General features: G+C 46.0%; 2 protein-coding genes across 6 annotated transcripts; one reads left to right on the forward strand and one right to left on the reverse strand.

Moving 5' to 3' along the window:
- Positions 1 to 8,561: 8,561 nt before the first annotated feature.
- RPS7 (ribosomal protein S7) lies at positions 8,562 to 14,597 on the reverse strand. Its single transcript, XM_024756931.1, has 7 exons — positions 14,486 to 14,597; positions 14,195 to 14,278; positions 14,032 to 14,103; positions 13,720 to 13,863; positions 12,875 to 12,939; positions 9,554 to 9,704; positions 8,562 to 8,676 (listed from the first exon to the last, which is right to left on the reverse strand). Exons 2-7 carry the CDS (start codon positions 14,267 to 14,269, stop codon positions 8,599 to 8,601), a joined length of 585 nt encoding a protein of 194 aa, XP_024612699.1. The 5' UTR covers positions 14,270 to 14,278; positions 14,486 to 14,597; the 3' UTR covers positions 8,562 to 8,598.
- A 30,620-nt stretch (positions 14,598 to 45,217) lies between these two features.
- Positions 45,218 to 55,267, forward strand: RNASEH1 (ribonuclease H1). 5 transcript variants are annotated; one of them, XR_003004801.1, is made up of 8 exons: positions 45,218 to 45,407; positions 46,523 to 46,638; positions 49,354 to 49,518; positions 51,345 to 51,444; positions 52,261 to 52,315; positions 52,685 to 52,765; positions 53,261 to 53,385; positions 54,491 to 55,267. XR_003004801.1 is itself a non-coding variant. In XM_024756925.1 (8 exons), the coding sequence occupies exons 1-8, from the start codon at positions 45,277 to 45,279 to the stop codon at positions 54,575 to 54,577; spliced, it is 864 nt and encodes a 287-aa protein (XP_024612693.1). In that variant the 5' UTR covers positions 45,218 to 45,276; the 3' UTR covers positions 54,578 to 55,267. The 5 variants fall into 5 exon arrangements, 4 of the variants coding, with proteins under 4 accessions (XP_024612693.1, XP_024612694.1, XP_024612695.1 ...); XM_024756925.1 differs by having other exon boundaries at positions 52,681 to 52,765; XM_024756926.1 differs by having other exon boundaries at positions 45,227 to 45,242; positions 52,681 to 52,765.
- Positions 55,268 to 64,573: the final 9,306 nt, after the last annotated feature.

The following is a 64,573-nucleotide window of genomic DNA, read 5'->3' on the forward strand; positions in this document are numbered from 1 at the left end:
CACTCCAAAAGCATAAAGTACTCGTCTGCTGCATGTCGAGACCTAACCGGTGGTGAGGCCCCAAACTCCCTCGGCTCACAGGAGTGTCATTTAAGGTAACAAACACATGCCAAATCCATGTCTTTGGAGGGGGCTGGGCAGGTCCAGCTTCTGTGTGGCCTGACATATACACGAAGGGGCAGATGGGGGTCCTTTAAGAAAAAGACATATCAAATTATGATCATAAAAAGTGAGGTCCAAAAGTGAATATTAAGACTGACAAGAGAAGTCATAACAAATTACAAATTTTAGAACTGACAAATTCCACACACACCACAAAATCCATGAAAAAGAATGGATTCTTTATTAAAACCACCTGATAGCATAAGAAAATTTGACAACTTAGATGAAAACAGACCACTTCCTGGAAAACACAAACTACCACAGTGGACCCAATATGAAACAGAGAATTTAACAGCCCTATAGCAATTAAGGGGATTGTACTTGTAATTTTAAAACTCCCTAAAAGGAAACCTCTAGGCCAGATGGTTTCACAGGAGGATTCTACCAAACGTTTAAAGAAAAATTAACACCAATTCTACACACTTCTTTCAGAAAACAGAAGAGGGAACACTTACCAATTCATTTTATGAAGTTACTGTTACCCTGACACCGAAACCAGACAGACGATATACCAAAGAAGAAAACTACAGACCAATAACCCGCAAGGATATAGATGCAAAAATCTTTAACAAAATATCAGGAAAGAGGATTGAGCAATATATAAAAGGATTTGCAAACTATTTATAAACAAGTGGGGGTACTTTGGGGATGCAAGGCTGGGTCAATATTCAAAAATCAACCAGTCATTAAGAATGCGGTGTTTGGGGGCTTCCCTGGTGGCGCAGTGGTTGAGAGTCCGCCTGCCGATGCAAAAAAAAAAAGAATGCAGTGTTTGGAGATGCAAGAGGGAAGAGATATGGGAACATATGTGTATGTATAATTGATTCACTTTGTTATAAAGCAGAAACTAACACACCATTGTAAAGCAATTATACTCCAATAAAGATGTGTAAAAAACAAAAAAAAGAATGCAGTGTTTGAAGCATTTTAATGACCTGGAGAAATGTTCACGATGGAATGATAAAGAATTAAACAGAACAAGGAGTATATAAAAAAAGTCAACCAGAGTAATCCACCATACTAACAAGCCAACAGAGGAAAATCACATGATCATATCAATCGAGGCAGTAAAAGCATTTGACAAAATCCAACACCCTTTCATGATAAAAACTCTCAGAAAAATAAGAATAGACAGGGAACTTCCTCACCTTGACAAAGAGCATCCATTTTTTTGGATAAAAGATATATTTTTTTACCGAAATATATTTGACATACAATGTGCAAGTCCAAGGTATATAACGTGTTGATCTGATACACCTGTGCCTGGTAATATGGCTGCCTACAATTGTAAAATTACTTAGCACTCCATTACACCATATAGTTGTCATTGCTTCTTTTGTGGTGGGAATAATTAAGATCTAGTCTCTCAGGAATTTTGATGATTTAAGTAAAATACTGTTGTCTATACTCACTATACTGTGCCTCAGATCTCCAGGACTTATTTATCTATTAGTTGCACATTTGTACCCTGAAACATCTCTCCTATTCCCCAACCCTAACCCTGGCAACCAACACTCCCCCGTTTCTACGAGTTTGGCTTCCTCTGACCCACATGTAAGTTATATCATACAATATTTGTCTTTCTCTGTCTGGATTATCTCACTTAGCATAATGACCTCAAGGGCCAGCCACGCCATCACAAATGGAAAGACATTTCTCCCTCTCATGGCTGAATAATATTCGATTGTGTGTGTATATGTGTATTTTTCTCACACTTTTATCATTCATCCGTCGACAGGCACTTAGGTTTCTGTACCTTGGCTACTGTGAATAACGCTCCAGTAAACCTGGGAGGGCAGACATCCCTTTGATGTTTTCATTGCGTTTGCATAAATACCCAGACGTGGAATTGCACAACCATATGGTAATTCCATTTTTACTGTTTTGAGGAGACTCCATGCTGTTTTCCATAGTGGCTGCACCAGTGTATGTTCCCACCAACAGTGTTTTCTCCACACTCTCGGCAACACTCATCACCTTTCATCTTCTTGATGCCTGGCATTCTGGCAGGTGTGAGGTGATAGCTCGCGGTTTTGATGTGCATTTCCCTGATGATTAGCGATGTTGAACATCGCTTCATGTGTCTGTCGGCCATTTGCATGTCCTTTGGAAAAATGTCTTCCTATTTCATCACAGAGCATCTATTTTTAAAAACCAACGCTAACATCATCCTCAGGTAAAGGCTGAGTGTCCCCTCCTGAGATCAGGAAATCAGGACAGCCATCTTACTTCTTATTTAGCATCATGCTGGAAGTTCCAGCCCATGCAGAAGGCATGGAAAGGAAACAAAAGCCACAGGGATCAGAAAGGGAAAAGTAAAACAGTCCCTTGTTGCAGATGACACGACTGTCTGCCAAGAAAATCCCAAGGAGTCTACAAAAAACTTCTAAAACTATTAAGTGAGTTCAGCAAGGTCTCAGAATACAAGATAAACATACAAAAATCAGTTGTATTTCTATAAGCTAGCAGTGAACGTATGGACACTGAAATTAAAAGCAATACAATTTACAATTGCTCAATAAAATGAAATTTGTAGGTATAAATCTAACAAAACATGTATAGGACCTACATGCTGAAACACAACATGCTGGTGAGAAAATCACAGACGATCTAAACAAACAGAGAGACATGTCGTGTTCATGACCAGAAGCCTCCGCATAGGATATCATTTCCCCCGAAACCGATCTACAAGCTTAACACAATTCTTATTGAAATCTCAGGAAGAGTTTTTACAGATACAGACAATACTATTCTAAAATGTATATGAAAGACAAAGGAACCAGGATAGCTAAAATAATTTTGAAAAAGAATAAAGAGGCATCAGTCTACCCAGTTTCAAGACTTATTATACAATGGAACAGAACAGAGAACCCACACAAATGTACCCAACTGATTTTGTTAAGTTTTTTTAAGTAAAATGCACATAACATAAACTTCATCCTCTCAATCGTTTTAACTGCAGAGTTCAGTGGTATTAAATGCACTCATAACGTCACGCAACCATCACTACCGTCCAGCTCTATTTTTCTTTCCACCTTGTAAACCTGAACCTCTGCCCCCATTAAACGTAACTCCCCACTGTCCCCCCATCTCAGCCCCTGGCCACCACCATTCGACTTTTCATTTCTATGAACTGACTATTCTAAGCATCTCAGGTAAGTGGAATCACAGAGTATTTGTGTAACTGGCTTATTTCACTTAACCTAATATCCTCAAGGTTCATCCACATGATAGCAGTTGTCAGAATCCCCTTCCTTTTTTCTTTTATTTTGCTTTGTTTTAATTTTATTTTTGGCTGCATTGGGTCCTCATTGCTGTGTGTGGGCTTTCTCCAGCTGGCGGCGAGCGGGGGCTACTCTTCGTTGCGGTGCACAGGCTTCTCACTGCGGTGGCTTCTCTTGTTGCGGAGCACGGGCTCTAGGTGCGCAGGATTCAGTAGTTGCGGCACGCGGGCTTAGTCGCTCCGTGACTTGTGGGATCTTCCTGGACCAGGGATCAAACCCGTGTCCCCTGCATTGGCAGGTGGATTCTTAACCACTGCACCACCAGGGAAGTCCAATTTTTTTATATATATTTATTTATTTACTTTGGCTGCATCAGGTCTTAGTTGCAGCACACGGGATCTTTAGTTGCAGCACACGTGCAGGATCTAGTTCCCCAACCAGGGATCACACCCGGGCCCCCTACACTGGGAGCATGGACTCTTACCCACTGGACCACCAAGGAAGTCCCTCGCCTGCTTTTTAAGGCTGAGTAATGTCCCACTGTATGTATAGACCATGTTTTGCTTATCTATTTATCCACTGGTGGACACTGGGGTTGCTTTTACATTTTAGCTCCTGTGAATAATGCTATGAACATGGGTGTACAAATATCTCTTCCAGACCTTGCTTTTAATTCTTTTGGTTATACCCAGAAGTGAAGTTGCTGGACCGTATGGTAGCTCTATTTTTACTTTTTTGAGGAACTGCCATACTGTTTTCCAAAGTGGCTGCACCATTTTACATTCCCACCAACAAGGGTTCCAATTTCTCCACAGCCTCACCAGCACTTGCTATTTTCTGGGTTTTGTTTTGACAGCAGCCATCCCAAAAGGTGTGAGGTCACTCTCTTTATAGTTTTGACTTTCATTTCCCTCCTGACCAGTGCATCTTTTCATGTGCTAACTGGCCTACATCCCAAATGATTTTTTTTTCAGCGATAGTTCCCTGACCAGGGATTGAACCTGGGCCACGCAGTGAAAGCACCGGGTCCTAACCACTGGACCGCCAGGGAATTCCCTAGACCCAATTTTTGACAAAGGAGCAAAAGCAACTCAGTGGAAGGAGGATGGTCTTTTTTTTTTTTTTTTGCAGTACGCAGGCCTCTCACTGCTGTGGACACCCTGCATCGGCAGGTGGACTCTCAACCACTGCGCCACCAGGGAAGCCCGAGGATGGTCTTTTTAATAAATGGTGCTGGAGCAGCTCAACATCCAGAGGCAACAGGTGACCCTTATACAAATATTAACTCAAAATAGATCACGAACTTAAGTGTAAAATTATAAAACTTTTAGAAAAAACAGGAGAAAAATCTTCAGGATCTAGGGATACACAAATAGCTCTTAGACACAAAACACCAAAAGTACAATCCCCAGAAGCAAAAATTGATAAATTGTACTTCATCAAAATGAAAACCCTATTAAAATGCAAAAACATGCTACAGGAGGGGAAAAAATTTTCACAAACTATGTATCTACCAAAGGTCTTTTATCTAGATTATAAAGTACTCTCAAAACTCAACAGGAAAATAACAAACAATCCAGTTAAAAAATGGGCCACAACATGAAAAGCTATTACAACCAAGAGTCTGTGCGGATGGCAAAGAAGCACATGATGTCCAACATCACTGGCCACCAGGGAAACGGCCCTCACACCCACAGTGAGGCACACCGCACACCCGTCACAATTGCTGCCACTGAAAGGAGCGAGGACACCAAATGCTGTTGAGGATGACAAGCTGGGGGGGATGTAACGGTGCAGCCGCTCTGGGAACAGTTTGCCACTTTCTTAAGACACTGAACATGCAACTACCCTACAACCCGGCGATTGCACTCCTGGGCGTTTACCCCAGGAGCCAAGACTTACCTTCACATGAAAACCTGAACATCCACGGCAGTTTACAGCAGCTGAATCCCTAACAGCCCCAAACTGAGAACAACTCAGACGTCCTTCAATGGGCGGCTGGTTAAAGAAACTCTGGTCCTCAATACCAGGGAGCACCGCTCGGCGGTAAAGGAACCAACTACAGACACAGAACCAACTGGGAGGGTCTCCAGAGAATTCTTAATGAAAAGAGCCAGTCCTACAAAGGTTCTGCACTGCCTGCTTCCGTTTATAGAATGGTATTGAAATGATGAAACTACAAAATGAACGGACCAGTGGTGGCCAGGGCCTGAGGAGGTGGGCGTGGTGTAAGAGAGGGACAGAGGGATGTCCATGACCCGTGATGTGGGCCCTGCTCCCGCAGGACCTGTTACCACTGGGGAGACAGGGTACACGGACTCCTCTGGTTTACTTCTTACAGCTGCATGTGAAGCTACAATTGTCTCAAAATTAAAACTTGCACTTAAAAAAAGCTGCCTGGGGCTTCCCTGGTGGCGCAGTGGTTGAGAGTCCGCCTGCCGATGCAGGGTACACGGGTTCGTGCCCCAGTCTGGGAAGATCCCACAGGCCGCGGAGCGGCTGGGCCCGTGAGCCATGGCCGCTGAGCCTGCGTGTCCGGAGCCTGTGCTCCGCAATGGGAGAGGCCACAGCAGTGAGAGGCCTGCGTACCGCAAAAAAAAAAAAAAAGCTGCCTGACACTACCTTTCTTTTGCTCTATATTATCAGGCTGCATATTCTGTCCTCGCCTCCTGCCATGACAATGCTTTTCTATTGAAGGAATAGACAGTAACTCAGTATTTTCCCTAGCATGGTTATCTGCATTTATTATTGGTAGCTTTTAAAACATTTATTTCAACTTCCTAAGCCATTATTGGTATGTCATGTACTTCTTTAGGTTGGTAGTGATATTTGGAAGAAACTCATTTCTTTCATATGAGGTGTTTGATCTCAGGCATTTTGAGTTTGTTTTGTGCAGAGAATAATCTGAGTTTTTGAACTGACCACACCATTGTCCAGGCTGTAACTGATGAGCTCTTTGTACGTGGAAATCACTGTGAACCACTCAACCAACTTAAATCCAAAATAATGCAACCCTAGCCCAGCTTCAGCCTTGCCCCAACTCCCCACCAGGGGACATCTGGCAATGTTCTGAGGACAGTCTCAGTAGTCACACCGTGGAGGGGGCGAGGGGCACTGGCTTCCAGGACGCTGCTAAACATCCGACAATGCCCAGGAGTTTCCACCACAAAGAATAACTAATCCCCAAATGCCAAGAGTGCAGAAGTGAGAATCCCGTGGCCAGGTCCCAAAGATGCCCAAGGCCACTGGGACACCCCCGACAGGAGGACTGGGACGGCGGCTGCGCCTGCACACCCACGCCACTGAGACGCAGTCGCTGGGCTGTTTGATGCACATGGGGTGAAGGCTCAGCTCCCTGGGGCCTGGCTAGGATCAGCATCACTACTCAGTCCTCACAACCAGCCCCCGAGCAAGGCATCACCACTCCATTTTACAGCTCAGGAGACAGGGCAGAGAATTAGAGCACTGGCCCGTGCTCACACAGGCAGGGGACATGCCGACCAGACCTCAAGGACAGCAGATCGCACACGGCCGTCCCAAGGCCACCCTCCCTCCTCCCAGCCCCCTTTCTTGTCTCATAGCTGACAGACGGGTGGTACTTACCTTCTGCTTCTGAGTCCTGAAATGTTAAGCACTTTTTATAAAAAGCGCCAATAACCTGAGAATTACTCTGTTACAAAAACAAGTGATAATTTTAGACTAACTTGCCTATTTCCAGTAGATTGCAAATTAGAACCATTTTTAGATCATAAACCATGTTTACACCTGCTTTGCAAACAAGTACCAAAAGCCATCAGAATCACTAGGTGCTTCTCCTCTGGGCTTCCCTGTCTCCCTCTTCCCTTTTTCCTCCTTCCCCTCGGCTTGTCCTGGAACACGCGAAAGTCATGGCCACCAGGAACAGGCTTTTTTCCCTCAGGAACTCTGACCTCCAAAGAGACGGGCCACTTCCAGGGGATTGGGACAAGAATCTGGCTCATCTCCCAGTTATTATTTACATTTCTCAGACATAACTGAGAAATCTGGACACAGGAGCCAGATCAAACCCATGTGTCTCTGGCTGGGAATGTTCCCCGGGGTCACAGCACCGTGCAGCCGTATCTCTTCACCACTCTGTCCACGAGGACATTAACCGCGGCCTGCTTCCGCCTCAAGGCTTCATTTCTCCAGAGCCCACGACAGCCCAGAGCAAGGCCAGGCCCCCTGCCCCAAGTGTGAGGACCCCCCCACCCATCCGCTAAGCCTGCTCGCTGGTGGACACAGAGCGGACGTGGTCCAGGAGCCCAGCCAGCACAGCCAAGGGCCCGAATCTGGAGCGCACGGCACCCCGTCGTGACGAGAGGTAGGTTCTGGCTTCACCCCTCAGAGATACCACATATTACAACGTCCAATGACGTTACATCACCAGAGATCATCAGGGAACGCAGTACTGGAGGATACGCTCAGAATCGGCTGGAGGACTCCTGCAAACCCCGATGGTGGGCACCCCTGGAGCTTGATTCAGGAGGCGGGGCGGGCCCAGGTGTCTTCATTCCACCAGGCCCCGAGCTGCTGGCTGCTGCTAGTGCAGGGACCCCGCTCCCAAGGCCCAGTGGGCGCAGCCGAGGAGGGCAAGCTGACCTGCCTCCGCCCCGCTTGCTGCCCGGCCCGGCTCCTGCCCACTAGGCCGCACATCCTGCGACTCCAGGTCAACAACTGTCCCCTACACAAAGGGACAGGCCTGCAGGGTGTGGCAAGGTCACCAGCGCACAGGCCCAAGGCCAGCGGAAGGCAGGATGGGGAGGGGCAGCAAGGGCGGCTCGGCTCGTGTGAAGGCGGCAAATCAGACAGCGGACGCCGGGCTAGGGCAGCCCTTGGCCTCTCATGCTCCCCAAGACAAGCCGTGCAATTTAAAAACTGGCTCTAACGTAGAAGACGGATAACCGACAAGGACCTACTGCAGAGCACACGAAGCTGTACTCGATATTTTATAATAACCCACGGGAAAAGAATCTGAAAAAAGAACACATATGTGTATAACTGAATCACGGTGCCGTACACCTGAAACCAGCACACGGACACAAACTACAAGGACCCTCTCTGTTCAAAATCTTCCAGCCTGGGTAGGAAGCTACTTGACAATGCACACAGCTTTGCACCCACAGCTCTCTACTTTTGAAAAACATACCCCAAACAGAAGATTGTGAATAATATTTTATTTAGTCATTTTTGTTTACAACTGAAACTCTGGGAACTCAAAATTAACATCTTTGCCCGTGAGCTTCTTATAGACACCAGAAAACGTTTCAACCTACGAGAAAAGAAATAACGCATCACAAAACATTTCAATACACATTCGTCTTAAAGCCTAAAGACTGTGAAATTGTGCCCTGTATGGTTTTTCTCCTCAGCAACCAGGCAGAGAAGGAATATACCAGACATGCCTCTATAGTCCCAAGCTGGGGGCAAGCTCCTCTCGTGTCGTGGGACAGGCCTCCACAGCACTGCACCCGAGGGCTGGCTCCTCTAGGCCACTCGGCAGACCCTGGGGGACCCCAGAGGTCAATGCTCTACCAGGAATGAAGCAAAGTGACAGTTCTCCCCAGATTCTAACACAACCACCACCCCGCCCATAAAAACAGCTTTACTAAAAGTCACACCATGGAATTACTTTACTTCAATTTCTCTAGTAACTTAAAAGGTAAAGAATTCCATCTTTTAAAACATCCCCCAGGACTTCCCTGGTGGCGCAGTGGTTAAGAATCCGCCTGCCGATGCAGGGGACACGGGTTCGAGCCCTGGTCTGGGAAGATCCCACATGCCGCGGAGCAGCTAAGCCCGTGCACCACAACTACTGAGCCTGTGCTCTAGAGCCCGCAAGCCACAGCTACTGAGACCATGAGCCTAGAGCCCACGCTCCGCAACAAGAGAAGCCACCGCAATGAGAAGCCCGCGCATCACAACAAAGAGTAGCCCCCGCTGGCCACAACTAGAGAAATCCCACACGCAGCGACATAGACCCAACGCAGCCAAAAAAAAACCACCCCAATTTAAAGCCTGACATATAATCCAAGAGCAAGTGGGCCCTCAGTTCACAAAGATTGGTTCTGGTGCCACGTGGAGATGGGTTAGGCTGCATTCTACCCTTATCTGTTCTGGATCTTTCCATAATAAACAAGGCCTATTACCTTGTGTTCCACATTGTTCTGCTGTGCTTTATCCAAATGAACCTTTATGAGTCGGCTGCCGTCCAGCTTCACGCGGATCCTCTTGCCCACAATCTCACTTGGGAAAACCAAGTCCTCCAGGATGGCGTCGTGCACGGCTGTCAGAGTGCGGCTTGAAGAATAGAATACAGTGACAGAAGTGAGAAATCTAGCAAGGTCTGCCCTCCTGGGAGCCCCAAGGGCACCTCTTGAAGTCAAAAACATAAATGGCAAACTCCAGGTTCCTGAAACCAGATTAACACTAGCTTTCAAGTAATCTACTTTCATTTAATGTATCACACCACGAGCCATTACCAAACTAGAACAGGTTAACAAACACCCCATTTTTTTTGGCTACACGGCACATCTTGGGGGATTTTAGTTCCCTGACCAGGAACTGAAGCCAGGCCTAACCATTGGGATGCCAGAGAATTCCTGACACCCTATTATTTTATTTCAAAAGCTTAGCGTATTTTAAACGTGTTTTCTTGTAAAGTACGCATACACCAGCTATTATGAGTGATTTTCCCCAGGGGATGGAGATTGACGATGACTTTTATTTTTATACATTATCTTTAGGTTTATTGTCAGTCGTATGATTTCTCGACTAAATCACTGCAGTAACCTCTTTCCTCTCTCCAAAACTATCCCATCCGTTGCTGTCAAAATAATCACTGATGTCATTACACACTTCACCTACTGAAGACCCTTTGAGGGCTCCCCTTGGCCTCCAAAATGCACCAAACCCCCCTTGTTCCCTGCGATGGAATGAGATGACATCCCATCCCAAAAGACACTGCTCTATCACCAGCTCTAGGATGTGGCCCCTCCTATGAGGGTCCCCGGTTTCCAACCCATCCCATCACACGAACTGCCAAGGGAACCGTGCTCTTCTCTCCTGAGTATCATTTCAAGTTCACAACCCATCTGGCTGCCTGATGAGAAGGTTCAATTAATTCCAAACCTTTAGAGTATCAGCTTTGTACCACAGTATATCAGGAATGAGCAAACGAAAAGACACCTCTCATTCTCAATGTTTATGCAGCTACCCTGTATTATGGAACGTGTCTAGGTCTTGTTCACCCCTCAGTGGATCAGACACTATGTTCTACTCATTTCTATTTCCTGTCTGGCAGCTCCCACGCACACAGAAGGGCCTCCTAAATAACTGCAAAGGCCTCACTGCCCCATGGTGGACCCACTTTCCAAAGCCTTCATCACCTCTCCAAAAGCAAATGAGACAGATGGCCCAATCGATAAATGGCTGCTAACCACCGACTAAGCACTTCTTACTCTTACAGGACTAGGTAGGCACACATATGGAAACTTGCTAATTACTTCCTTCAAAACATAAATTAGGACGGAATCAAAGCTAGCCTCAAATTCCAACCCAGTCTAAAGACTTTTTAAGGGGGAGCAGTGGCAACGCAACTTTAATAATCAGAAAGCATAGGAACTAATCTGCTTCAGAAGAAAAATAACTGAAACCCTGCTACAGATGAGAAGCCCAAGAAAACATGTATCTCAGCATTTAATCTGTTGTAGGAGAGAGAGAACGACTGAGAAGGAAAATGAATCTGAAGGCAAGAAACCAGATTGGAAAGGGGTGGATTCACTCTGGCCTCCCAACTAGACCTCACTGTAGGAGAATGAAGACTCCAATGTCTAGAGCAGGTCACTAGGAATGGGTTGAAGTCATTACCTGAGAAAATGTGGAAACAGGTTTGGGATGAAGGATAATTAAGGCTGTAGATTTGGGAGTCAGTGCCTTAGTTGGGTGCAAAGCAAAGGATCTGTCTTTATACTCAAGTACTAACTGGGGTTATCAGAACTGAGATTATAAAACCCCTTCTTAAGTATCATAATTAACAAACTAAACGTTCTTGATTATCCCTGTATTTGATTTCTTGCAAACTGTCCAGAATAAAAAAAAAAGCTAAATTCTTATGCTACTCCAGTTTCTCCAACTGCCAGCTACTCCAACTTAAAACAAGCTCAGGGGCTTCCCTGGTGGCGCAGTGGTTAAGAATCCACCTGTCAATGCAGGGGACACGGGTTCGAGCCCTGGTCTGGGAAGATCCCACATGCCGCGGAGCAGCTAAGCCCGTGTGCCACAACTACTGAGCCTGCGCTCTAGAGCCCAGGAGCCACAACTACTGAGCCCGCGTGCCTAGAGCCCGTGCTCTGCAACAAGAGAAGCCACCGCAATGAGAAGCCCGCGCACCAACACGAAGAGTAGTCCCTGCTCGCCGCAACTAGAGAAAGCCCATGCGCAGCAAGAAAGACCCAACGCAGCCAAGAATAAATAAAATAAATTTATATTTAAAAAAAAAAAAAAACAAAAAAAACAAGCTCAAGGTACTGACCAACACTCCGAGGTCCAGAAAACCTGGAACCGGCCTTTCCAGCCTCACCACTACTCCCTCTCCCCCCTCCACCACAGCATATGGTACAACACATCTGCCCACAACACTGGAGACCCATCACTTCCTATTTTGTAGGAACTTTAGAAACAAGACTGACTGTAAATTCCAGCATCACTAATGCTAGCTGTAATGAGCAAACGATGGGGGAGTCTCCTCATCCCATAAGCAGGGATGCTAATACTACAAATTACGTACTTCACAAGGTTGGCCTCTCTGGCAGTTAGAGGGATGCCGGAGTATTTTTTTCTCAAACTGGTCCAAGGGCAGGATCTGCAGCGATCCAATAATCCAAGTCTATGCAACCAGAGACTTCTACAAAATACCAGAAAGCCCAAAGAGCCAACTTGCAATATCTAAGTTTCTGTCAGATAACCTGCAGTTCGATCAAATTTACAAAGCCTCGTCCACCAGCAACTACAACTGCACTGACACCTTTAACCCGTGATGTGAGCAACAGAAAAATCTCATCTTTCAGCCTTAATCCACAGCAAAAGTCAACAGTGAGGATGACAGGGCGCAGCCCACCTGCACATCTGGTGTGCTTTACCCCACGGCACTCAACTCAAGATTCCTCCCCACTGTTCCCACCCTTTGCCTAAAGAACTGGAGGGAACAATCTCATCTTTTGTGATAACAGTAACCTATTATACCACCTATGTGAATATACGTAATTCTTACCTCCAGAGTTACTTTTAAAACATTTCGCATGTAATTATAGAAAAAGCTAAGTCACGTGATAGAAGTCCCCGTGCGAATGGATTTCCTACGTTAACAACATTTAATTTTAGGAGCCTACTCCAGCTCTGACTATAAACAACACACGCCAGTCAAGAATTGTTGACAAGAGTGGTGCGTTTTTCATGCTGCTAAAACTTACCTCCTGGGACGTTTTTGCTTATTTTTTGTACGGCTTTTTCGAGTTGGCTTAGGCAGAATTCTCCTCTGTAAGGTAAAAATTATCACGCAACAACAAAAAAAAAAGACCGTAAGTAAGTCGGCAGAAAACAAAGCACTGTCAACCTGCTTTAAAAACCAAAGGACTCCGTGGCTGAATAAATTCAAAGCTCCAGAAAGCCAAACAACCTAGACCCAACAAGTTACTGAGAAATCCTCTTACGCACTCCCCGATTTCTCGGCATTTCTTTCAGAATCCATGGCTTACATTAAAATGCAACTGGAAAATGTCGGCTGCTCCATGATATGACTGATCTCCCGAAGATCACACCCCTTTTCACGTCCCATCCGGCCCACTACCCACTTCAGTACTAAGCCAGGATACCACTCCGTTAAACCTCATCAGCCGCGCACTTAATTTCTATAGATTTCTGTTTGCAGGAAGGCCAGATAACTTTAAAAACAAAACAAAACCTCTCGACCGTGTTCCACTTTCCCTACATACCATTTCTTTGCATCTCTTTTCCTCCCCAAACCTACGTCTGACGCACCAGGCAGGAAAACCTCGCTGAACCTCAGACAGGCAATTCCATCAGGCTGAAAACTCAGGCTCACTGCCAGCGCACGTCTCACCGCGATCACCTGTGTGCACCCCCGGGGCACCGACGGCGCTGCACACACAGAGCCGCCTTCGCGTTAACAGCAGCCGTGCGCCGCCTCCCTTTAGCCCAGTGCGAGCACCCTAAGCTCCGGGAGCAGCTTCTTCACACTCGCGAGCGACGTATAACGGGACTCGCAAGACGGCGCATTCAGCAGCAGCACAGCTACCTGCGCGATAAAAACAACGTGCTTCCCGCTGAACTTCTTCTCCAGCTCCCGCACGAGCCGGACCTGGATCTTCTGGAAAGACTTCAGCTGAGGAACAGGAACGAAGATTATGATAGCTTTCCGACCGCCACCAACCTCAATTTCCTGGGAAAGAGAGAGCAGAGAGGCGCACTCTCTCTTAGGCCCCCAGCGCCGCCCCTCCGGTCTGGCCCAGCTGAAGCGGTAACGCGCCGCGCCGACACCGCCACACGCTCGACACCCGAGTCGCTGGGGCGTCCCGCCAACAGCACGTGCCCCGGCGCCCCACTGTACCTTGGCGGCCGTGATGTTCAGCTCCCGCAGCTGGGCCTTGAGGTCCGAGTTCATCTCCAGCTCCAGGAGGGCCTGCGGGAGAAGAGGCAGGAGAGCACCCTCAGCGCCCGGACTCCGGACCCAGGACCCCGTCGCGGCCTCTGCGCTCCGCCCGCCCCCTCACCTGGGAGATGCCCGACTCGAACTCGTCCGGCTTCTCACCATTAGGCTTCACGATTTTCGCGCTGGAACTGAACATGGCCGGCACCTGGAAGCACAGAGCGCTCAAGCCGGGCGCCCCGCGACCCCGCCCGCCCATCGGCCCGCGCGGCCCGGCCCCGGTCCCAGCCCCAGCTCCCCCCGCACACGCCATCGGGGCCCGCGGGCCGGGTAATCGGCCGCATCTCCACCCGGGGACCCCAGACGTGTGCCCCTCAAAGCCGTCGGGCCAGCACGGCGGCGTCCGGCAACATACCTTGACCAAGCGGCCGACGCTCGCTGCAGCCGCCGACTCCAGTAGGCTTGGGAAGAGGCCTAAATCTCGCGAGAGTTCATTAAATCCCGGCGGCAGAGGGGAAGAGGCGGGAATAGTGCGAGTCAACCAACCGGAAGAACCACTGAGAAAAGGTGGAAGCCTAGAGAGTCCCAGGAAGAGGCTCCGGAGGACCAGTGCGTTTGCTAAGCTTTTCGCCCGCGAGAGCCTCCTCTTCCGGGCGGTTTGCGGGAGTTTTTCTGCGTTCTCTGGAAGTTTGAGGCGGTAGCCGGGTGGCCGGGCCGGAGTCTGGGCTGGAGCCCCGGGCCCGAGAAAAGAAACCTGGGCTACCCCTGAGGTTAGGACGTTTAAAAAAGGCTAACTTAACACGAGGAAGGGGCTTCCCTGGTGGCACAGTGGTTAAGCATCCACCTGCCAATGCAGGGGACATGGGTTTGAGCCCTGGTCAGGGAAGATCCCACATGCCGCGGAGCAGCTAAGCCCGTGCGCCACAACTACTGAGCCTGCGCTCTAGAGCCCAGGAGCCACAACTACTGAAGCCCGCGTGCCTAGAGCCCATGCTCCACACAAGAGAAGCCACGACAATGAGAAGCCTGCACACCACTAGACAAAGCCCACGCGCAGCAATGAAGACCCAATGCAGCCAAAAATAAATAAATACAACAAATAAATTAAAAAACAAAAAACACGAGGAAGCTAAAGTCCCTGCTGAAGCAATGGGAAGGAGTCACAGACTTGGATGCCAGTTCTGTGTGTAGAGAACCCAAAGGATGACATTTGTGAAAGCTCTTTGGAAACGAAGTACTTTACGAATAAATGTGATTTTCAGGCCACACGTGGCTCTTGTATTGACTGCTTGGTGCGGCCGACAATTCTGAGACATCTGCGAACAGTGGTGGTGGGGCGGCCTGAAGCTGGAGAACCACCCCAAGGGGTGAAGACCTGGGGGCCAGATGCAGGACGCGCGATTCCGGGAGGAGGGCCAGAGCGGGGGAAAGATGATTGGGAAGAGTCAGGGCTTGAGCTGGAGAAACGGATGTGGTCAAGGTGTGGTGAGAGATGGTGAATTGCCTTAGAATGGACCAAGAAGTCAACAGAAGAATGTTTTGTTGGAAAAGTGCCTACCGTCCTGTCACTTGAAACTCATGTGTAAAGCACTACCTGCCCTAGACAGGAGCCAAAAATACAATTCACAAATAATTGTTAATGTGGATGTTCCGTGCTAATACTGCCCTAGGTACTAGTTATAAGGGAAACCCACTGGATCCTTGCCCTCGCGAGATTGCAGGTTAGTGAACATAATATCCCATAAATTGTATGGCTAAATATATAATGATGAATTGTAATAACACGTAACAGTAAAATGAGTAAAGGTGGCCAGGAGGGGATTCATGCTTAAGAAGTCATGGAATTCTTTGGAAGAGATGGAATTAACCTGCAATGTGGAAGAGTAGTCACCAGGGAGAAGGGCATTTCCGACGCAGGGAACTACTTGTGCCACATTATCTGGCAAAGGGGAGATAACTTAGTCTACTTGAGCTTCAGTTTCCTCACTTGTCAAATTTAACAGCAATTATCTGCATGGGCCAGGCGCTGTGGAAAATGCTGAAAACAATACACTAGGTGATCTCTAAGATTTCCAACAACTTTAAATAAGCTAAGATTGTGTTCATCTCAGATTTTTAAAGCTGTATATGCTTCTCTAATAATGTTTCAAAAAAAAGGCAACTAACTATCTCACTGGAAAATTAAGAGTCAGCTTGGGACTTGTTCAAGAGAGAAAGTATAGCTGCATCTGCAGTCTTATCTGGGCAGCCATTCTGAACCCTCTTGATGAACCATTTCCATGTCAATGCTCTACATGCCTTTTCAGTCTGGCTTCCGTGTCAGCCACTCCACCAAAGCAGCACTCCAAAAGTGCCTTCAGTAAAGTACTTTCTGGCTTCCAGTACTTTGATGAGAGCAGTGGTGAGAGAAGACATCCTTGCCTTGTTCCCCAACCCTGGGGGAAAGCATTCTGTCTTTCATCAGTAAGTATATGACGTTAACCTTAGGTTTCCATAGATATTCTTTATCTTTATTTATTGAGGAAGTTCCCTCCTATCCCTATTTTCTAAGAGTTTTTATCATAAATGGGGTTATGCATTTTATGCATCGATTAATCACGTGAGTTTCTCTTTTTAGCTTGTTAATATTGTAGACTACATTAATTGTTATTCACATATTGAACCGACCTTGAATGTCTGGAATAAACCCCAGTTGGAAATAGGATACAATTCTTTTTCATATTCCTGGGTTCCATTTACTAACATTTTTTATGAGGATTTTTTTTTTTTTTTTTTTTTGTGGCATGTGGGCCTCTCACTGTTGTGGCCTCTCCCGTTGCAGAGCACAGGCTCTGGACGCGCAGGCTCAGCGGCCATGGCTCACAGGCCCAGCCGCCCCACGGCACGTGGGATCTTCCCAGACCGGGGCACGAACCCGCATCCCCTGCATCGGCAGGCGGACTCCCAACCACTGCACCACCAGGGAAGCCCTATGGGGATTTTTTATGTCTATGTTCACAAGGGACATTGGTCTGTAGTTTTCTTTTTTGTACTGTTTTTGTCAGGTTTTGGTATTAGGTTAATACGAGCATCATAAAATAACTTGGGAAGTGCTCCCTCGTCTTTTATTTTCAGAAAAAAAATTGTGTAGAATCAGTGTTAATTCTTCAAGCATTGGGTTGAATTCTGCCATGAAATCATCAGGGCCTGGAGATTTCTTTTTCCAGGGTTTTTTACTATTATGAATTCAATTTCCTAATAGTTACAAGGTTATTCGAATTCTCTCTTTCATATTGGATGAGATTTGGCGGTTTGTGCTTTTAGAGGAATTGGTTCATTTCATTTAAATTGTTGAATTTATGCGAGTAGAATTGTTCATAATATCCCCTTATTATCCTTTTAATGTTCATAACAGTAAAAGATACCTTTTTAAGTAGGTTTCATGGGGAACCTTCAAGTCAATACAGTTCCCGTAAGAATGAAAATACTACCTGGAAACAGAGAACGTACCCCCAGGCTTAGTTTAGCAGAAGAGCAGGGACATGGTAAAAGAAGTATAAGAGAACATTTGGGCAGTGATTGGGAGAGTGGAGTCTGTTCAGGGGGACAGCAAAGCACCCCTTCTTTAGGAAGATTTGACCTTCCAGAGGTCAGAGGAAGGTCACTCCATACCTAGAAAGGAGAGGTTTTACAACAGGAGAAGAGAAATATAGAAAAAGTATAGATTGGAGGCATTGGAGTCAAATTTTGCTTAGACCTCTGCCTAACTGAAATACAGTTCTAAGTTGTTTATTCAGGAGAGGTGCCGTTATGAACACAGAGTCCTTGCCATACTGAAATACAGCAAAACCTTCGTTAGCTAATGGAGCATAAATAGCCCACATCTGCCTTACAGTTGGTTGTTAAATTGGCATCACTGTCAATATATCGACTTCTAACAAGTACCTCAATCCATTGTCTTGTAAGCCCTTTGCAAATGGGAATAGCCAAAGGGTGACCAAGGGAGATGAGGTCATCCCCGCTTGCTACACCAGTATTAGATGTAATTGTACTACATTGTTCATCCAGGCATGATGTTAACTCCGTGTCCACTCTGAAAGGCACAGCATGTGCAGAGGCTTAATGACAGCCATTTTCCTGCACACTCAGGGCCCTGCTCAATTGCTGGCATCAGTCACAGATGCAACATAATGATGCCTTTCTTCCCTCCTAGCCTCAGGCTGCATTCGTTTTCCTGCAGGGGAAAACCTTGGCTGTGGGAAGAATAGGCACATTACACCTAAAACATGCCTGCTGACCGGGAAGGTCAGGAAAGCCTTAAAGTGGTGCAAGTAGGTGAAGCAAGCAATGAAAAATGACTATATTAGGAAATCCAGCTGCAAACCCAAATGTTAAAAAGGTATTTTGTCCTTTCTCCCTACCCCCAAGAATGCTACTGAGTGAGCATCTGGACAAGGGCATGAGGGAGAATTGCGAGGCCCAAGGACACCAACCCAGGCTGCCTCTGTCCAGAGGTCGCTGTGAGCAGAGGTCGAGGCGGCCTCTGTCCAGTGGACTGTTTACAGCTGATGAGGAATAGAGTCAAGTGCCCATATTGCAGGTTGTTCCTCCTTTTTCCGAGGGAGCAGGTGGAGCATCTTCGTCACTTCAAGCATTTTTTTAGTATCTCAAGAAACAATTGTGTAACAAAACTTTCTTAAAAACTAACAACTTCTTGTAAATCCAATTAACATATATTAAAGAACCTAAAGCTTTCTCTAGATATGCCAATATTAAACTAGGTTTCACCTAAGACTCATTAGTCTAAACCTATTACTCAGATATATATTTCAAATAACTGCCACTGGGCTGTCACTCTAAACAGACCAAACTATCCCTTACATATGGTTATGAGAGAAAGACCAAGGATATACTCTTTCTCCCTTGACCGAAAGTTATTTGTACAATGGGTCTAATTCTCATAGACATTTCTATACGAAATTCTAGATCTTCCCGGACTGCAAGCTACTTACCAACCTGAAGACCAGTTGATTGACTTATCTACTCACAGATTTAGGATACAGGCTTCCTAGATTCTTATTCATAACCCTCATGGCATGTGCTGAACTTTTAAAACTTGGAACCTGAGAGAATGTTGCATGTGTACATTTAATAGGTGTTTTTAATGTAAAAAACACAAACACATGGAGGCTAAACAATACGTTACTAAATAACCAAGAGATCACTGAAGAAATCAAAGAGGAAATCAAAAAATACCTAGAGACAAATGACAATGAAAACACGATGATCCAAAACCTATGGGATGCAGCAAAAGCAGTTCTAAGAGGGAAGTTTATAGGTATACAAGCCTACCTCAAGAAACAAGAAAGATCTCAAATAAACAATCTAACTTTACACCTAAAGGAACGAGAGAAAGAAGAAAAAACAAAACCCAAAGTTAGTAGAAGGAAAGAAATCATAAAGATCAGAGCAGAAATAAGTGAAATAGAAACAAAGGAAACAATAACAAAGACCAATAAAACTAAAAGCTTATTCTTTGGGGAGATAAACAAAATTGATAGAACTTTAGTCAGACTCATCAAAAAAAGAGGGAGAGGACTCAAATCAATAAAATTAGAAAGCAAAATTCAACACCCATTTTGATAAAAACCCTTCAGAAAGTGGGCATAGAGGGAACCTACCTCAACATAATAAAGGCCATACATGACAAGCCCACAGCAAACATCATTCTCAATGGTGAAAAACCTGAAAGCATTTCCTCTAAGATCAGGAACAAGACAAGGATGTCCACTCTCGCCACTATTATTCAGCATAGTTTTGGAAGTCCTAGCCATGGCAATCATAGACGAAAAAGAAATAAAAGCAATACAAATTGGAAAAGAAGAAGTGAAACTGTCACTGTTTGCTGATGACATGATACTTTACATAGAGAATCCTAAAGATGCCACCAGAAAACTACTAGAGCTAATCAATGAATTTGGTAAAGTTGCAGGATACAAAATTAATGCACAGAAATCTCTTGCATTCCTATACACTAATGATGAAAGATCAGAAAGAGAAATTAAGGCAATAATCCCATTCACCATTGCAAAAAGAAGAATAAAATACCTAGAAATAAACCTACGTAAGGAGGTAAAAAACCTGTACTCAGAAAACTATAAAACACTGATTAAAGAAATCAAAGATGACACAAACAGATGGAGAGATATGCCATGTTCTTGGATGGGAAGAATCAATATTGTGAAAATGACTCTTCTACCCAAAGCAATCTACCAATTCAATGTAATCCCTATCGAATTACCAATGACATTTTTTACAGAACTAGAACAAAAAAATCTTAAAATTTGTATGGAGACACAAAAGACCCTGAATAGCCAAAGCAATCTTGAAGGGGAAAAAACGGAGCTGGCAGAATCAGACTCCCTGACTTCAGACTATACTACAAAACTGCAGTAATCAAGAAAATATGGTACTGGCACAAAAACAGAAATACAGATAAATGGAACAGGATAGAAAGCCCAGAGATAAACCCACACACCTATGGTCAACTAATCTATGACAAAGGAGGCAAGGATATACAATGGAGAAAAGGCAGTCTCTTCAATAAGTGGTGCTGGGAAAACTGGACAGCTACATGTAAAAGAATGAAATTAGAACCCTCCCTAACACCATACACAAAAATAAACTCCAAATTGATTAAAGACCTAAATGTAAGACCAGACACTATAAAACTCTTAAAGGAAAACATAGGAAGAACATTATTTGACATAAACTGCAGCAAGATCTTTTTTGACCCACCTCCTAAAGTAATGGAAATAAAAACAAAAATAAACAAATGGGACCTAGTGAAACTTAAAAGCTTTTGCACAGCAAAAGAAGCTATAAAAAAATGAAAAGACAACCCTCAGAATGGTAAAAAATATTTGCAAATGAATCAGCGGACAAAGGATTAATCTCCAAAATATATATAAACAGTTCATTCAGCTCAATATTGAAAACACAAACAACTGAATCCAAAAATGGGCAGAAGACCTAAATAGACATTTCTTCAAAGAAGACATACAGATGGCCAAGAGGCACATGAAAAGCTGCTCAACATCACTAATTATTAGAGAAATGCAAATCAAAACTACAATGAGGTACCACCTCACACAAAGATCCCACATGCCACGGAGCAACTAAGCCCATGCACCACAAATACTGAGCCTGCGCTCTAGAGCCTGTGAGCCACAACTACTGAGCCTGTGCACCACAGTTACTGAGCCCATGCCCCACAACTACTGAAGCCCGTGCTTCTAGAGCCTGTTCTCCACAACAAGAGAAGCCACCACAATGAGGAGCCCGCACACCGCAACAAAGACCCAATGCAGCCAAAAATAAATAAAATAATTTTTTTTAAAAAACTAAAAATAGGGCTTCCCTGGTGGCGCAGGGGTAGAGAGTCCACCTGCCAATTCAGGGGACACGGGTTCGTGCCCCGGTCCGGGAAGATCCCACATGCCACGGAGTGGCTGGGCCCGTGAGCCATGGCCGCTGAGCCTGCACGTCTGGAGCCTGTGCTCTGCAACGGGAGAAGGCCATGGCAATGAGAGGCCCACGTACCGCAAAAAAAAAAAACTAACAAAAGAATTACCATATGACCCAGCAATCCCACTACTGGGCATATACCCAGAGAAAACCATAATTCAAAAAGACACATGCACCCCAGTGTTCATTGCAGCACTATTTACAATAGCCAGGTCATGGAAGCAACATAAGTGTCCATCAACAGACGAATGAACAAAGAAGATGTGGTACATATTATAATGGAATATTAGCCATAAGAAGGAATGAAATTGGGTCGTTTGTAGAGACGTGGATGGACCTAGAGACTGTCATACATTGTGGAGTAAATCAGAAAGAGAAAACAAATATTGTATATTAATGCATATATGTGGAATCTAGAAAAATGGTACAGATGAGTCAGTTTGCAAGGCAGAAATAGAGACACATGTAGAGAACAAATGTATGGACACCAAGGGGGGAAAACCATGGCAGGGGGGGATGAATTGGGAGATTGGGATTGATATATATACACTAATATGTATAAAATAGAGAACTTATAAGAACCTGCTGTATAAAAAAATAAAAATTAAAAAAATAGGTGCTTTTAGTCTCACAGTCACAACTTATTCTACTGATATTTATGTTAGATAATACCTGCTAACTGGTTTTTATGCATTTGCTAGTTTCTTTATTCTTTAACTGTAGAATAAATAAGTCAGTAATACGGTGATTGAGTAACAAGCCTCAAGAGAAATATGATCTGGCTTGTAAGATAATTTGTTAACCTTTTTCTGATGTATCATCATGGACCTCTGACTCATATTCACTTTATAACAACAAACCTCAGCCACTATTCTCCTTCAATGTTGAAGTTGTCTTACTCAGTTTGGGCCAAAAGGAGCCCCTTTTAAATCAGTTCCTGTGTCCTGTGATTGCCATTAATCTCTATGCATCTTCTCACTTTCTGGCATAAGGAGGTGTTCCAGGCTCATTTTGTACTATTCTGTCTCAGACATGGGATTAGCCTTTTCTCCAAAAAGCCTTGATTCCTTTTATTACAAAGTGATATTAGAGGCTGGAATTTCAGTACTAGGGTGCATCATGGCGGTCCTCTTACACCACTTCAGTAGACAGGGCTAGAAAAGATGCATTTTTACAATAGTTTTTTTCATATAAAGCCATGAGTTCATATTGATATTTCCAGTCCAGTTCTAACAGGACAGTTCCTTTTAATATCCTTGACTATATAGTTGTATCTCCTTTTATAATAAACAACTTAAACATGAAAGCACAATTTACCTAAACATGTAAATACAATTACTTACTTGCTTTATCTGGCAGTATGAGAGAACAAATTCAAAATAACAATTCAGGACTTCCCTGGTGGTGCAGTGGTTAAGAATCCACCTGCCAATGCAGGGGACACGGGTCCAAGCCCTGGTCCGGGAAGATCCCACATGCCGTGTGCGCCACAACTACTGAGCCTGCACTCTAGAGCCCATGAACCACAACTACTGAGCCCACGTACTACAACTACTGAAGCCCACACACCTAGAGCCCGTGCTCCGCAACAAGAGAAGCCACCACAATGTGAAGCCCATGTACTGCAACGAAGAGTAGCCCCCACTCACCACAACTAGAGAAAGCCTGTGCACAGAACGAAAACCCAACACAGCCAAAAATAAATAAAATACATTTTTAAAAAGTAACAATTTAATATTAATATAAATCATACAATTGTTACTGAACCAGACTTGGGTCTGCTCAGCTGCATGCAGCAAAGCCAATCTACTGACCCCTGGCTGTGGTGAAGGAAAGTACAGAATTTACTGCAGACACCAAGCAAGGAGAATGGGTGGCTCATTCTCGAAAGAACCAAGCTCCCTGATGGCTTTCAGGGAAAGGTTTTTAAAGACAGGGTGAAAAAAAAAAATAAAAATAAAAAAATAAAGACAGGGTGAGGGAGAGGGTTAAGGGATGCGTAATTGACTCATGCGTGTCCTTTTGATTGGTCGGTGGTGAGGTAACAGGGTGGCATTTTAGGAGTCAACGTCATCAACTTTCTGGTTCCGTTCAATCTTGGGGCTGCATGCCGGCAGTCAGCATGCACGCTGGTGGTCAGCACGCAGTCAACTTCCTCCACCTGGTTGGGGTTTTAGTATCTGCAAAACAACTTAAGAATGTGCGTCAGACTTATCTTTACTTTTGAAACAGAACTGGGAGTTATTGTGACTGATATATTTTTTAAGTTATGGATGTTCTCCTGCCTGACTGTCCTATCTTTGTTTCTGCATTCTTTACTTCCCCAAATATTACCGGCTAGGGCCTGTTCTTTGCTCCACATGTAGGAGCCTAGGAGGTCACAGTGTATTTCAATAGCCTCTTTTCCCAATTAATAATAAGCAAGGACACAAACAGGTCTGTCACTGGGAAGGCCTCTACTGGCCCTGCTCAGTTCCAGTTCCCCCTTTTCTTTGACTCTTTTCTATCCTGAGAGGAGCAGGGGATGGGTCAAGAAAGAGAATACAGTTTTAAATAAAGAGGTTAATCATAAACTCAGCACGGGAACTCAGTTTTGGGGAACTTAATTTCACAATTGCTTAATAAAACTCAAAAATTTTCTAGTAGGATTTAAAGTTTGTTTGCTTTGTTCCACATTATGTCTCATTCTGGTGTGTATTGAAATTTCTCTGATAGAGAGTTTAGGTCAATCATTTGAGATTGTTTTCACTTTAAGGATCTTTTTTAAAAATATTTATTTATTTGTTTGTTTATGCATTTTAGCTGCGCTGGGTCTTAGTTGTGGCACGCGGGATCTTCGTAATGGCATGCAGGGTCTTTAGTTGCGGCATGTGGACTCTTAGTTGCAGCATGCATGTGGGATCTAGTTCCCCAACCAGGGATCGAACCCAGGCCCCCTGCATTGGGAGTGCAGAGTCTCACCCACTGGACCACCAGGGAAGTCCCCACTTTGAGAATCTTGACATCCTAACAACTAATAGTTCTAAGGTCATAGAACAGGGTAGTTTTCAGCTAGACAGAAGACACAAGAGTTTATTTTACCTCCAGTTAATGGAAAGAACTTCAACAACTCAGTCTCCAAAATTCTTTAATGGGTTCATTTAGCTACCATCTAACATCTATCATTTTGTCAGTATACCAATGGCTAAATGCATGTACAATAGTGAGGAAAGGGAATTTTTTTTTTTTGGCTGTGCCGCACAGCATGTGGGATATTATTTCCCTGACCAGGGATGGAGCCTGTGCCTCCTGCCGTGGAAGTGCAGAGTCTTAATCACTGGACTGCCAGGGAAGTCCCAGGAATGGGAATTTTAGAGTCTCTGGTAGAACTAGGTTGTTATTTGCTCCAAACCAGAACTGTATCTTTTTATCAAATCAGTAATTGTTGAATTTCCTATCTTGTTTTTCCTTTTCTGAAGCCAATTTTTGGGCCTGTCTAGCCAGTTTTTCTAAATTATCATTTGGGGAAATAGCACTTTGGACCATGACAGAGGTTTGGCTGCTGTTGGCCCCTTTAAGGGCAGCATTTGTTGCAGAAATACCAGCAAGGTGTTTTCCCGTAGCTTCCAGAGAGTCAAGTTTATATATACCACATACTCTTTATTCATTCATCTACCAGTGGACAATTAAGTTGCTTCTTTTACTGAACCAAACTTGGGTCTTCAGGCTGTCTTTTCCACATTATATATTCTTGCCTCATCTGTCATAGAGTCATTGACCAGATAAGTGTGGGTTTATTTCTGGGCTCTTTGTTCTGTTCCATTGACCTATGTGTCTGAATTTGTGCCAGTAGCATCCTATTTTGATGACTGTATCTTTGTGGTATAGCTTGAAATCAGGGAGCATGATACCTCCAGTTTTGCTCTTCTTTCATAAGATTGTTTTGGCTATTCAGCATCTTTGTATTTCCAAACAAATTTTAGAATTGTTTCTTCTAGTTCCGTGAAAAATGCCAGTGGTATTTTGATAGGGATTGCAATGAATCTGTAGATTGCCTTGGGTAGTATGGACAATTTAACAGTATTAATTCTTTCAAGCCATGAGCACAGCATATCTTTCCATTTGTTTGTGTCATCTTCAGTTTCTTTCATCAATGTCTTATAGTTTTCCAAGCACAGATATTTACTGTCTTAGATTTACTCCTAGGTATTTTATACTTTTTGCTAAGATTGTAAAATGAGATTGTTTTCTTAATTTTATTTGATAGTTTGTTGTTATTGTATAGAAACACAACAGATTTCTGTATATTAATATTGTATCCTGCAACTTTACTGAATTCACTAATGAGTTCTAGTGGTTTTTTGGTGGTGTCTTTAGGATTTTCTATGTATAATATGATGTCATCTGCAAACAGTGACAGTTACTTCTTCCTTTGCAATTTAAAATCCTTTTATTTCTTTTTCTTCTGCGATGGCTGTGGCTAGGACTTCCAATATTATGTTGGATAAAAGTGGTGAGGGGGCTTCCCTGGTGGCGCAGTGGTTGAGAGTCTGCCTGCCGATGCAGGGGACACGGGTTCGTGCCCCGGAAGATCCCACATGCCGCGGAGCGGCTGGACCCGTGAGCCATGGCCGCTGAGCCTGCGCGTCCGGAGCCTGTGCTCCGCAACGGGAGAGGCCACAGCAGTGAGAGGCCCGCGTACCGCAAAAAAAAAAAAAAAAAAAAAAAAAAAAAGTGGTGAGGGTGGGCATCCTTGTCTTGTTCCTGATCTTAGAGGAAATGCTATCACCTTTTCCCCCTTGAGTATGATGTTAGCTGTGAGCTTATCATATATGGACTTTATTATGTTGAGGTATGTTCCCTCTCTGCCCACTTTGTTGAGAATTTTTATCATAAATGGATGTGGATTTTGTCAAAAGCTTTTCATGCATCTATTGAGATAATCATGTGATTTTTCTTCAGTTCATTAATGTGGCATATCATATTGATTAATTTGCAGATATTGAACCATCCTTGCATCCCTGGGATAAATCCCGCTTGGTCATGATATATGATTGTTTTAATGTTTTGTTGAATTTGGTTTGCTAATATTTTGTAAGGGCTTTTTTAAAATCAATGTTCATCAGTGATACTGACCTGTAATTGTCTTTTTTTTGCAATATCTTTGTCTGGTTTTGTTATCAGAGTGAGGCTGGCCTTGTAGAATGAGTTTGGAAGCCTTCCTTCCTCTTCAATTTTTTTGAATGGTTTCAAGAAGATAGGTGTTAACTCATTTAAATGTTTGGTATAATTCATCTGTGAAGCCCTCTGGTCCTGGCCTTATGTTTGTTGGGAGTTTTTTGATTACTGATTCAACTTCATTACTAGTCATTGGTCTGTTCATATTTTCTTTTTCTTCTGATTCGATCTTTGGAGATTATATGTTTCTTGGATTTTATCAATTTCTTCTAGGTTGTCCATTTTATTGGCATATAATAGTTCACAGTAACCTCATGATCCTTTGCATTTCTGTGGTGTTGGTTGTAACCTCTCCTCTTTCATTTCTAATTTTATTTTGGGAGGGGGGTCTCTTTTTTATTTCTTGATAAGTCTGTCCAAAGGTTTATCAATTTTGCTTCTATTTTCAAGAAACCACCTCTTAGTTTCATTAACCTTTTCTATTTTTTTTAGTCTTTATTTCATTTATTTCTGCTCTGATCTTTATTATTTCCTTCCTTCTACTAACTTTGGGTTTTGTTTATTCTTCCTTTTCTAGTTACTATACATGTAAGGTCTGGTTGTTCATTTGAGATTTTTCTAGTTTCTTGAGGTAGGCTTGTATCATTATAAACTTCCCTCTTAGAACTGCTTTTGCTGCATCCCATAGATTTTGGATTGTTGAGTTCACATTTTCATTTGTCCTCATTGATTTCTTCAGTGACAATTGGTTCTTAATAGCATATTGTGTAGCCTCTGTGTGTTTGTGTGTTTTTCCAGGTTTTTCCTTGTGGTTGATTTCTAGTTTCATACCATTTGGGTCAGAAAAGATACTTGATATGATTTCAGTCCTCTTAAACTTATTGAGACTAGTTTTGTGGCCTACACATGATCTATCCTGGAGAATGTTCCAAGTGCACTTGAAAAGAATGTGTATTCTGCTGCTTTGGGATGAAATTCTACGTATATATCTTCACCTGGTCTAATGTGTTGCTTATAGCCAGTGTTCCCCTGTTGATTTTCTGTCTGGATAATTTGTTCATTTATGTAAGTGGGGTTAAAGTACCCTACTATTATTGTGTTACTCTTAATTTCTCCATTTATGTTTGTTAATATTTGCTTTATGTATTTAGGTGCTCCTATGTTGGGTGCATATTTATTTACATTTGTTATATTCCCATGTTGGATTGATCCATTTGTCGTTATGTAATGTCCTTCTTTGACTCCTGTTACAGTCTTTGTAAAAGTCTATTTTGTCTGATTTGAAGTGTTGTTTCTCCTGCTTTCATTTTATTTCCAGTTGCATGGAATACCTTTTTCCATCCCCTCACCTTCAGTCTGTATGTGTCTTCAGATCTGAAGTGAGCCTCTTGCAGACAGCATATAAATGAGTCTTGTTTTTGTATCCATTCAGCCACCCTATCTCTTTTGACTGGAGCATATAATCCATTTACATTTAAAGTAGTTATTAATAAGTATGTACTTATTGCCATTTTATTGTTTTCTTGTTTTGTAGTTACTTTTTGTTCTTTTTCTCTTCTTTTGCTCTCTTTGTGATTTAATAACTATCTTTAGTGTTATGTTTGGCTCCTTTTCTCTTTTCTTGCATGTGTATCTATTGTAGATTTTTGGATTGTTGTTACCGATAGATTTATGTATAGCCATATATAGTGAAGTCCCTTTAACATTTCTTGTGAAGCCAGCTTGGTGTTAAGCTAAACTCTTTCAGCTTTTTCTTGTCTATTAGACTCTTTATCTATTCTTCAAATCTTAATGATAACTTTGCCTGGTATTCTTGTTTTTGTTCCTTTCATCACTTTAAATATATCATGCCACCCCCTTCTTGCCTGCAAAGTTTCTGCTGAAGGGTCAGCTGATGGTCTTATGAGAGTTCCCTTGTACATAACTAGTTGCTTTTCCCTTTCTGCTTTTAAGATTCTCTTTTTATCTTTATTTTTTGCCATTTTAATCACCATGTGTCTTGATGTGGTCCTCTTTGGGTTGATCCTGTTTGGAAATCTCTGTACTTCCTGGACCTGGATGTCTATTTCTTTTCCCAAGCTAGGGAAGTTTTCAGCTATTATCTCTTCAAATAAGCTCTCTGCCCCCATTTTCTGGCATCCCTGTAATGCAAATGTTATATGCTTGATGTTGTCCCAGGGGTCTCTTAAAGTGTCCTCATTTTTTTTTAATTCCTTTTTCTTTTTTATGTTCAGTTTGGTTGGTTTCCACTACTCTGTCTTCCAGTTTGCTGAGCCATTCCTCTGTATCATCTAATCTACTGTTGTTTCCTTCTAGCATGTTTTTAGTTTTAGATATCGTATTCTTCAGCTCTGTTTCATTCTCTTTTTTTAAGCCTTTGTTAAACTTCTCACAGTGTTCATCCATTCTCCTCCCACGTTCTCTGAGGATCTTTATGATCATCACCTGAACCATTATCAGGTAGACTGGTTATCCCCACTTCACTTAGCTTTTCTTCTGGGGATTGACCTTGTTCCTTTGTTTGGATCATATTCCTCTGTCACCTCATTTTGCCTAATTCTGTACTTTTATTTCCATGTAGTCGGTAGGTCTGTTACATTTCCCAATCTTGGAAAAGTAGCCTTATGGAGGAGACGTCCTATAGGGACCCTTCCTATAGGACCCTCCCCTCTGTTCACTAGAGCTATATGCTGGAGGGGTGCCTCCTCTGTGGGCTGTGTGGACCCTTTTGTTGTAGCAGGGCTGACCATTGTCAGCACACTGGTAGGTAGGGCTACCCCTGCCCCGTAGCCCTGCCTCATGCAGAGGCTGCTGGTCTGCTGGTGGATGGGGCCCGGTCCTGTCACAGCTGACTTTGGGGATTGGGGGTCCTCAGGCTGGTGCCATCCCACTGGTGGGTGGGGCTAGGTCCTGGGGTTCCTGCTTGTAGGACTCAGAGGGTCCCAGGACTGATGCTGGCCCGCTGGTGGGTGGGCAAGCCTCTGTTGCTAATAGGCTAGAGGAAGGACTCCAAAGTGGCTCTTGTCAGCACTAGTGTCCTTGTGGTAGAATGGGCACCCCAAAATGGCTGCCACCAGCATCTTTGTCTGCAGGGGGAGTCTCGGTTGCCTCTTGCCTCTCTGGGGGGCTCTCCAAGATCAGCAGCAAGTGGCTTTAACCCAGACTCCTTTCAAACTACTGCCTCTGTTGTGGGACTTGTAGCATGTGAGATTTTGTGTGTGCCCTTTAAGAGTGGAGCCTCTGTTTCCTATAGCCCTCTGGCTCTCCTGGCCTTCAAAGCCAGATGTTCTGGGTCCCGCTGCAGGGCCCCAGGCTGGGGAGGCTGATGCCAGGCTTGGACCCCTCGCTCCTTGGAGAGAACCTCTGTGATTGGGATTGTCCTCCTTTTTGTAGTTGTCTACCCAGGGGTGTGGGTCTTGACTGTGACACATCTCCGCCCCTCCTACCGGTCTCGCTCTGGCTCCTTCTTTATTTCTTTAAAATAAATCTTTTGTGCTAGTCTTCAGGTCATTCTCGTTGACAGTTTCTCTGTAAATAGTTGTGATTTTGCTCCTCCTTTGGGAGGAGGTGAGCTCAGGGCCTTCCTGCCCCACCATCTTTGCCGTACTGCTAGTTTCTCCCCTTCCTTTTCATGTAGAAAAAGGAAAGGGGGTGGGCGGATCTGATAACTGGGATGCCCGTGGGCAGGTGGGTTCTGCAAACTTTTCTTCATGGCCTTGAAGACCATGTCATCTGGTTTTTCCCATAAAATTGGGTCAGGGTTATTATTGTTCAGTAAAACATATAGAAGTTTGGCCATAAGAGAGAAACTTGGACTCCAATTTCAGCTGTAACTAGCTGGCCCAAGGAAACCTCTCAGCTGGCTAACTTATGACAGCATGAAGCCTGTCTGAATCTACGTGTAGTCCTTGCTCTGATATCAGATGCCCTAAGGTCGAACCTGGGTTTGGGAAAACTGCCACTCTTCTTTGGCAGTCTTATATCCCTTTATGGCAAGTAGATTCTATTTTCCTGTGAAGAGGCTTGAAAAGGAGAGCAAAGAAGCAAATCTACATAAAGCAACAAAGTAGAACCTTTAGGGAACTTTATTTTATATCATCCAGATCAGCCTTCAGATTTGTGAGAAATAAGGGCTCTCAGTAAAACCCTGAGGCATTACTGTCCAGGTGAGCTGTTTTTCTTCCAACTGTTTCATTGACCAGAATACTAAAGAATGCACGTGAGAAATAAAATATTTTGACTGCCGTATCAGTAAACAAATGATGTCACAGTCATCAGTGATTGCAGCCACCTCCGAAGGTGAGCAGTGAGCCCTGAGGGAACTCGGGAGGAAACAAAGAATACCTGCGAAGTAGCAGCCATCAGACTGCAGCCACTCCGGAAGGTGAAACTCAGCATGTGAAAACAGAGGATACTGGCCCCAGGTAGCTGAGGTAGCTGAGGTGGATATCAAAGGAATGATATCAGTGAGCCCAGACTCTTGCATCTTCCCATGCATAGAAAAAGTGCTAAATTCCTTAACTTGAGATATCGTTTTCTTTTATTATCAGTAATCTTTTTTTCCTACTACATGCCCTTTGTTGCAAAACTCCTGTATATCCTAGCTCCCCCCTCACCTCCTTGGAGCAGTTTCTCAGGGTTACTTGAGATGCTGCCTCCCGGGCTTGAAGTCCTCAGTATGTCCGCCAAATAAAACATAACTCTCAATTTTTAGGTTGTGAAATTTTTTAGTTGACACACTGCATAAATCAGTTACATAAAGGATTTACTTCTGGTGGGAATGGATGTATGAGGGTTAGGAACAACAGGATGTGGAAGGATAACAGTGTTGTCTATTGCCTGGAGGTCCTGGACAAACCTCCACCCTGGGCCTTAGAGAGTGTTCCAGGGACCAGTACAAGGGATAATGAAGTCTTGAGATTTGTAATGTACTTCGCGCTTTATGCCTCGAAGGGCTTCTTTACTTAGAATATTGATCAATTCTGGGAAGAGTTTTTTGAGGGATCTATTTTGATGACAGATTCTCTGTGAGTTTTGCCAACATCGGTTGGAGATTTTGCCCATAATGAGGTTGGTAGCTGATTCAATAGGACAAACGATCAGTGTTTTCAGGGTCAGCTCTAGTATCATCAGAGAGGAAAAAATAAAAGATGTCAAAGTGTCAATTAATTCTCCTGATTAGTTACTGTGATGACTACTGTCAAGTTCTAGAATTATTCCCTCCTTTTGAGAGAAAGAAATTCTGGCATGATACTTCTTTAAGAAGCCTCCACATAATAAATAGATAGGAGCGGAGGAACTAAGGTTGAAAGGGTACATATTTCTCAAAGGGTCTAAACAAAAGGGAAGAGATTCAGACACAGGAACCTCTTGAGGTTCATTAGAGATTCCACTATTGGAACTGTTTTAGTGCTCCGAGGCAGGGGCTGTTTAAGTAGTGAAGTTGAGCACTGAGCGTGTGAGTCCAGTGTCCTTTAGGACTAGAAGTAATTCATCCCAAATCTGCAGAAATGTTTCTCCAAGCTGATTAAGAGGGAGGAATGGGAAGAGCCCCCGCAGTTCCTCAGAGCCCAACACTGAGAAGTGGGAAGATGTCAGAAAGACTGGACACACCTAAAATGCTCAAATTTGTAATAGTCTCCTTTCCAATGTCCTGGATCTTTGCGATAACAGCAGAAACTAGGAGTATTTGGTTTTGTTAAGGAGCCTTCATTTGCTGAAGTTGAAGATGAAGAATTTTGGGGTCTCGCTTGGACTTGACTCACCTAGTGTGAGAGAGCTGGTCTGCAGAGTAACTAAGTCTGGAGTGGACATGGTTCCCCATCCCATCCTGGTGCTTTTTACCAGAAGGGGAAAATCCCAGTTCAGCCCATTAATCAACATAGAGCTAAAGCTACCCAGGTGGAATCAAGATCTGAAGGAAAACCAGAATTAAAAACAACAACAACAAAAAAAAAAAACAACTGAGGGGCTTCTCTGGTGGCGTAGTGGTTAAGAATCCGCCTGCCAATGCAGGCGACACAGGTTCGAGCCCTGGTTCGGGAAGATCCCACATGCTGCAGAGCAACTAAGCCCGTGCACCACAACTACTGAGCCTGCGCTCTAGAGCCCGCAAGCCACAGCTACTGAAGCCTGTGCACCTAGAGCCCGTGCTCCACAAGAGAAGCCACCGCAGTGAGAAGCCTGTGCACAGCAACAAAGAGTAGCCCCTGCTCACCACAACTAGAGGAAACCCACACGCAGCAACAGAGACCCAACGCAGCCAAAAATAAATAAATAAATAAATAAAACAATCTGAAGTTGATTGTAATATTCATGAACAGATTTATCAGATTTTTGTGTGCAAGTCTGAATTTTGTTCCAATTAATAGGCTTTGGAAAAGCCCTAGGAATTGCTCAGTGAAGTCGCCTAGTGATTGCTCAAGCCTGATCATCTAAGTTAGTGGGCTGATATCTCAGTTGTATTTCTAGAGACCTGTCAGGATTTTCCCAGTCAGCAGTTTTCATGCAATGCTGGGCTGGCCTTCACCAATGAGCCTATGAAGTAGCTGATAGAAGTCAGAGGAACCAGGTTGATAAATTTGAACGACTATATTGAATTCCTCAGCAAATCTGTGAGAATCTTCGGTGACTCTGGGAAAGCTTTGACCCTGGCTCCCAGTTCAGCCTCAGTCCAGGGAGCATATGAAATTAAGGGTTTAGACTTTGGTGCCTCAAATGGCTTAATTTCAAAGGGCGTTTTTCTGACAAGTTCAGAGGAGAGGGGGTGGGGAGAGTTTCAGAGCAAAAGAAAAGTTCGAGGAGAGAACTAGTGTGAGGGAACTGAGGGTGTAGAGGAGCGTAGGTGGCACAGAAGGGAAGGAGGGAGGTGGAAGCAGGCAGTGTGGTCACGAGGAGGGCCGAGGGAGAGACTCGAGATGGTGCCAGACAGGAGCCTGAGACCAAGAAGCCAAGAAGAGGAGCCTGAGGCTTCTGGGCCACTTTCTCTTCGTCGAATCACTGCTGCCTCAATTGATCATAAAATCTTATTTTGCAGAGAGACAATTTTAGACCCATGATAATGTTGGGAAGCCACAAAATACCAATTAAAATAAGCTTTCCACTCAGTTTTGGAAAACTCTGAGCTATTTTAGTCCAATTTGGTTGTGAGGAAATTAGGTTTGGGATTTCAAAAGTTTCCCATAAGGGCCATTGACATTCTAGACTGCCTTTGGTCAGATCAGTCCACTTAGTTAGAAACACACATGAGGAAGGCATGAGGTTTTTAAACATAAAACCAGTTGGAGCCCCTGTACAGGGGGTTCCTCAAAATACTCAGTTAGATAACTGGGATTCCATTTCCTAGAGGTTTTCCTCTACAGCAAAGAACAATTTTCAAACAGCTTAAATGGTTTACAGCTCAATTCAAACAGCTTGCAAGCCAGTCCCAGCCAGTCGTAAGGAGACAGCGTGGTCCTGGAGGAGCCCGGCTGAGGTCTGTTTTTCAGCCCATCTTCAGGAGGCCGCCCTTCTGAAGGGACAGGCCAAAGGCTGAAAACCCAGCACTGCTTCCCCTGAAGCAGTCCCTTCCCAAAGGAATTGGGCCGACAGCATTTTCAGCCAGCTTTGGTTGAAACAGTCTGACCTCAAGATTAGACCGAAGTGCCAAATGAAAACTCTTATACAGAGCGAGGCCTTAACTGGAGAGACGAAACCCTTAAATAGATCCTGAATGGAGCCTGCAGAGCTTCAAACACAAAGACGCCGTGAGCTTGGATCCAGGAGAAAGATGTACCTTCAAACTCCAGGGTCAGCAAGAAAAGCAGTGAGCCCAATGGGGCAATGTGGGTACCACCCCTGTCTGCTCACCCGGAGGTGTTGGGAGTCTTCTCCAGTCCCTGTAAGGTCAAGAAAAGTGATGACCTGAAACAAATAGACTGCCAGGTATTTCTCCAGCAAAGATGGGTTTATTCAGAATCAGCAGAGAGGTGGTGAGCCACGTGGAAGCCCTGCATGGCGAGGGGAAGAGCACTTTTATGGAGAGGAAGAGGGAGGCGGGAGGGCTGTGGTAGGCAGTCTGTGGCTTTTCATTGGCTGAGTCCTTGCCTAGAGAGAAGGGGAGTCCTTCTTCCTGTTGGGCTCTGCCATTGTTGCAGGGCAGGCGAGCTCCCCGTTCTGGTCTCCCAACTCTATTTAATTCTGCCCATTAATTTTTTACACTGGGTAGTTCTGGTCCAGGACAGAATACCGCCAGGGCAGGGAGCACAGTTAAACAAGCAAGATCTGTTCTCCTTTAAAAAGTTACTTCTTTTTTTTTTTAATTTATTTTATTTATTTATTTATTTATTTATGTATTTATGTATTTATTTATGGCTGCTTTGGGTCTTTGTTGCTGCACGCAGGCTTTCTCTAGTTGCAGCGAGCGGGGGCTACTCTTTGTTGCGGTGCACGGGCTCTAGGCACGCAGGCTCAGTAGTTGTGGCTTATGGGCTCCAGAGTGCAGACTCAGTAGTTGTGGCGCATGCATCGACCAGGGATAGAACCCGTGTCCCCTGCATTGGCAGGCAGATTCTTAACCACTGTGCCACCAGGGAAGTCCCTAAAAAGTTACTTCTATATTGTATAAAAGTCCCCATGAAAAAGGATGCTGTGTTGGGAATGCTTTATCTCAGCTCTGTGAGGCAGAAAGCCTAGAGGTTGTTTGGGTGAGAAAGCCTGGACTTCAAAGTCATTCTTTCCCCTCCAAATCACACCTCCCAATGTTAATAATAACGTGACAGAAGAAGAGTTACCAATGGGTCCTTGAAGGTAAAATGAATTTATGGACCTGCCTGTCTGATCAAGAATTAATGGATTGAGTTTAACCAGAAGGTTTTTCTCTCCCCTCTACTTATTGCTGGCAGGGTTTTTATTATTATTATCTATCAGCTAGCGTAAGAAGCATGTGAGTGAAATAAATGTGCAAGCCTGAAATGAATGTGAGAATCTTGTGCATTTAATTGAAGCAAGGTCACTGGGTTCTTTTGGCAAGTCTCAAGGTCACTCTTCCTATATAACAATATGTGACCTTTAGACATCGGTGACCTATCAGTAGACAGAAGGTAATTGCTCACATGTTACTAGTTAAATTATAGAAATATTTACACTTTTGACTTTTATCATAAACTGATCATTTGCTCATCTTTAATATATTTCATCAAAAGCAACATCATCCTTCCCATTAACCTTCATGAAATATGCACAGGATGAAAAGAATTGGTGTGCCGTTGAGGACATGCCGTATGTCGGCCATGTTAGAGGAGCACGTGCAGTCAGTGGCTATGCACAGCCCCCGTGCACAGCGGCATCATCTCCATTTTTTTTTTTAATCTGTGCTAACTTGGCTAGTTTTAGTAGCCATTCTTCATCCTCTAAGCACTTAGCAGAATATGGCCTGCTGTGTTTGTGAAAGTACCCCTGTGGTTCACCATTCAGCTCAGACACCCTGTTGAGAATTCTTCATCTGCTAAGCCCTTGGATTTCTTTTTTAATTTTTATTTTATTTACTTACTTATTTGGCTGCGTCAGGTCTTAGTTGAGGCATGCAGGGTCTTCATTTCGGCATGCAGGATCTTTCGTTGCGGCACGTGGGCTCTTTGCAGAGCACGGGCTCTCTAGTTGTGGCACATGGGTTCAGTAGTTGCGGCGTGAGGGCTTAGTTGCCCTGTGGCATGTGGGAACTTAGTTTCCCGACCAGGGATCAGAACCCGGGTCCCCTGCATTGGAAGACAGATTCTTAACCACTGGACCACCAGGGAAGTCCCCGTCATCTCCACTTTTCAAAGCACAGAACAGAGACGTTAAGCAACTCAACAAATTTATACAGCTAGAAATCATGCAGCTGGAATTTGAAGTCAACATATGTGAACTTCATAGCTCAGGGACAGGAGAGCAGCAGGATTGGGGGACTGAGTTGCACCTGCAATTCCTCACTTCCACCACCCAGGCCCCCCGCCAAGTGCACTGACACCCAGCGCCCCACAAGACCCCCACAATTCCATGCTCAGGGAATCTGACCCCCACTTGCCATGGGACTGAGGTCAGGAAACCTTGACGAAGCCTTGCAGAAATGATCCTCAGTGTCACTCTGTTCACGTCCATCTACAGGTCCCTGTAAGATGGACCTTGGTGACCATCTTCAAGGGCATCATGCAAATGGGTTAAATAAATAACAAAAGTCCATTGTCTCAGGAAGATTGCAACTAAAAAGCCATTAGCTCAGTACTTGATCTATGTTTTCTGGGTGACGTGGGGGGGGCGCATTTTGTGCTGCTCTTCAAGCTGAGGAACAGGCTGGTGGACTGTTTCTACAACTAGTAGAAACCCAGTAGTGTGGTGTGCAGGGGCTCCCAAGGGCATTTGATGCCCAGGGTGAGTTATTATCTTAACACCCTCCTCTAGTCGACAGAAGTATTTCTGATTATAATCATGTGATTATCATTAGTAATAGTTTCTTCTTTTAAAAAAAAAACATAAACTCATTTATTTATTTGGCTGCGTTGGGTCTTTGTTTCTGCGCACAGGCTTTCTCTAGTGGCGAGCGTGGGCTTGTCATTGCGGTGGCTTCTCTTGCTGCGGTGCAGTCTCTAGGCACGCTGGCTTCAGTAGTTGCAGCACATGGGCTCTAGAGCACAGGCTCAGTAGTTGCGGCACACAGGCTCAGTAGTTGCAGTACACGGGCTCTAGAGCACAGGCTTCAGTAGTTGTGGCATGTGGGCTCAGTAGCTGTGGTTCGCGGGCTCTAGAGCGCAGGCTCAGTAGTCGTGGTGCACGGGCTTACTTGCTCTGCAGCGTGTGGGATCTTCCCAGACCAGAGATTGAACCCGTGTCCCCTGCACTGGCAGGCGGATTCTTAACCACTGCGCCACCAGGGAAGTCCCAGTAATCATTAGTTTCTTAATTCACTCTTTTTTTTTTTTTAAATAAATTTATTTATTTATTTATTTATAATTTATTTTTGCTGTGCTGGGTCTTCGTTTCTGTGCGAGGGCTTTCTCTAGTTGTGGCGAGCGGGGGCCGCTCTTCATCGTGGTGCGCGGGCCTCTCACTGTCGCGGCCTCTCTTGTTGCGGAGCACAGGCTCCGGACGCGCAGGCTCAGTAGTTGTGGCTCAAGGGCCCAGTTGCCCCGTGGCATGTGGGATCTTCCCAGACCAGGTCTCGAACCTGTGTCCCCTTCGTTGGCGGGCAGATTCTCAACCACTGCGCCACCAGGGAAGCCCTTAATTCACTCTTTTAAAACTAATAATTAACATTCAAAAAGAGGAATAAATTTCCATTTTAATGATATTTATCAACTTTAGTAAAATTTTTTTTTTTTTTCTTTTTTCTGTACGAGGACCTCTCACTGTTGTGGCCTCTCCCGTTGCGGAGCACAGGCTCCGGACGCGCAGGCTCAGCGGCCATGGCTCACGCGCCTAGCTGCTCTGTACCATGTGGGATCTTCCCGGACCAGGGCACGAACCCATGTCCCCTGAATTGGCAGGCGGACTCTCAACCACTGTGCCACCAGGGAAGCCCCAACTTTAGTAAAATTTTTAATGTACAAACTAAAATCTGCACTTTAACAAAAATACTTCACCTTGTAGTTCTCACTGCTCTCTTTCATTGTTTTAAATTTTAAACATAAGTGCTGACGTAGAATGACAAGTGAAGTAATGGAAGTTCAAGTCCTGCTTCTTTGTGTTTACAGTCATGGCTTACTATCTTTTTTTTTCTTTTTCTTTTTTTTTTGCGGTACGCGGGCCTCTCACCGCTGCGGCTTCTCCCGCCGCGGAGCACAGGCTCCGGACGCGCGGACCCAGCCGCTTCGCGGCCTGCAGGATCCTCCCGGACCGGGGCACAAACCCGCGTCCCCTGCATCAGCAGGCGAACTCCCAACCACTGCGCCACCAGGCAAGCCCACATTTTTTTTTACTTCCAATATACTTTTTAAATGCAGGAGGACACAGTGCCGCAGGGGTTGGACCGAACCATGCCTGAAGCAAGATCTATATTTCTGAACCACGTGAACTTTTTATAGCTGAGTGCGTTTGCATTGGAACCAACTGTATAACTGGGAGGTCTTGGAATTAACTTCCATGTAAAATATAATGTTTGTGAAACGTGTTGACCTAAAACAATAAAACAGCCAGTTATTTTACCAGCAAAACGCGTTTATCTGGAAACAGTAAAGAACTGCAATTCAAAACTTGCAACCCGTGGGGAACTAGAGGCAAGCCCTAGGAACAGAGGAGCGGAACGTATTTTATAGAGGAGTAGGGGAACTGGGAGGGGCTCTTCTGAACTAAGAGCCCATTGGAGGAAACTGGGAGTTTGAAGTGTAGTGGCTTCTCATTGGCTGGGCTGTTGCCAGGCGAGGAGGAATTCTTCCTCCCTTCTGCTGGGTAGTAAAGTCACAACCATCTTCCTGCTGGAGATGCAAGGTAATTTTCTTCCTGTTCAGGCTGCAGTTGTTTTGAATGAGGTTCCTGTTTATTCATTTTCACAAAAGGTTAGTAGTGAAAATGGGAAACTACACCATTTCTAGGCCAACAAGAGAGGTTTTCTTCTGGGAGGAGTATCTGTCACTGACAGTGTTTGGAAATTTTGGTTGGGTTTTATTGTCATTTTAAAATGCTCTACAGAACAGGCGCCTGGGTGCTGCCTGCACCAGGGCGAGGCTCCCCCCACCCAGGCATTGGTGTCACGGTGGGCGCGGGGGTTGTGTGCTATGGGATGACGGAGAAATGTGACGAGGTGGAAATCAGAAGGTGACACTATGGTAAACCACACCTGCATCCAGATTTTGTGTGTGTCTAACTCCTGTGGTGATGAGTGTAACTCACGGTCTCCGGGTGTGAGCACTAAGGTCTTGAATGCACTGCGGATCCTAGCACACCGTGAACAGCCTGTAGACGACATGGAGCCCCAGGGGCTGCCATCACAGTGAGCGTCTGGCTACAATGGGCCAGACCCCTGGAGGGGACCCATGCTTGTTCTCTGCCCCTTGACTAAAGGCAGCGAAATGAGGTCTCCGGCTACTGCTCTGACCTTACTGCCCCCGGATTCCCTGTTGGTGCTACTCGTGGCTTCAGATTAAGAGACCGAAGATTTGGGATCAAGTTCCAGTTCCAAAACTAACTAGATGACTTTGGGCAAGTCATTAAAACTCCCTGAGCCTCTGTTTCTTCGTTTATTAAATAAACATAAGATCTGCCTGTTGACCTCACAGGGTGAGGTGAGAAGCTCACAGAGCAGCAGAAATGGAGACACATGGCCGGCTCCAGGGGGAGAGGGGCGTCATTCAGCAGTGGTCTCAAACCTGAGCATGCATCACCGTCACCTGGCGCTTGCTAAACCAGAGTGCTGGGCTCCGCCCACACAGTTCTCATTCTGCAGATGTGGTGCAGGTGCATCCGTCCTGACACGTTCCCAGGTGATGCTGTTGCCAAGGACCGCTCTTTGAGAACGATGCCTTAGGTTTCCCAGGGTGGGCGTTGGCCTGGGGTCTGAGCCCTGGCTGCACCCTTTCTGTCTGCATGGCTGTGGCCAAGGTACTTAATCACTTGAAATCTCAGCTTCCTTCTCTGTAAACGGGATAATGTTAGTGTTGGGATCGGTCATGGCTGTGTGTACACTACTTAGTACAGGCTTCCTGAATGTCAGTTCTGACAATGTGAAAGCGATTCTGTGGCGTCTGTACACTCCTGGGTACTAATAAATAAATACTTCATTTCTGAAGCAAGAAATGGCTTCAGAGAGTTATCTATCCAAAATCAAACATTTTGGGAAACCCTAACATGTTTTACAGAAACATGATATATAGACTGGTAGAAATTTTTATTCAAAAAATATAATTTGCAGGAAAATGTAAATTGGAGTTACAAGCACATAGTTTGAATATATGATGTTACATGTGTTCCTATGTTGATCTATAATTTTTGCTAGGTCAGCAGTTCTCAAGATTTTGGCCCCAGGACTCTGCACTTTTTAAAATGATTGAAAACCTTGAAGAATTTTTATTTATGTGGGTGTGTCTATTGATATTTACCATGTAAAAAATAAAACACAGAATTTTCATGCCCTCTCTGGGCACACCACCCTCCCAGCACCTCCACGTGTTCAATAACGACAGCTCTCTGAACTCCATCGTTTAAATATTTGATGGAGGCTTCCTCATGTGGGCATGACTGATTATTACCTCAGTCTCCAGCCCCCTCCCCTCCCCAGAGGACAGAGGATGAAGTTGAAAGTTCCAACCCTCTGACCATGGCTTGGTCTTTCTGGTGACTTGAAGCCATCAAAGAACCCACCAAGAGTTATCTGCTTAGAACAAAAGACGTCCCTATCACCCAGGAAACTCCAAGTGTGCTGAGATAACAACGTATAAAAATGTTTAACTTTCAGAGGTAATGTCAAGGACATAAAGGTCAAAAACAAAACTTTAAAACTCTTAGTGAAACATACAGGGGAACCTTTTTTTTTTTTTTTTTTGTGGTACGCGGGCCTCTCACTGCTGTGGCCTCTCCCGTTGCGGAGCACAGGCTCCGGACGCGCAGGCTCAGCGGCCATGGCCCACGGGCCCAGCCGCTCCGCGGCATGCGGGATCCCCCCGGACCAGGGCACGAACCCGTGTCCCCTGCATTGGCAGGCGGACTCTCAACCACTGCGCCACCAGGGAAGCCCCAGGGGAACCTTTTTTATGGGCAGTGGTTCTCAAAGTGTGGTCCCTGGGGCTTCCCTGGTGGCACAGTGGTTAAGAATCCACCTGCCAATGCAGGGGACACGGGTTTGAGCCCTGGTCTGGGAAGATCCCACATGCCACGGAGCAACTAAGCCTGTGCACCACAACTACTGAGCCGGCGTGCCGCAACTAATGAAGCCCACGCATCTAGAGCCCGTGCTCTGCAACAAGAGAAGGCACCGCAGTGAGAAGCCCGAGCACTGCAACAGAGTAGCCCCCGCCCGCCGCAACTAGAGAAAGGCCACACGCAGCAAGGAAGACCCAACGCAGCCAAAAATAAATAAATTAAATTAAATTTTTTTAAAAAGTGTGGTCCCTGGTCAGCAGCGGCAGCAGCAGCTGGGATTTACTGAGCAGGCATGTCACAAAAAGAACCCAGGTGGGGAAACGCTTTTGATGAAATGTCCGTTGTCACTGGTGATCAGAGAAATGTACGTGAAGACCACAGTGAGACACCGTTGACACCCACTTTCATAAATTAAAAGTCTGAAAAACTCAGTTATGGGGAGAGTAGGGTTCTGCAGGCTCTCTGAGAATTTCCTGCTGAAAGTAAAAATTGGTGCAACTACTTTGCAAAAGTGTGTCACAACTTCTTAAGTCCCTTCTGATTACATCGAGAATTGATACCTTTTAAAAGCTTGTTCCTGATAGACCACTTAAGGAAGAGGGCTCCCTACCACATTACGACTGATGTCAACAAAGCAAAAATGACACCACATCCTGTGACGACTGGTAGACAAAACCCCACTACTATTATAACGCACTTTCTTCCACATCTCTTACCCGCATACTCCTCTTTCCTATTGCCCAGGTTATTTCTTTTTATCCCTTACAACAATGGTCAAGTACCTGTCTCATGTGTCTAGTAATTCATTCCCCTCCCTAGAGCAGAAGCTCCATGTCATCTCACCCGTGTCTACAACAGTGCCCTTCACGAACTCAAGTCTCAAGAGCAATTTAAACTTTTCTAGCTGTCGCATTTAAAAAGTAAAACAAAAAAATAAATAAAAAGTAAAATGAAACAAAACATAATTTTAAATATATTTGTCTAACCCAAGATAGTCAAAATATTATCAGCTCAACATGCAATCACTATGAATCAATATGAAAAATTAATGACTTTTACCTTCTTTTTATTTTTCACAGTCCTCAAAATCCAGTGGAATTTGGATTAGTCCCCTTTCACATGCTCAGGAGCCACATGTGGCCAGGTCTAGAAGAGCGCCTGGTGTATTGTTGGCACTCAGTAAATGCCTATGGAGTTTTTCCGTGGGCCCTGAGAAACAGTAGATGGTTCCGTTACCCCTCATGTACAGATTACAGTGGAAAATGACAATAGCTATTTCTATATGAGTATGTTATATGCCAGGCAGTAAATTATCCACTTTGCAAAATTTATTATTTCACCTAATATCTCAATTAAAAGAAAACCCTTTTGCAGTGGGAATTTTCATTCCCATCATTCCCATTTTTCAGTTGATGGAATTAAGTTTCCAAGGGCTAAGGATTTGACTGAAGGCACATATCCCATGGTAGGTATCTTCTGACTCTGGTCCAGAGCTCAGTACCATATGGAGAATGGGCCAGTTTTTGCCCAGGGTAAGTAAGATCACACACTGCGAGCCAGAGATAAAGATAGAAAACATTTTCAGATGAGTAATCAGTCAATGAAATGCCAGAAGAAACAGTTTTGTAATTGTAGAAAGCCGCATGGATGATTGTCTGAACATACTCAGATAATTCCAAACTACAACTTTGTAGGGACCGTGAGTATTCTGTGATAAGGGACCACAGGGACTTCCCTGGTGGTCCAGTGGTTAAGACTCTGTGTGGAAAAAAAAAAAAAAAAAAGACTCTGTGTGGCTCCTGCAGGGGGCACGGGTTCAATTCCTGGTCGGGGAACTAAGATCCTGCATGCTGTGTAGTGGGGCCACAAAAATAAAATAAAAATTCAATAAAGGACCACAGCCAGCTAATTTACATGAAAAAGCAAGTCCTAAGTAGGTCTGACCCCAAGGTCAGGGGGATAGGGTCAGGCAGCACTTTTCCGTGGACCCAGCCTCTCTCCTCCCCCAGAGAATACTGCAGTTGACAGCTGTGTCTATACCCTACACAACTGTCGTTGTTTCATATCTGGCTGAGGATCCCAGTTCTTTCAGAGCTTTGAAGTGAAGACGTTTGCTTTTGGCCCACTACCCTGACTTACTTCCACTTCAGCTTCCTAATCAGAAATCAGTGCTTCCAGGTGCCATCTGTGTCCGTAACTTAACCTGTGTCACCAGGAGAACATGAGCTAGAGATGCTTCTAAAGAAAAGTAGGTCCAGAAAGAAAATTTCCAAGTCTTGGCCTATGCTCATCCAGAGGCTACAGGAGCTCCAGAGGCCCTGGGCAGAGGGGGAATGAATGACCGTGAAAAGAGGGGCTGCGGTCATCCTGAGAGCAGTCACTGGGCCATCCCTAGCTTTCATCATATATCTACAGAAGAGATGACATGATCTGTCATTAATTGATTTTTAAGGACACCTTTTTTGAAAGAAGCTACCTTGAAGTGCAATAAAGATAGGGTTGAGGAATGGACTAGAGCCAATTTAAATGTAAATAAGGAAAGTTGAAATCTTTAAAATGGATGTTCCTTGAGTTCACAGGCAAGAACACACTGACCACACCTTTGCTGTTCCTTCTTCCTGGAATATCCTACTTCCTTCTCTCTGCCTAACTCACCTGAATGAACTCTCCTTTTATCCTTCAAAGCTTTACTCAGGCACTATTGTGTTCCCTGGCCCTCCAGGCAAGGGTGTTCACTCTCCCCTGCCTGGCACACACTTTGCTGACGTCCTCTGTCTGTTATCACGGGATTCCTTGGTGCTCAGACTGCCTTAGTCAATTCTGCATCCCCCGGGGCTTGGGTAGCACACAGTGCGTGTTTGATAACGTTTGTGGAACTGAAGACTTCAAGAAAATTAAGTAAAGTTAATTTGAAAAGCAAGACTTGTCAATGGAGAGGACTTGGAAGTCGGTTTGCTTAAAGAGCAAAATGTGAAATACTGGGCAGAATTCTAAGACATTGCCTTTCTAACTAAATTTTCCCCTTGGGTCGTAGTGTGTTAAGTATTGGACATCCTACTGGTTACACACCGGCCTGGGTGGGGTGGGGAAAAGGGCCACCCCCTTGAGCGGAGCACCGAGGCGGCGGCGGTATGCAGCGCTCACACCCCCTTCACCCTCTCCCTCAGCGGCACCCACCCTCTTTTCCCTTTATGAACCCCAATGTCTTTCCGGCCACGACAACAGTGAGCCAGTAAGCCAGCCCATCCGAGTGCTTGGCCAGTCCTGAGTGCACCCCGCACCGCGGGAGCGCCCCAGAACTACGGGAGGCCGACGTAGGGACCCGTGGCCGGGAGCCAGATGCCCACCGCATAGAGCCTGCAGCGCCCACCAAGCGCGGGGAGCCGCCCGAGCTGCTGGAGGCGGCGGGGACTGGGCGAGAGCAGGACCGCTTTCCCACCCAGCCCGACCGGTCCCGCCCCCACCGCCCAGACCCCGCCCACCATGGGCCCCGCCCAGGCGCCCCTATCCCCGCCTCTGCCCCTCCTTAGGCCCCGCCCCCGTGACCTCGGCCCAGACCCCACAGTCTCACTGACTTCCAGGAAATTGACGAGTCAGAAAAGCGCGAGTCTGGGCCCCGCCCCAGGTCCCGCCCCTAGTTGCGTCATCTCCCTGCGCCGCCGCCGGAAGTCCAGCATGTGTGATGAAGGCTTGTGGCCGGGGTGAGGCGTGGATGCCGGTGAACGGCAGTGAGCGATGACCAGGCTTCTGGGCCTGGCGCACAGAGTGGCTTTGGCTGCCTTGCGTTGCGGTGGCCGCAGCTCCCGCGGGCTCGCCATGTTTTATGCCGTGAGGAGGGGCCGCAAGACCGGGGTCTTCCTGACCTGGTGAGGGAGCCGCGCCTCCCCGGGAGCGGGTTTAGAGCGGCGGTGGGCGGCTCCGCGGCGGGGAGGCGGCTGCCACCCCCGGAGCGCACGGCCCTCGGCCTGGAGTCGGCGCGCGGGGGCCGCGACATGGGGGGCCTCGACTCCGCTTCGTTTTTGCTGGGAGTGTCGGAAACGCCACTTACAGTCTGGGGTGGCCAGAGGCCTCTACTTAATCCTTTGTCCCATCTGTTATGATGAAAGAGTTTCCACAGGGTTACACGTGGTGGAACTCAATGCCTAATCTAATCTTACGGGTGTTTTTAAAAAGGGAAGTTTTTAAAAATTTATTTATTTTGGCTGCTTTGGGCCTTCGTTGCTGTGCGCGGGCTTCTCATTGCGGTGGCTTCTCGTTGCGGAGCATGGGCTCTAGGTGCACGGGCTCAGTAGTTGTGGCTCGCAGGCTTAGTTGCTCCGTAGCATGTGGGATCTTCTCGGACCAGGGCTGGACCAGGGCTTGAACCTGTGTCCCCTGCATTGGCAGGCGGATTCTTAACCACTGCACCACCAGGGAAGTCCTAAAAAGAGAAATTCTTGTAAACTAATGTTTGTATCCCTATAACAGCCCTTTGAGGTAGGTGGGATTATTCTCATTTTTGGGTGTAGTTACCGTGGTCAAGAAATTCTTGGGGCCAGTAAGTGACAGATGTAGGACTTGAACCCAGGTGTTACGACTCCATAACCAGGACTCTTCCCACTGTATGACATCAAGGTTTATTATCAGTCTTTGTGTGTGTACGTGAGTGCATAGTGTTTCCCTGTGCAGCTAGGCTACTGAGGAAGAAGCATCTCAGAAGCTGGCCCTTCTGTTGTAATGAAATGATTGAAGACCCCCAAATTCTAGTGTGCTTTGAGGAAAGCCTTATGGTGCAGGTGTATTGTCTGGCTGGCACCTATAGCATGACACAGGGTGAAGGGTTGGACGCGCAAGATAAGACTACAGACTGTAAGGTGTGACCCTTTGCCCCTAAGGAGCTGACAGCCCCAGCCCTTGTCACACTGTTCCCAGCCTAAGACAAGGATCCGTGAAAAAATAGGGTGACAGGGAGGGAGGAGCTTAACACTGCAGTTTGTTTCAGGGATGAATGCAGAGCCCAGGTGGACCGGTTTCCTGCAGCCAGGTTTAAGAAGTTTGCCACAGAAGAGGAAGCCTGGGCCTTTGTCAGAAGCTCCGCAAACCCTGATGGTTCAGAAGGTAGTCACGACTCACATCATTGTAACGTTTTAACCTATTCAAAGCCTTTCATATCCCGAGTGTCACTTGATCTATGTAGCTGCTCTCTAAGCAGATAGAGAAGAGTATGATGGTCTCCATTTTTCCATTTTACAGATTAGGAAACAGGCTGAAAGCAGTTTAGTGTAGTGACTCCTGTTGGTGAAGTATTGGAGACAAGCCAGGACGCAGATCTCCTGTTCCGTTCAGTGTCCTTGCTGTACTTAGTTCCATCTTTTAAAAATACTTATTCCTGTTATTGGACTGAATGGGCTCTAGTGAGTGTAGTTCTTTTCACAGCATGCACCTGTATGGTGTTTCATTTTTACCTAGGATAGAGTCACACAATCAGAATCTCCTCCAGTTTCACATGTTACTGGAAGTAGACTTAATTGAAGTTTAGGGCCCAGTATAAGGGACATCAGGTAGGCAAGACTGATGGTGGCTGCCTTAGAGCACAAAGGTTTAAAATGTAGCCTACCTTGAAGAAGTGTTTTTCATTAACTTTACTCACAGACGTTTTTTACTACAGTGGATAAAGACTGAGAGGAGGATTTTTTTTAATGCGGTATGTGGGCCTCTCACTGTTGTGGCCTCTCCTGCTGCGGAGCACAGGCTCCGGACGCGCAGGCTCAGCGGCCATGGCTCACGGGCCCGGCCGCTCCGTGGCATGTGGGATCTTCCCGGACCGGGGCACGAACCCGTGTCCCCTGCATCGGCAGGCGGACCCCCAACCACTGCGCCGCCAGGGAAGCCCGAGAGGAGGATATTTTAAATCAGCTTCTTTTGAACAGTCTCTCGAGCCCACTGAGATGCTCGAGCATTGAACAGGTGCTCCTCTGGGGTGTCATGACACTTCTGGACAAAGCAGGATTCGGGGAGAGGCAGATCACACTAGGAATCTTCCTTGAAAGGCAAGTTTCTGAGGCAGACGAGACACTCACTCCCTGTGCAGCTGCTTCACCCTCCGTTTCCCAGCAGCTTTTAAAGGGGGTGTGATGTGACAGTTCCGTTTTCTACCCAGGTGAGAAATCGGCTTGGGATAGAAAGCTAGTGTGCAAGTATGACTCTTGTGTTGGTTGGGTGCTTAATACTTCTTTTCACGGGTTTTTCGTTTTAACCAATTAGTAATTTATTCATATCTCAGTTCTTCCAGTATCAGTATGTTTCTGTTTATTAAGTTCTCCAAGTCTTAAGGCAAGATAGTTTTTTATATCTGTGAATCTGCTTTTCTTAAAACTTTACAGAGACCTCCAGTTAGTGACTTACATAATGTATATAAATGGGATTAACATCGTGAACGTTTGAGAGCCGTACCAGAGCAAACCTGTTAGCCTCTTTCCCAGTTTTTCTCTTAATATTACATGTATCCTTATTTGGGGATTACTGAGCTATTTGCTAGTTATTGTGGTTTATGTAAGTTGATTTTAGGTTAATTTACTTAAAGAAAAACCACAATTTTGTGAAGGAAAAATTATCTTACAACCATAGTATCCTTCTCCTTCAGAGTCATATCTGTTTTTCAACAACTTTCACTTCAATTTAACTTTCTCAGTTACAGTAAATAAAACCGATTATTTATATCAATATTAAAATTCTGCAAAATTGCACTTCAGCCTGTACCTCTGGGGGTACTTCTGCAGAGCACCTGCAGGAGTATTTTCAAGGTCAGTGTGAGGTAACACCAGTACAGGAGAGCGGACATGTCAGCATTGCTCTGGACATGGTGGCGCTCCCCTCGAGCTCTGCCTGGCTAACCTTAGCATTCTTCGGAGAGGTGTGGGCTGAGAAGCTATGCCAGGCTCAGTAGAAGTTCCAGCTTATGCCTGTCTAGTCGGTGCTCGGTAAATGCTGGAGTGCCATCTCTCCACCTCTGGTTTAGGGGTTTAGAGAAAAAAGTGCACTCTGCAGTGTTGAGGTGGTTATTTTGGACATAAAATGAGTAGCTCCTTGTGTGTTTCTAGTTCCACTCTATAAAAGGGTAGTGTAGGAAAAGCTGTTTCAGATCACCTAGTGCTGGGCCCCATTTTATAGCAGCTGAGGGGGGTTAAGTCAGTTGACCGAGTTCACAACTGATAAAAGGTAAAGTTCAAATTGAAACTAGTTTTTTGAATCCTGGTCTAATTCATCTTCTGCGTCAGCTGCCATAATTGTATGAAAGAGTGAGTGAGACACAACCTGAGTGGGTGTGAGAATCCCTTGGGGATTACCCTCAGGTACACCCAGCCTGGGCCACTGGAGGGAAGCTCTCCAGCAGTGCTGTCCCTGCAGGGACCCAATCCCGTTACCTTTCGGTTTCTGTTTCCCTTTTTTAATAAGTCCCATTATCTGTTCTCACCTTAGATAAGAAATTTGGACCCTTGTTTTCTTTGGGGAAAGAGCCCCTCAGATTTTCAAACTGTCTGTGAGCGCTAAAGGGTTCAGCACCCTTGGTATCTGTTCTGTCTCCATCGAAACCAGATTTCTTTTTTAACAGCAGCTTTGCTCTAGTCTTCGTATTGCCCTCACTGAGCTTATTATGGAAAATTTAATTTCCCAAGATGTCAGTGTCTGAGGTGGTGTGGCCTGTCTTAAGTCTTTCCCTCTATAGAGCCACATACAGCGGGTATTTAAGCCTGACTTAGTGAAGTTCTGGATTCTCAGTCATTTCATGTTGTGTCCATTGTTTCTGGCTTTTGAGTAGACTCTGCCTTTCAGGGCAGAAAAATAAACATGTACAGGAATCACAAGTGAAGGCAAACAAGCGACTTCATGAGTCCTTGGATGAAGGTGAAGGTGAAACCACAGAGCCGTGTGCAAAGCACATGAAACAGAGCGCAGAACCGCTGCCTTCAGTGAGCAAAGACACGTTTTCTTATATGGGTATGTCTTTCTTGGATTTTTAAATTTTTAATACAGTAATCGTATAAGTATATTCATATGTAAAAACTTTTCCCACTTTCTTAATGAGGGAAATTTGAACTGATGTATAACATTCTTTTTTTCCCCCCTTTCTTTTTACATATTTATTTATTTGGTTGTGTTGGGTCTTCATTGTGGCACGTGGGCTTCTCTCTAGTTGTGGCACGCGGGCTCTCTAGTTGAAGCGCGCGAGCTCAGTAGTTGTGGTGTGGGCTCAGTTGCCCCAAGGCATGTGGGATCCCAGCTCCGCGACCAGGGATCAAACCCGCATCCCCTGCATTAGAAGGCGGATTCTTTACCGCTGGTCCACGAGGGGAGTCCTAAGGTCACTATTTTATAATTGATCTAATGGTGTAGAATTATTAGAATTTTGGACATTCATAGGAAAATTGTTATATAGGCTATGCATGAAAAACTCTTTGATCTCTGTAAACACCAGTGTTCCCTGTACACACAGTATTTCTGGTCACTAAGAAAATGCAAAAACTTCAGCTCTTCAAATAAGAAAGGCCCTGGACAGAGCTCCTTTATATAATTGGTTGGCACCAGCATCTTAACCTTTTACATGTAATCTTTGCAAAACAGAAGTGATCCTACCTTATCCTGAGAAACAAGATAATTGTGAATTTCTCCTCTGCCTTTAGCTCCAGGAATCCAGTGTTTATATTAAGTAACTTAATGGTACGTGAGTCTCCTTTTTGTCTTCTACATGTATGAATAGAAGATAAGAATAAATAGCATTTTTTATATAAGTCAGTGTATTTGTAGGTTCTAAGTTTTTCAAGGGAAACTAGTAGAAAATGTTTGGTCAAACTGTATGAAAACTGTATAAATCAATTTTTGCAGTTATGTGAAAAGCAAAACCAAATGTTCTTGATCTGATTATTTACTGATAGTAATTGAAGCAGTTGTTGGTGGGGCGACTGGGAGATGAGCCGTTTCCAGTGTACTAACAGTTGCCTGAAGCACCAGGGCACCGGACACAGTGCCTGACGGGCACTGGCAGTCACACGGAGTCAGGGACCAGGAAGGGGTCGTGTTGGGCGTCACGTTGAGTTGAACGGAGGAGCCCTGCCCAGCACCCGCGTTCTCGGACCCCCAGCCCCACTCCGGTTGGGGATGTGCTCCGCTGACGTCTCACCGCCTCCCTGCTTTGCCTCTGCCTGTTCAGTCTGCCCTCCTTTTGACACGTACCTCCTGGAGCAGCCTGAGGGTGGCCTCGTGTCACTCCTTCTCTGCCTTTGCTCTTTACCGCGTTGGTGTGTTGATCAGACTCTCTGTCTTGATGGGAAGAAGCAAAGGCAGGACCACAGTTCACTAGTTGCAAAAGGACCAAGAAAAAAAATTAGGCCAACATTTGTCGGAGGACTTGACCTTCCGGCAGGCAGGTCATCATCAAGGCACTGTTGTCTGCAAGGGCAGCTCCTGGGGGTGAACGTGGCCTCCCCGCACTGCCCCCCACACGCACGTGAAGAGAGGGGCAGTAGCTTTGTTCGCTGGCCTCTGTAACCGGGAATTTAAACAGCAGCGGCGTCTGGGTTTACAGGGCGATTGCCTTCACCTTTAATTCCCCCCGGCAAGCAGAACCGAAATAGGAGTGGATTCCAAGCAAAAAGCTTCAAGTGCCCCCTTATAAGGCATTGGTAATGTTTTCCTGCATGGAAAGCTTCCAAAGCATAAATACTCTCTCAGTTTAAAATGCTAATTCAATCGTAGTAAGTTTTTAGGGGAATTTCAGCTTTTAGTAATGGCGATCCGGTGGCGCTCACTACGTTTCCCGCTTACAGGGCACTCTGTCGTCGTCTACACGGACGGCTGCTGCTCCAGTAATGGGCGGAGGAGGGCTCGAGCAGGAATCGGTGTTTACTGGGGGCCAGGCCATCCTTTGTAAGTAAACCAGAAAAGCTGGTTTTTATTAAGCTTCACAGTTAACCGAAGCATATTCCAAAACTCGGGAAAGAATGAGGCAGGATCCGCTTACTGTTTATTATTTGGTAGCGTTGGCAGGGGTAGTGGAGGAGTCCCACGTCCCTGGGAGGTGGCTTTGGCAAGGATGCACGAGGGGCAGGTCACCATACTGGGAACCCTGCGGTGCCCCTACGAGTCTTGAAGATGTGTGAGCTTAGAGGGGACCCGTGTTTTTCAAAAGGCACAAAGTCAAGGTGATATGACGTGAGATCATTCAAATACACCTGCCCCCAGATATGCAAGAACTTGAGTAACTGACAGCCCAGAAGTCAGTGGGAACGAGCGGTTGGACCCCGGTGAAGTAGCCACTCCCCAGTGTCCAGGCGCCTGAGCAGCCCTGGGCGTGAGCACGGTCAGCAAGGTCCGCTTCTCGACCTCCTGGCCTCTAAGTCCTTCTGCCTTCACTTCGACGTCTCACTTAGCCTGGAGCCCTCCAGGGCGTGGCAAGCTCGGGTGGCATGAGTGTCCGCGGGTTTAGTGCCTGCCCAAGACCACATGCTAGTGTATTTCAGGTCCAGAAATCAAACCTGGCTTTTGCCTTCTGGTCCAGAGTTCTTCTGCAAGACCACACCATGGCACTTTTCAATAAACTGTTAGTATTGTTGGTTTGATTTTTGTATGATTTCCTGTTTCAAATAAAAAAGTATACAAGCCTGTTATCAATTAAGAGACTTAAGGAATCACTTTGAGACTTAGCTTATAATTTTATTTTCTTTTGTACTGTTTTGAAACCAGAAATGTAGGAATTAGACTTCCTGGGCGACAAACAAACCAAAGAGCAGAGATTCATGTAAGTTATCAGAGGTATTTTTCCACTAAAAACGTAAATTTATCATTCTTTACCATTGACTAGAATGGCATCAATGTACTTTCTACCCTCTGTGTGTATAAGATACTCAGAGTCCAGAAGAAACTTAGTTTGGGGCTAGTAACAGTTCTGAAGAGCAGGAGTTTTCTAGAAAAATTATAAAACTTGTTTCAAATAGGTGTCTAAACAGGAGAATTGTAGGTGTAGCGTTATTTCACATAGACAATATTGTCATTACGGTTAGCACAGGAAAAGGAATTTAGATTTTAAACTTTTTGGTAATTTTGAACATCAGTGTCGAAAGTTGAACAGTTTCTGCAGCATGACCACTGATTTGTATCTTCAAGGCAGCCTGCAAAGCCATCGAACAGGCAAAGGCTCAGAACATCAATAAGCTGGTTCTCTACACAGACAGCATGTTTACTATCAACGGTAAGCGTTTACGTTTGACTTCTTCTAGGGTTTTTCGAGTACATATGAAGGGAAATAGGTCTTTCCTTCCCCTGGAAGAGGTGCGGCATCAGGCAGGACTCAGACGGTGAAGGGGCTGGCGTTGGGTGTGTCTGGTGCCAGGGAAGCCCGTGCTGCTCCGGTGTGTGCCGCGGAGGCATGCTTTGCCAGGCTCCGAGGGCATGGCCGTGAGATAGAAGATGTGTGCTCCCTCTGGGGGTACCCTGTGTAGGGCCCGTGGGGTGGGCGCCTGGGGGGCGCTGATGAGACTGGAGGGGGCGGTGCCTCAGCCCGACGGCCTCAGGGCAGACACGCATGAGAGTAAAGGGACGGGGCGAGCCAGAGCACGGCCCCAGTAAGGAAAGGAAAAGTCCAGAAAGCCCCTCAGGTACACGTGGAGCAATGGTCAGAGGGGAGTCTAGGCAGGAAAGAATACCAGAACGTTTGAGAATACTGATCTGTGAGTGTTCCTTGTAGGCATCACTAATTGGGTGCACGGCTGGAAGAAGAGTGGATGGAGGACCAGCACAGGGAAGGAGGTGATCAACAAAGAGGACTTCATGGCGCTGGACAGGCTTGTCCAGGGCATGGACATTCAGTGGGTGAGTGTTATCTTAGGTGGTCACTGCTTGTGGCCGTTTTGACCAAATGAAATAAACTAGCTAGACAGTTTAATGGTTTCTGTGAGTGATTTGATGACTTCAGTTAAAATAGCAGGGTCCATGGAGTTGCTGTCGTAGCGTGTGTTAGAGCACAGTGGAGTCTTTTGACCATCATCTGAGTAATGCTGCTCTAACAGGCGGGTCGTCCGTGCGGAGCGCTGGGTCCCGGCGCTGAGACTGAGGGGCTCCGGGCTCTCCGCGTCATCCTCACCCAGCCGCCATACTTCGCACTGTTAGAGTGACTTGTGATCGTCAGCCTCCTGGGTTCTTTGGAAGCAGCTATAGTGTCAGTTCAGGCTAATTTATGATGTATCCTCTTAAAAATATAGTTGTGTGATTAGACCTTAGTAACATTTTTTTTCCCAAAATGGACATATTTTTCTTACACTAGGTCACTTTTATTAAAATTACCTTTTCAAACAATACAGAGCAAGTTAAACGACAACCATTTTCTTAACCCTACCATCCTCTCCCAGCCCAGGACCTTTGATGACCGTTTGGCAACCTGATATTTAAACATGCCTTTCAGGGAATTCCCTGGTTGTTCAGAGGTTAGGACTCCATCCTTTCACTGCCAAGGGCATGAGTTCGATCCCTGGTCGGGGAACTAAGATCCCACAGGCCATGCTGTGTAGCAAAAAAAAGCAAACAAACAAAAAACCAAAACTTGCCTTTCAGCAACGTAAGTGCAAACAGTGGTGAAATCACATGAGCGCATCCCTTTGTAACAGCACTGAGGGAGAATCAGGTGTGTGTGTATGTCGTATACAGATCCATCCACACATCTGCTCTGTCCAGAAAGCTTGCCAGGTCCCACTGTTAAGTCGGAAAAAGGCAATACAACAGTAAAATCCAATTTGTGAAGAGACAAAACAGGATTTCTGTCGGTGTACCCAGTGCACAAGTGCATTGTGCTGAGGAGCTGTGAAGGGAGCCTTCACACTCGTCTTCTCTGAACGGTTGACGTGTTTTACAGTGAGGATGTAGTCATGTGTTGCTTGTGTAAAAAATTAGTAAAAATAAAAGGAAACGTTTTATTTAACAGATGCATGTTCCTGGCCATTCGGGATTTATAGGCAACGAAGAAGCTGACAGATTAGCAAGACAAGGCGCGAAGCAACCTGAAGACTGACCAGGTCCTTTAATCCTTGGAACAACCTGAGCCAGTGGCTGTTTGTCACCTTTACTTACTGGTGTGAAAAATAAAACTATAGGCTGGACCACTGCAGTAGATGGGCAGACACAGCTTTCAGACTAAATCGGAAAAGCAGAGTAGTGGTCCATGGCATGTGCCTTAAAGGTGGTTAGTTGTGTCATAAACTGAACATCCTTTGAGATTTGAGAATTATTTGAGGTTTTGTTAGAAGTATGCTTTATTGGGCTTGATACTGTTCTCATTAGTTTTATTGCAGTCTAGACAAAAGTGTTAGGGCTTTGATTTAATAAGGATGAGTAAAACATTGGTTTAAAAATGCAGGCAAGAAGCCTAGGAGTATTCTAAGAGTTTGTTTACCCAACAGTTGGCAACACTGAGTCATGATTTTTAGGTGGGCTTGTGCCTACGGGCGGATTGGAGGAAGGCATGGCTCCCTTGCTGGGGGCAGTCCTGCCAGGGCCCACACCTTGGCAGAGGGAAGGTGGGCTGGTCTTACCTGGCGGGGCACTGTGATAGGGCCGCCTGCACACGGGCAGCCCTGGCTGCCCGACCGTTAGGTAGCAACAGTCATAACTTCTAAAGACCAAGATTGTAAATAAATGTTTTAAAATTGGCGGGGTGGGGCTTCCCTGGTGGCGCAGTGGTTGAGGGTCCGCCTGCCGATGCAGGGGAAGGTGGGGGTGGCTATTTTTGTTAAAAGCACTATGCAAGTTAAAAAAAAAGTTTGACGTGATTATTTTTACCTTTTATTACCTTTTTGTCATAAAAACATACAGAAAACGATACAAATGTATAGCTTATTGAATTATTATTGTTATTATAAGGTGAGTACCTTTGTAACTACTACCCAGATCAAGAAGTAGAACTTTGCCAGATGCCCAGAAGGCTCTTCACGTGCTCCTCCAGTCACAGCCCCTCCCTCCCTGCAGAACTAATCCCGACTTCCTTGCTTTTCTTTGTGGCAGTTTTTAGTCTAGTCTACTCTTTTTAACTTGGTATTTCTTTTTTTTTTAAACTTGATATTTCTTAAGTTTCTTTAATTTACAGGTTCCGCCTCAATCTCTGTTCTCCTTACAGTTTATCTGTTGAAGAGCCTGAGCCATTTGTCCCGTCGTTTCCCACTGTCAGTTTTGTCGCTCTCACGATCTTGAGGTGCTGTCCAGTGTTTTACTCTGTCCTCGGTATTTCCTGCAAATTGGCGGCTGGATCAGAGGCTTGATCACAGTCAGGCTCCACCCCTTGGGCACATGTGTTATGTGCTCTCATCAGAAGGCAGAGCGGTTTTCATCCTTTTGTTGTTGGCAGCTGCCAGTGCTCAGGGCCTAGAATACTGATATGCTGTCATTTTGCTTACGTTTATTGGCTGGAACAGTTTTAGAAGATACTTCCCCTCACCTGATGCTGGCACTCAGTGTGGAATTCACGTACAAAAGGCGGGATAAATGCTAAGATTGGCTCCCGGTCATCCTAAAAAGGTAGCCCAATTAGGGGGTTTTATTTATATATTTTTATAACATGTAAACATACGTATATGTCATGAACTCATGTACTTAAGCCTGTTAGATGGGTTTCAGTCCATCGCAATTTTCCTCTTTATTGAACCCAAATTGCAGCGGCTTTGGCCTGTAGGAGCGAGCCTCTTCAAGTTGGCTCTTGATTTCTTTTGATATTCATATATGTACACATGCATGCACAGACACACACTGACCACACACAGACACATTCACGCACAGACTGCACACGGTCATAGAGAGCTTTCTTGCAGTCTGATATGTCAGGGTGTTCTAGACCCATCTTGTACCTTTCCTGCTCTAGACCTAGAATTGGCTTTTTCTCTAAGGATCTGTAGTTTCTTTTAATGGGAAAAAGAGGTATTTCAGATCCTTGGTGCTCATTGCTACAGGGTTGGTTGTTGTTTCTAGGCCTAAAAAATACACACGTGTGCGCACCCACATTTAAAGAGAAAGTGTTTTCTGAGCTCCTGCTGACAGTTGTAAAACAAACTCAGGATTCCAGGACATTCAGCCTCTTCCATGTTACAGCTGTGTCTCCTACACTGAGATCCCGGTTCTCAGGCTGTGGGACTACGGAGCAGAATATTCCTAATTACACACTTGCTTGTTCTACTTTAACATGTACTACGTGGATACTAACCCTAATATACCAGTAATTACAATGAAAACAGCACTGGAGCCACACCGTCAACTGTTACATAGTAAAATCTCTCCCTGCTGCCCTCATTTAGTCTTATTTCCATGTACTTAATGCTCATAACCAGTGTTTAGGTCAGTGTCAGCTTGGGAACCATACTCCCTGGGCTTCTGTATGTTGAATTCAGCTTGTGTCCTTTATACTTGAAGTTTTGCAGAATATGAAATGCTTGCCTACGTTTTTTTTCCTTGGGTGTCTTAAATATTCTGTTTTCTTCCAGCATAAAGTGATGCATGAAGAGCCTGATGCATCTTATTTTCTTTCCACGTCATGCACTCTTTGTGCTTAGATGTCCAAAGGGCTTTTTCCTCTTTCTCAAGTCAGCAGTTTTATTAGAATGTATAATGTGTTGGTGACCCTGGGTCAGTGTTTGCAGGTATGTGGTGTGCTTTTTCTGTGTGTATTTTCAAATCTACTGTTTCAAGAAAGTTTCCTTGAATTGTGGCCTAGTGCTCTGTTTTATTTTTTGCTTTGGTTTTCTTTTTGGGGGGACCCCTGTTATCTGTTGAAATCTGATTTACCCATCTTCAGTATTTGCCAGTTTATCTTGAATCTTTTATCTGTCTTAGATTGCTTCCATGTCTTGGCTGCTGTAAATAATGCTGCTATGAACATAGGGGTACACATATCTCTAGAGGTCTGTTTTCAAAGAGGGCAGTTAAAGGGAAGGGGTGTGCTGAGCTATGGATTCCCCCTGGCAGAATCCCTGGGTCCAGGAGGGTCCTTGCTCAGCTGAGGCTTTTGAATCCCACCCTCTGTCCTCTCAGCCCACGTCCTCTATAGCCAAACATGGACCTTCTCCAACACCACGGTGTCCTCTGTACCGGGGGTCTGTATGATGAACAGGGTGCCCCATTCAGGTATGCGACATGCTTCAACCTAACACTTTAGAACCCGGGGGCCAACTGAATGTTAGTGTCCCCAGATTCCTGTGTTGAAGACCTGACCCCCAGTAGGGCCCTATTTCGAGATGGGGGTGTTTGTCTCTTTCTGTTATGAGTGCTTGTCTTATGTTTTGTTCTTGTGTGTTTATTAAAGTCTGATGGGCAAGTCCTGTATTGAGATTATTGGGTAGCAAGAGGATGAAATGTAAAAAGAAGTTGGATTCAAAACAAGAAAGGATAGAAAGGTTGTCTGGTTCTTCTCCCCATCATACCCCAGAGAAGCTGCACCCTTTATGGTGTTTTTTAAAAGGCTCTGGAAATCTTGGATCATTCAGTTACAGCCCCTTGGCCACCACGTTATCGTGACACAATGTGACGGGTCTTTTCACAAGGCCATGTAGCTTCGCCCTCCAAAGGGCCTGTGTTCAGGGCTCATTGTCAGTAGCAGTGAATATGCTGGGCCTCCCCCAGGACTTCTCTGTGAACAAAGTCACGAATTAGCTTGAGTTTGGGAGCACGATGCTTTCCCTCTTCCTGCTAACCCCCCTTGGCATTCACCCCCGAACCCACACAGACACACGCAAGACAAAGGGTGAGGGCAAGAGGACGTCTCTTCTACAAAGACAGAGAGACCGCCAGCTATGATGCATCCCATCCTAAGGTTTGACCAAGATGCAGGGTGAGGCTGGACATCTTTTTATAAATTTATCAGCCGTTTGCATATATGATTTCCCATCTAAAGAAGGTGATACCACACTTTATTCAGGCCTCCTACAGGGTACTTCAGAAGAAGCAGATGCATAGCATGGTGACTCTAGTTAACAATACCGTATGGTATACTTGGATTTGCTGAGACGGTAAATCTCTCATACGCACACACATTTAAAAAGGTAACTGAGGTGATGGGTGTGTTGATTAACTTGATTGTGGTAATCATTTTACAGTGTATACATATATCAAATCATCACATTGGCCCCAAAATAGAACCCCATAAATATAGTCAAGTGAGCTTTGACAGAGGAGCAAAGGAAATACAATGGGAGCAGAGATAGTGTCTTCAACAAATGGTGTTGGAACCATTGGACGTCCACACGCAGAAAAGTGGATCTACGCTCCTCACAAAAACGAACTCAAAGTTGTTCACACTCCCTAAATGTAAACTGTGCAGAACTATGAAACTCCTAGAAGATAACATAGGAGGAAACCTAGATGACCTTAGGTATGGTGATGACTTTTTAGATAAAAAATCAAGGCATGGGACTCCCCTGGTGGTGCAGTGGTTAAGAATCCGCCTGGCAGGGCTTCCCTGGTGGCGCAGTGGTTGGGGGTCCGCCTGCCATTGCAGGGGACACGGGTTCGTGCCTCGGTCTGGGAGGATCCCACATGCCGCGGAGCGGCTGGGCCCGTGGGCCATGGCCGCTGAACCTGCACGTCCGGAGCCTGTGCCCCGCAATGGGAGAGGCCACAGCAGTGAGAGGCCCGCATACCACAAAAAAAAAAAAAAAAAGAATCTGCCTGCCAATGCAGGGGACATGGGTTCAAGCCCTGGTCCGGGAAGATCCCACATGCCGCAGAGCAACTAAGCTTGTGTGCCACAACTACTGAGCCTGTGCTCTAGAGCCCGTGAGCCACAACTACTGACCCTGCATGCCACAACTACTGAAGCCCGTGTGCATAGAGTCTGTGCTCTGCAACGAGAGAAGCCACTGCAATGAGGAGCTGGCGCACCGCAACAAAAAGTAGTCCCCCCCCCAAAAAAAAAGTAGTCCCTGCTCGCCACAACTAGAGAAAGTCCGCACACAGGACGAAGCCCCAATGCAGCCAAAAATCAATCAATCAATAAATTTATTTTTAAAAAATATCAAGGCACAATCCATGAAAGAGATAATTGATAAACAGGCTTCACTAAGATTTAAAAGTTCTCTGCAGAAGACAAGGTCAAGAGGATGAGAAGATAAGCCACAGACTGGAAGAAAATTCCACAGTAAGAAAACATACAACCCAATTGAAAAATGAGCCAAAGACTTCACAGACACCTCACTAAAGGAGATACATAGATGACAGCTGAGGACATGAAAAGATGCTCCATATCATATGTCATCAGGGAAATTAAAACAACAGTGAGAGACCACCACACAGCTGTTAGAGTGGCTGGAATCCAGACACCAATAGCACCAAACGCTGGTGAGGTTGTGGAGCAACAGGAACTCTCATCCATTGTAAATGGGGATGCAAAATGGTGCAGCCAATTTGGGAGGAAGATTCTTACAAAACTAAACATACTCTTAGCATATGATCCAGCAATTGTGCTCCTTGGTATTTACCCAAAGGAGTTGGAAACTTCTGTCTGTACAAAACCGGCACATGGATGTTTATAGTAGCTTTATTCATAATTGCCAAAACTTGGAAGCAACCAAGATATCCTTTCGTACGTGAATGAATAAACAAACTGTGGTCCATCCAGGCAATGGGATATTATGTAGAGCTAAAAAGAAATGACCTATCGAGCCATGAAAAGCCATGGACGAGCCTTAAATGCATGTGACTAAGTGAAAGAAGCCAGTCTGAAAAGGCTAAAGACTGTGTGATTCCAACTATGACATTCTGGAAAAGGCAAAACTATGGAGACAGTAAAAAGATCAGTCGTTATGGGGGTGGGGTTGGGGGATCGTGGAATAGGCAGAGCCCAGAGGGTTTTTAGGGCCGTGGAAATACTCTGTATGAAACCATAATGATGGTACATGTCATTATCCTTTTGTCCAAACCCACAGATGGTACAGCACCAAGGTGAAGCCTAGGAGAACTGTGGGCTGCAGGCGATGGCGCTGGGTCAGCGCAGGTGCATCGACTGTAACAAACGTCCTGCTCTGGGAGGGGGTATGGATAGTGGGCCGGTCTGCTGGGGGGGGGCATGAGAATTCTCTGTACCTTCCTCTTTACTGCCAACCCGCAGCTGCTCTAAAAGCAGGCTTGTACACTTTAAATGTATACAGTTTTATTTGTCCATTATACCTGTGGAGGGGGAGCTGCAAGAAATGCAAACAATGTGTTAGATGAATGAAGAAAAACGGAAAAGAAACTATTCCCCCAGCATCTTCAAAATTGCTAGTAAGCTTTCCAGGTTAATCTTTTCAATGCAGTTATTAAGACTGATTATCATTTACGCATAGAAAAGCCACTGTCTTTTGAAACATTAGTAATTCCAGCTTACTAGGCTCTTACTATGTTTAAAACTGCTCCCATTAACTTCCTCGAGTTGTCCAGGTGTACAGTCCCGTCATCTAACAGTCATCTCGTTTCTTCTTTCCTGTACGTTATGTCACTTACTACAGTCTCGTGTCTGATTGCCTCTCCTGGCACTTCCTGACTGTTTCCCGTTCAGGTGAGAAGCAGCGGTGAAGGAGGGCATCGGAGCAAACGCGTTCAGTTACGTGTGCTTTCAACCTTGTCAAGTGTGTGGTGCCGTCTCACGCTTATCTTTGGCGTATCCCATCCAAAAGCACAGTCGAGTTTATTTCCTGTAGTCGATTTTACAAAGGATAGTCCCACGGACGCCATGGCTCCCAGCCTGTGTCCCCTGCCCCGCCTCCACCTCTGCCTTTCACGCCCCCTTGGTGCCCAGGTTCTGCACACGGCCAGCCCCCCGCCTCTGCTCCCTGCCTTTTCAGATGCTGCCGCGGTTCCTGCTTTCTCCTTTCTCACTGTTTCTCATCCGAGAGGACTCCTTTACCTCAGCCACCCGGACCGGAGGTGTGCACCATGGTGGCCCTGGCTGAATGGCTGTGCTTCCCAGTCTGTGGTTCGGAGGGAAACACAGCCAGACTCCAGCCTGGGGAAGCTCGCGTTCAGCGTCAGACCGCGCCTTCCAGTGACTCGCCCCCTTGCGAAGTGGGTGTTGGAGTGGCTGCTGGCATAAGAAGCCAGTACTTGCCAGGAAGGCCACGCGTCCACCCTGGGAAGGGTCTGCCGGGCCCACGTCCCGGTCGTCCACAGGTGTGTTTGCTAAGGAGTGAAACAAACTTCTTTTGATATATGTGGATTCTCTTTTCTAATGACTAAGTTGCTGGGCATAAATATTAGTTGTTTAGACCTAACTGTTCATCCAGGAACTGTCAGGTATTTGTTTTGGCCTGAGGGGGGGGGGCATGAAAACATTTACTGAGACATTAAGGATGCAGTGAATGGAGAGAGTTCCAGAAGCTGTGGGCTCTCCTGTTAGTTTTCTTACTGTTCTATATAAATCATTTCCTGCTTGTCTGTCTTTCCAGTTGGAATGTGAGTTTCCTGTTGGGGGGAGATTTTACAATTTTGCGTCTGTAACAAGGGCCTCCGTCGCACCTGTGTTCCCTCTGGGGTTTAGACGTGTCCTGTCACATTCCAGTGCCACGTGGGCCCTGCCAGTGTCGCCTGGTTGAGGGTCATGGAGACTGAGAGCCCCCAGGGAGGGCGATCCCAGCACCGCAGTTCAGCAGCTTGAAGATGCTCCTTATTTGAGGTTTCAACTTCTCTGAATTTGGGGTGTCTTATGGTCAGGGATGTGTCTCTCGTTAGCCGTCTCTTCACTCCTTAGGGGCCGTGAAATAACTGCACTATTATGGTTGGGGGGTCTTAGATGTGTTGGAATAGGTGACTCAGTCCACAGGCAGTGTCTCAGGTTTGGGTGCTGCGGTCCTCCCGCAGCCCACCCTGCCCTGAGTGTGGTCCTAGGAGCTTCAAGTAGAAAACAGACCCAGCCGCCTTGCATCTCCTGGAGGGTGTCCAGGTTCTGAGAGGTCCCGGGTGCAGAGGCCATGTGGTCTGAGTCTGAAAAGTGGGCTGGGGCCAGGGGACAGGACACGCGGGAAGAACTGCCCCCACCTGGGAAGAAGACAAGACGGGGGCCGCAGCGGCTCGGTCAGGGGCAAACAGCACTTCTCAGACAAACGTCAAGTAATCATGGCCCGGCTGGAGGATGTGGAGCTGCACGGGTGCCGCCATGGGCTGAACTGTGCCCCCAAAATTGTATGTCGGAGCGCTGGTCCCAGCACAGAATGTGGCTGCATTTGGAGACTGAGCCTTCAGTGAGGTGGTTGCATTATAACGAGGCTGTTTGGGTGGCCCTCGTTGCACAGGGCTCGAGATGCACTTGCAGCGGGAGGGCCGCATGAGGACACAGCCAGCAGGCGGCCATCTGCAGGGCAAGGCGAGAGGCCTCCCAGAAACCAGCCCTGCTGGCATCCTGCTCTTGGAGCCCCAGCCTCCGCGACTAAGGGCAGGGAAGCCTCTCTGCTTAAACCCCGGGGCTGTGGTGTTCTGCTGTGGCAGCCCGAGCAGACGGGTGCAGATACATACATGAACGTTTGGAGGATTCCATTCCAAAGTAGAAATGGCGACCGCAGGTGGTGGGGTCACGATGACTGCAGATTTTTGACTGAGTTATTGTTGCTAAGTTTCTCAACTAACTTGTGTTACGTGTTTAATACAAACACATACAAACTGAACATAAACACTGAGGAAGAATCACCTCACACCTGTCAGAATGGCTGTCATCAAAAAGAACAAAAATGGGGACTTCCCTGGCGGTCCAGTGGTTAGGACTCCAAGCGTCTACCTCAGGGGACACAGGTTTGATCCCGGGTCGGGGAACTAAGATCCTGCATGCCGCGCAGCCCAGGCCGAAAACAAACAAAACCCCACAAATAAAAAATGTTCGCAGGGCTTCCCTGGTGGCACAGTGGTTAAGAATCTGCCTGCCAATGCAGGGGACATGGGTTCGAGCCCTGGTCCAGGAACATCCCACATGCCGCGGAGCAACTGAGCCCGTGCGCCACGGCTACTATGCTTGTGCTCTAGAGCCTGTGAGGCACAACTCCTGAGCCCGTGAGCCATGACTACTGAGCCTGTGACCCACAACTACTGAAGCCCGTGCGCCTAGAGCCCGTGCTCCGCAACAAGAGAAGCCACCGCAATGAGAAGCCCGCGCACCGCAATGAAGAGTAGCCCCCGCTGCCCATGCACAGCAACGAAGACCCAATGCAACCAAACATTAAAAAATAATAATAAATTTATTTTTTAAAAATGTTGGCGAGGGTGTGGAGGAAAGGGAGCCCTCCTGCACTGCTGGTGGGAGTGTAAATTGATGCAGCCACTGTGGAGAACAGTATGGAGGTTTCTCAAAACACTAAAAACAGAGCTCCAATATGTAGAGCTAGAATTCCGGGCTTTGTGCCCCGGCCTCTAGTTTGCCAGCTCTCAGTTGGGAACTTGTGCTGGGCCTGGGCGGGGCTTTGGGTGGAGCTGGGAGGGACCCCAGAGCCAGCAGTGAACAAAACCTGGGCGGAGCCTAGAGGAAGCCGGGTCCCAGCAGAAGGCGGCGTCCACCCGTCCCCCACCACAGCAGGGAGCCGCCCCGGGCTCAGGACGCGCGGCCCGCTGCCCGCCTGCGCTCACCCTGCTGGCTCCGGCGCCTGTGAGACACAGCTGCCCGATGGGCACGGGGTTTCCAGCCTGGACCCTCCCCAAGCCCGGGCCGACTCTCCTCGGCATCTGCCCTCAGACTCCTGGCAGACCTGTCAGACGTGCGCACAGCCAGGCAGTCGGCTTTGCCTGCACCCAGCCCGCCGCGCCCAGGCCTTCCCCATCTCAACGCGGCGCATCCCCTCCCTCCGGGCGGGCGCTCAGGCCGAAAGCCTGGGAACTGCCGTGACCCCCATGCCTGGTTCGTTCCCCGTCGCATCCTGTTGGCCTTCATGTAAGACGGATGCAGAGTCGGGCCAGCGCCCCTCAACCACAGCAGGCCCACCAGCCCGGGACCCAGCTCGGGTCCTGGCTCCCCGCAGGCTATGCTCAAACCCCCTCGCACGCGGGACGCTCCCTCCTCCCCGCCCTTCCCCCTACC

Source organism: Neophocaena asiaeorientalis, unplaced genomic scaffold, assembly GCF_003031525.2.
Source record: "Neophocaena asiaeorientalis asiaeorientalis breed wild unplaced genomic scaffold, Neophocaena_asiaeorientalis_V1.1 scaffold703, whole genome shotgun sequence".
NCBI classification, from domain to species: Eukaryota; Metazoa; Chordata; class Mammalia; order Artiodactyla; family Phocoenidae; genus Neophocaena; species Neophocaena asiaeorientalis.

Coding starts and splice junctions, on each gene's coding strand:
- RPS7 (XM_024756931.1), bottom strand. CDS start 14,269: ATGTTCAGTTCCAGCGCGAAAATCGTGAAGCCTAATGGTGAGAAGCCG. Junction 12,940..13,719: donor ACGTTGTTTTTATCGCGCAG/GTAGCTGTGCTG, acceptor TTTACCTTACAG/AGGAGAATTCTGCCTAAGCC. Junction 8,677..9,553: donor AGAACAATGTGGAACACAAG/GTAATAGGCCTT, acceptor CTTTTCTCGTAG/GTTGAAACGTTTTCTGGTGT.
- RNASEH1 (XM_024756925.1), top strand. CDS start 45,277: ATGACCAGGCTTCTGGGCCTGGCGCACAGAGTGGCTTTGGCTGCCTTG. Junction 45,408..46,522: donor ACCGGGGTCTTCCTGACCTG/GTGAGGGAGCCG, acceptor AGTTTGTTTCAG/GGATGAATGCAGAGCCCAGG. Junction 52,316..52,680: donor ACCAAAGAGCAGAGATTCAT/GTAAGTTATCAG, acceptor TGTATCTTCAAG/GCAGCCTGCAAAGCCATCGA.